The following is a 71,206-nucleotide window of genomic DNA, read 5'->3' as shown; positions in this document are numbered from 1 at the left end:
TGTTTTCATCCGCCTTCCATGCTTTGCTTGACCTCCACGTGTTCAGCTAGAATCACCCTTGACTCCACCCGGCCTCCTTAATCGTCTGTCATCCAGCACTCCGCTTGGCCCCGATCATTCAGCCGTCGACCGCTAAGTTGGATCCATCACCTGCACACTATGAGACAAGCAAACGTATATCTTCAACTCTAATTCCAGTTAGTCTATAATCAATATGCTCAAATGAAATCCCAAATCAATTCAAATCATATCAAAGCTCATACAAAACCGAAGATCATCAATCCAAATAAATACAAATATTAATCACTCATTACAAATAAATAAATACACATTTCAACTTTGTTTCTCACCTCCCATGTGTCTGGATTGAATAAGTGTCAATCTGAAGCGTGAATGAACTATGGTTTGATCATACATGTACATTTGCCTCCATGAATTCCTTGTCCGCGGTGCTGGCTACACCAATTTTGACTAAATTCAAAACTCGTGCAAATTGGCTGACCTTTCGTATTCAATTCTATGTTGAGAATGAGAATGGAGGGCACTAGGAAATGGCTTACCAATTGTCAATCCTACTCCTGTCTATTTGCCCTGTAGTTGCATCCTCTCTCTTTAGGTAGTTTTAAAAAGTGCATTTGATGAACATCTTAGATACATACAGAAGAATATATTAGTTCTTACTTCAGCCTTGGGCATATATAGCTAAAGGCAAAACAACATGGAGAATAAACTCAAATAGCTCATCTTCCTCTAGCAAGCTTATAGCCGGCGAACAACATCTGCATCAACTCACCCAGCTACACAGCGCTCATTTTCAGGTTTTCCGTTGTTTGGTCCAGGAGAATGCTGGTCTGTCCTTAATGTTTTTCGGTTAGCTTCGCGTTGGCAACAAGTCAACTCAACAGTAAGTACTATTGCTAGCTGCTGCTGTTGAAAAGGATGACTCTTATACTTATTCTACTAGGACTGAGAAGTGCTATGCTTACGACGATTACTATCCTAATCTTACTAGGACAATGGTTCCTACTTCACTTTAGGGGAGAACCACTATAAAAATCCTCCAATGAGGTGGTAAAAAAACTACGGGAGAGAAATCTTATTATGATGGTACAAATTACAAGTATAAGAGGTAGTCTATATTTATAGGTGCTTTTTTGAGCTGTATTCAAATAGTTTCAGTCATTATCCAACAAACCTCCCCTTGACTCAAAATTCGAATAAAGATATCCATAAAGAAATTGTCATCGGAACTCCGAAGGACGATCAAGCATTATGAATATCAACTAGGTCTAAACAATATTTGAACTTAATATTAGAGAGTGACTTGGTAAGTATATATGCAGGATTATCATCAATATGTATCTTCCCCATAATAGCTTGCCCTTGGGCACGTTTGACATCAATGTGCTTGGTCTTGGCATGAAACGTGTCATTCTTGGTCAAACAAATAGTGCTATGGCAATCACAATAAATAGTATTAATATCATGTGGAATACCAAGTTAAAAAACTAGACATCGCAACCAAATAGCTTCCATGATACCTTCAGTAGCTGAAATATATTCTACTTCAGTAGTAGAAAGAGTAGTAACAGACTGAAGAGAAGCTTTTCAACTAATAGTGGAGCCACATAGAGAGAAAATATATCCAGAGATAGGCATTCGTTTATCAAGATCAACAACATAATCAGAATCAACAAACCCAATAATATTATTTGTATTCACCTTATTCTTATCAAACATCAAGTCAGAATTAGAAGTCCATTTGAAATAATGAAGAATCCACTTAGTAACATTCCAATGTTCTTTGCCAGGATTATGCACAAATTTGCCACACTAATTGTATGAGCTAAATCTAGTCCGGTACAAATCATAGCATACATTAGATTTCCTACTACACTGGATATAAGGAGCATGTGGCATGTAGTCTTTCTCTTATTCATTAGTAGGACATTGACTCGAAGATGATTAAAGTGTGAAGAAAAAGGTGTAGTAACATGATTGCAATCACCGAGATTAAATGTATCAAGTATCTTCTCAATGTAACCACTACTACAGAACCAGCCATATATGCCAGCCCATCACTACTGGTTCCTAATGAGTCGGTAGTGATGGGGCATCACTGCCGGTTCATAAACCATACAGGAAGAATCAGCCAATATAGCTTACGAACCGACAGTGACAAGGGGAATCACTGTTGGCTCGAGCCATGAGCCGGCAGTGATGCCCTGTTGTAGCTTCACTGCCTGTTTTTAATACCAACCGATAGTGAAGGAGTGGCTGGACCCAAAATTCCATTACAATCGGCTTTTGGCTCGCAAAAGCCTCACGTCCGGCTCTTTCTCTGCCTTATCTACCCACATCTGGCTCTCTCTCTGCCTTATCTCCCCCACCGACTTCACTCCTCTCCCACTAGCTGAAGGTGATATGCCCTAGAGGCAATCATAGAGATGATTGTATCACACGTCTATGTTCATGTACTACCAAATAATGTGTTATTCCAAGAATGACTATCATTTACATTGATTGGCAAGTATGTGACTTCTTCATGAGACTCTTTGTTTATATCATAATATTATTCTTAATCAATCCCGGTCACATATCATTGTGATGATACATAAGACCAGCACATGTATTGATTAATGATCACGTTTCATGGATCATAGGTATAGAGATAACAGGTCAATAATGTCGACATTAGTTAGAAAATATGATGTTGGATAGATCCACCTTGAGATACTGCTGGGATTGTTATTTATGATGAGCCATCAGTTGTTATCTCAAATGGTGTACCTGCAGGATCCTTGTACCTGAGATCGTCATTGATTCCCAGAATGTGTAGTGGCATACTTTGAGGCTGCCAAATGCTATTCCGTAATTGGGTAGTCATAAAGGTAGTTTTCGAGTTTGTCATGAAACATGTCGTGGGGTATGAGCGATCAAGATAGAATTTGCCCCTCCTTGATAACGGTAGAGATATCTCTGGGCCCCTCAAGGTAGTTAGATTGAGAAAGTTTATGGCCATGCCAATATGATTAAAGAGTTAATCATGATGAATCCACTATTTTATCGAGTGAATGGTCAAGCTATCACAAGGCTGGCATGTATCTCACCTTGAGCTTGACTGGTATCTTGAAGAGAAAGGATCAATGCATGTGTATATCAAGGTTCAACTGATATAATCTTTTATGTATACTCGAGAGTCAACATGTCCTGCTAGGGACCACTATTGATTTCGGTTTGGAAAGGGTTTCCGAGTCATATCCGTTTGTACATGAGCCTAACAGGTCACACACTTAATGGGTTGGAACAAAACATACGAATTGGATTTGTATATGGGTTTTGATTGGATTGTGGTCCATGAGACGTTAGAGTCCTAAAGGGCTTCCAACGTGAGAGCCCATTGGCGAGCTCTGTATAAGAAGAGGCGTGGGTAGGGCATGCCAAGGTTGAGCCACTCTGAAACCCTAGCCGTGCGTGCGGTGCTAGCACATCACGCTCGGTGTTTCTGCCCAGTACGTGTGGCTACTAGAGGTGCTGCTGCTACTGCAGCGCTGATCTTCTCGGTGAGTCAAACGAGGGTTGGTCGAGGAGCACGACCACCTGCTCGGAGTTAGTCGAGGAGCATGACCGCCTGCTCGGAGTTGGTAGAGGAGCACGACCACCTGCTCGAGGTTGGTCGAGGAGTGTGACCACCTGCGCGGAGCTGGTTGCGGATCTGATCAAGAAGCTGCTCGAGGAGTTTGACACGCACGATGTTGGATCGGTCTACTCTAACTCTTCTTCCACTACACTACGCGTCAAGTGGTAATGATCTATGATCTCCTACTAACATGATTTCCTGGGTGAATGCGGTAGAAATTTTTTTGTTTGAGGCTAGCATAGTCTGCCTGTTCCCCTACAGGGGTATCAGAGCCATCTTGCGTAGTTTTTGATCTGGATCAGTCACATATATATGATATGTGGTAGTAATAGATTGGATCTATTATTTTAGTGATCGGTTCATGTGATGGATTGGTCGCTGCACGGTTTAGTGTAATTAGGATCGGATGAGGTGCGAGTAGATGGAACCATACGACCAAAAAGATTAGCTCAATCTCCCGCCTAGCCGCCCATGCGACTTGCCCCTACCAGCTAGAATCACCATCGGGGCTGATAGTGCACGCCGCTTAGTGGTTGAGAGAACAGCAGATCGAGGTATAAGACTGCTGAATAGCATGGAGAAGAGCATGGCTGAATTGCATGGGATGTTTAAGATTGCTAAGGAAAGCATTAAGAAAAGCTCTAGTCATGTGATGATGGTTCAGAAAGATAGCAAGAAGAGAAAGTGCAAGGCCAAGGCTAAAGCATCAGATGAGATCTCGAGCTCAAAGCCTAAACATATTGGAAAGTCCATGGCTGGCCCTGCTGCTTCTAATGCTTACTACCACTGCCATAAGACTGGCCATTGGCGGAGGAACTGCAAGCTATACTTAGAAGAACTCAAGAGGAAGAAGGGAAGTAAGACTTCCGCTTCAGGTATAAATGTTATTGAAATTAATCTTGCTACTCGTCCTAAAGATTCATGGGTATTTGATAATAGATCGATGATTCATACATGCAAGTCGTTGCAGGGACTGAAAAGAACTAGGAAGTGTGCAAGAGGCGAGATGGATGCTAGTGTTGGCAATGGTGCAGAAGTTGTTGCGTTGGCTGTCGGTGTTTATTCCTTATTGCTACCCTCAAGATTAGTTTTGGAATTAAATAATTATTATTACATTCTTGCCTTGGGCAAAAACATTATCTCTTCTTCATGTTTGGAAGAAGATGGATATGATTTCATAATAAAGAACAAGTGTTGTTCGATTTATTTGAATGGCAATTGTCCATTGGTGAATGGATTATATATTCTAGATCTTGAGGATATCCCTATCTATAACATTAATATAAAGAAGCATCGGCTTAATGATTTGAATCCCACTTTTATTTGGCATTGTCACTTAGGTCATATAAATGAGAAACGCATGCACAGGCTTCATAAAGGTGGTCTTCTTGATTCATTTTATTTTGAATCAATTAATACATGAGAATTTTGTTTACTTGGCAAGATGACTAAGGCGCCTTTCACCCGTCAAGGAGAGAGGTCGAGTGAGTTGTTGGCCCTTGTACATACTGATGTATGTAGACCAATAAGCTCTATCGCTAGAGGTGGTTTTTAGTACTTCATTACTTTTACCGATGACTTTAGTAGATATGGTTACATCTAACTAATGAGATCCAAGTCTGAGTCCTTTGAAAAGTTCAAGGAGTTTCATAATGAAGCATAAAATCAATTTGGCGAGACAATTAAATTTCTGCGTTCTGATTGTGGAGGTGAATATTTGAGCCATGAGTTTGGTGATCATCTAAAGCAATGTGGAATTGTTCCACAGTTGACTCCACCGAGGATGCCTCAATGGAATGGAGTGTCCGAACGGAGGAACCAGACTTTGTTAGACATGGTTCGGTCCATGATGAGCCAATCTAATCTTCCATTATCCTTCTGGGGATACGCTCTAGAAACTGATGCGTTCACTTTAAATAGGGTTCTATTTAAAGCTGTAGAGAAGACAACATATGAGATATGGATAGGGAAGCATCCCGGGTTGTCTTTCCTTAAGATCTGGGGTTGTGAGGCCTATGTAAAACGTGTGACATCAGATAAGCTCATTCCCAAATCAGATAAATGCTTCTTTGTGGGGTATCCTAGGGAAACCAAAGGATATTATTTTTATAACCGGGAAGAAGGCAAAGTGTTCGTCGCCCAAAACGGTGTTTTCTGGAGAAATAGTTTCTCTCAAGGAATATCAGTGGGAGAAGCTCTTATTTTTGTTCCTAGGTTGCTTCATCCTTGGTATGGTGATTCCACTGAACTTTGCACATACATCTAACCTTTCTACGAGTTACTCGCTCTGCCGTTTCCAGAATTTTGACCGAGTATTCTAAATAAGTCAAATCCTTTTATGGTTCCACTTCTTCCAAAGGTAATTGTTCCCCTGGTACTCGTGAACACTTCTTTAGCTGCGATATGTGGAACACATTGTGCACATCTTCCAGCTTAGGTGGCAACTCCAACTGGTAGGCCACTTCTTCACATCTAGCACTCACTCTAAATGGTCCAATGTACCTGGATGCCAACTTGCCTCTAACCTTAAAACGACGAAGTCCTCTTAAAGGCGAAACATTGAGATACCCATAATCTTCAACCTTGAAGGTTAACTCTCGGCGTCGATTATCCACATAACTCTTTTGTCTGGATTGGGCTGTCTTTTAGTTTTCTCATATTGCCTTGACTTGTTCCTCAGCTTCCTTGAGTATTTTTCGTCCAAACACTTGACCTTCTCCAGTTTCACTTCAATGTAGAGGCGTTCTACACTTCCTTTCATATAATGCCTCAAACAGGGTCATCTGTAAACTGGACTGATAACTATTGTTATACAAAAACTCTGCATATGACAAGTTCTTATCCCAACTATTGCGATTCTGAAGAGCACACGAATCCTTAAGTATCTGATTTATTCTTTCTATCTTTCCATCCGTTTGTAGGTGATATGCCGAGCTAAAACTCAACTTCGTGTCCAATGATTCATGAAGTTTTTGCCAAAACCTTGAGGTGAATTGGGTCCCTTGATCTGATACTATTCTCTTTGGAACTCCATGTAGGCACACAATCCTGGATATATATAACTCTGCTAACTTATCTCCTTTATAGGTTGTTTTAACCGGAATGAAATGAGCTACTTTCGTGAGATGATCCACAATGACCCATATTGAATCATAGCCTGATTGGGTATGAGGACGAATTCTTTTAAGGGGGGTAAAATGTAACACCCAAGAAGTTAAAACGTCATCTTTTGTTGTTGTTCTATCGTTTTTTGTTTTCAAGTTGTGGGAAGAGTACAAGGAGAAATGTCATTTTCAACTTAAGAATATATAAAAGAAGACAGGTTGACCAGGAAGATAAAGAGGGAGCAAAAAGTTAACTTTTTGATCCTTTGTTCATATGGATAATCAATGAGATACATGTAATCACATCGAAACTATTCCGTTTGACTACTCACTTGCGGGTTTTGGAACTCGGATCAATGAGATACATGTAATCGAATTTTGAATGTTTGAGATGATTCAAAAATAAAAGAGAAAAAACTGCATAACATAGCAGGGGGGGCGAACTCCTCCCCCTCCCTAGCGCCGCCCCCTTCTCCTTGTTCTACCCCCTCCCCCCAGCACGCCTCCCTCCCTTCCCACAGCACCCCTCCCCTCCATAGCCCTCCTCCATTGCAGCAAGGATCAAGCGGTAAAGGAAAAAACGGATCGAGGAGGAAGAGGGGATCAGGAAGAGATGCTACATTGGTGATTCCCCACCATAACCTCGTTGTTCTTCAAGGAAGCCTGTCGGAGGGTGAACTCCTCAAGCGGGGATCCGGAGGGACCCCCTTTGAGATTCGGCCGGGGGGATGATTCTAAATCCGCTTTGTAGATGAAATAAATAGGAGTATATGAGATGCAGGTGGAGGTGGAATGATCAGATGCAGGAAGGAGTAAATGCTCGGGGGATTTTTAGACAGGTTCGGGCCGCACTGAGCGTAACACCCTACTCTTGTGTGTATGCTATAAATGCTCTGAGAATGTCTCTCTGAGGATCTGCTGGGTTACAAGAATATTTGTCTAAGTCTAGAGCTTCGTGCTCCTTATTCTTCGGGACTCGTTGATGTGTTCCGTGCCTCGGTGTTCGTCAAGGCTCCTAGACTTGTCCTCTGTTGTCTCCATCTCTTCTCCGGGGAGCCCGCCCCGCTTATATACCCGTCGGGGCGGTAGCGTGCCCAGAAAGGATAGCGCGAGTTCCAAGGCACCATAAATGGAAAGCAACCATCATGGGCTGCTGCGCGAGGTGACAGGGAGGGTTGAAAACGCACCCCCGTCTGGTCTTGTTCGTCATCATGCCGCTTTTCAACGGGCGCCATGGGGAGGGCCCATTGGGCAGCCACCGAGCAGCCCGGCGTGCCCGCCCGGTCAGAGCAAGCCTGACACAGCAGGGCGGCAGACGAGGTGCCTCGAGCTCTGCGACGCTATCCCGAGGCGCACCGGATGACGCGCGATGGGACCCGTGCATTAAATATCCCCACGCCTCCCTGCCAGGTTGTGGCAGGGACTGACAGCAGGCGTGGGGGGGAGTGGTTGGAAGTGACAGGCCACGCGCCCGCTTTAAATGCAGCATCAGGCCTCTCACCAGTTGACACCTCTCCGCTGAACCTCTGCGGGGACCACCGGTGAAGGGCTTCTCAGGCCCTCGGGGTACTGTGAGTGCTCGGGGGCTACTGTTCGCAGCCCCGAGCACTCTCTCCCGGATATGCCCTCTCTTGGTTCTCAGGGAACCGAGTGCTCGGAGGCCATTGTTCATGGCCCCGAGCACTCTCTCCCGGAACTGACTGTTCGGGTCCTCGAGGAACTGAGTGCTCGAGGGCCACTGTTCGCGGCCCCGAGCACTCTCTCCCGAAACTTGGCTTTTCTTGTCATCGGGGAACTTGGGTGCTCGGAGACCACTGTGCATGGCCCCGAGCACCCTCTTCCCGGTACTTGGTCATCTCAGGTCATCGGGGAACTCGGGTAGTCGGGGACCACTGTTCATGGCCCCGAGCACCCTCTCTCAGAACTTGGTCTTCTCGGACCTCGGGGAGGTAACCCCCCAGGGAGGGCGCCACGTGGCACTCTGCTGTTCTGGCCTCGGGACTCGGGGACCCCCAGTTCCCATGTCACCGACAAAGCCCATGGTAAGCCCTCTGGGTCATCTTCCCCATGTTTTTTATGCGTTCCATGCCCTGCAATTAGCTAGATTCAATGGTTTAGTGGAGGGGTTAGTCGTTTGATCTCGTTTTAGGAGCTGCAGTTTTTGTCAAATTGTGCAATTCATCTAGGGCTTAGATTTTCGCCTTGTTAGAGGCCGAATTAATTTTTTCTTCAGTTGAGAAAACTGTAGAGGACTTAAAAAACTTTTCACTAAGTGCTAGTTCATAATTTTTGGTAAAGTGGTTTAGGAGATATGTTTTTTTGAAATTGGCTGTCAGATTCTGATGAAGTTCTGGACAATAATAGATCTATTCAGTTTTTTACCACCTTAGAAGCAGAATCTGCCAAACCCATAGGAACAAAAGTTGCAGAGTTTTTCTTAAGTGTTCTATATTTGTAAATAACGCAATTTTTGGTGAAGTAGAACTTCAATTATGGTTTGTCAATGTCGATTGTCTTGTTTTGGCCGTTAGAAAGTTTAGTTACGTTCGGGCATAGATTAGGCTATCTTAGATGCCTTTTCTGCAAAATGTTATGACTATAATGTTGTAGAGGGTATTAATGTTTATACTCCCATAAAGTTTCAGAATTTTTGGACCTATGTTTTAGCGGATATAAAAAAAAGTGAAGCCTGTTGCCTGAATTTTCAGACAGTTTTAAAAGCCTATTTTTTGGTTGCGATTTAGGCCACCTTAGTGGTGGAAGAAAATTATGTTTTCTCTAAAAATGTTATACCCTCGTCCTGTAGTTTCTAAATATGTATTTAGTTTTTATCATATCTATGGTAAAAAAATAAATACAAAAAAGTGAAGTACCACTGCTGCAATTAAATGAATGTGAATATGTTGGTTTGCATGTTTGACAGGTTGCGGGGCGTAGGACCGTGTTCCTTGTTGTCTGTGTGTCGTATGTTGTGTTTTGGTGTTGATATATGAGTGCTTGAGCAGGTGGTGTTGCACCGAGGCGTGTACGTCTTATCTTCATCATCGGTAAAGGCAAGTAAATGTAGCTGTTGTGTTGCTACAACTTTAGCTTGTTATTTTTACTACCTCCACTCTTAATAATGGAGCACACATAGTTATATTTAATAATTTGGAGGATTAAACCTCCTGCCCTAATTCTGCTAGAATGTTCCATTACGTTGATAGTAATGCGGATGTTGGTATTTGTTTTATGCTTAAATATGGATGAATAAGTAAATACAAATACTTTATGATAGTTCTAGAAATTTAGTTTGTCGATGGTGGTATATTGAACATATGAGGCATGCTTATGAGGGTTATCTATGCTTCAAACTAACTCAATTATAATCATGAAGTTCTTGCTATCATATACATGTTTCAAATGAAATAGGTTAACCATGGGTTAACATAGGTGGATTGGTTATTTTATTGGTGCTCTGCATAGGATACGATATTTATAGTGGTTACATATGAAAGAAGTCTATCGTTAAATTCATATTTAGTATGTCAGGGTTTGATTATAAAGCCTTTATTTATGTCTTGATGGATGCTTGTGAAGAATGTATTATTTATATCTCTGGTCCAAAGGTGCATGTTGAAGATAATTTTATATGTATTTGTCGGAGGGTTAACTCCTGTCGCAGGGATCCTGAGGGACCCCTTTTTAAAGATTCGGTCGGGGGGATGATCCTGAATATGTTCGCCGGAGGAATAATATAATGCGGAACGGAGTAAATACGCTGGTGTTTAGACAGGTTCGGGCCGCACGGAGGCGTAATACCCTACTCCTGTATGGATACTATAAATGCCTTGAGAGTGTCCCTCAAGGATGTTGCTGGTTACAAGAATATTTGTCTATCTTAGAGCCTGAGGCTCCTTGTTCTTCGGTCTGCATGTATCTGCTGGCTTTGGGTGCTCTCGATCTTCTCTTCTCTTCGCTGCTTCAAAAACTTCTCCAAAAAACCTCTTAAAACTTCTCAAAAGCCTCCCCAAAAAAAAACCTCTCTTCTGTTCGTGATGCCGGCGGCCTTAAATACCCGCCAGCAGTAGCGTGCCCCGAACGGGAGGAGGGCACGAGTTCCGAGACACCATAAATGGAAAGGGCGTTATCATAGCCTCTGTGCGAAGTGACCGGGGGTGAAAAATGTGTCCCACGCCTGATGATCCCCGAACACGGGTGCTTTCCTGATCGTCGGGTAACTCGGGTGCTTGGGGGTCACTGTATACCTCCCCGAACACTTTCTTCTCGGTACTTAGACTTCGCAGATCATCGGGGAACTTGGGTACTCGAGGACCACTGACTGTGGCCCCAAGCACCCTCTCCCGGGACTTAATCTTTTTTACCTTGTGGAGGAAACTCCGCGGGATGGCACCACGTGGCGAATTGCTGGCCTGGCCTCGGGATTCGGGGACCCCGGGTTCCTGATTCACCGACAGCAGCCCCCGGGCCCATTGGCAGGCGATGGCCCAGAGACTGCGTATGGGCCCTTCGTCATCAACGAGGCCGAAGCCAGTACTGACGCCATGCGGCGCACTCTTAGACAGTGACCCTTCTGGTCCGGGCCTCTGGTACGGCCCAATGGGGAGCCGAACGGACGCGCGTCCAAACGACTCCCGAGGCGTGTGATAACGGGACGGGAGACGCGTGATAATGAGGCAGGTGGTGCGCGTGGCAACCGCGCAAATCGAGGAAAATACGCCTGGCGACTGCTGACACCCGCACGGCCTGAGGGAGATTCGCCTGACGGTTGCGCTGGCCGAGGAAACCGTCCCGCCGAGCGCGCCGCGGCAGGCGATGTTTGAATTTCCCTGGGGTATAAAAGGAGGAGGGGAGCGAACCGCCCCCCTCTTTACGACATCTTGCGATCAAGCTTTTGCCTTCCTTGTGCTCCTGAGCCCTAGACTTTCCTTAGGCGATCAGAGCACCCCTCTTCCCCCACCGTCCAAATCATCCCCCACCCTGACGAGATGTCGAGAGTAGGAGGAAGCCACCGCGACAGGACTCCTGACAGCATGCTGCCGGAGTCCCGCCTTGTGAACGAGGAGGCGACGGACAAGGTGCGGAAGCTGATGGTGACCGAGGGCCAGCGGGGGGCTTCGGTGGTGACACCGGCGAACTTCCCGCCAGCGACGGACAGTCCGGGGCGCATCGTCCTCTTCACTTCCTTCGTGGCGGCCGAGCTGGTGCCGCCATTCTCAACGTTCTTCCTCCAGATCCTTGATACGTTCAGGATCCAGTTGGTGCACCTCAGCCCCAACTCCGTCGTCATCTTGGCGGTCTTCGCCCACCTCTGCGAGATGTTTGTGGGGGTGCCACCATCGGTGGCACTCTTCCGGCACTTCTTCGTGCTGCGATCGGCTGGGAAGAAGAGGGGCCTCTCCACCACGGACGTTGCCGGCTGCTGCAACTTCCGGCTGCGGGACGGCCTGGGGGAGCAGTACATTCTCCAGGTGCTGCGGAGCAAGTGGGAGGACTGGCGGCGTGACTGGTTCTACGTCGACGTCAGCCCCCATGACCGTCTGACCCTGCCGGAGATGACGGCGGGGTTCCCAGAAGGCGACCTGAGAGGTGCCGCCGCAGGCGGACGCGCGGATGGTGCCGGTCCTGGAGCGCATCGACTTCCTGCGCCAGGCCGGGCTTACTTCGGTGATGGTGGTGGCGGACTACCTGCACCGCCACCTGGCGCCACTGCGGGAGTGGGCCCGACCCTGCTGGGGGTACACCGGCTCCCAGGACATCACCCGAACCCAGATCGGCGTGGAGTGGGACCTGGACAGGGCAGCGCTGAGCGGCCTGCTCCGGGTGGTGATCGGGGTGGACGACCTGAGCCGGGCGGAGCTCCCTTGGAAGGAGCTAGCACTTAGTGCCGACCCTTATCGGGTGGCGCTGCAGGCGAAGCTGCCGGAGTTTGACGCTCAGGGACTGGTCGACCGGCCGGGGCGCCAGAACCCCGGGACTATCTAGATTCCCGGGGTGGACGAGGCGGCCGGCGAGGAGGCCGCAGGCAATCCGGCGCAGACCGGTGGCCCGGGCGCCGCAGGCAACAAGCCGCAGGCCAGTGGTGGCGCTGCTGCAAGCAGCAGCCGCCAGGCCGGAGGAGGAGGCGCCGCCGACAGCGGGGCGACGACAGCGCCGGGGGACAGAGGGAAGCGCCCTCGGACTTTCATCCCTGCGTCGACGTCACCGCCGTCGCCGTCGCCTGGCGAGGAGGAGGGGGGCCAGGACGGCTAATCATCCAGCGCGAGGCCGTCGGCGGGGGCGGCATCTGCAGTTCTGGAACCAGACTTTGATTTGCACGGGCCTGGTCTGGAGCCCAAAGACCGCACGGCGGCCCCGCAGAGCCCCCCGCGGAAGAGGAGGAGGGAGGACTCCGGGCCAACGCCATCGGACCCGGGGTACAGGATCCCGGAATCGAGGTGGCAGTACCGAAGACCCAAATCTGTGTAAGTTCCCCCCCCCCCTTTTCCTGAGCATGCCTTGCCCGGAGTGAGTTTGGAGACTAACCTCGTTCTTCTTTTGTAGGCCGCCAACGGGCGCCGCCGGAGACCAAGGACGGCTGGAGGTGTCGAGGCCGGCTCCAACCCCCGAGCCGAGCGCACCTGACCCAAGCGCGCCGGTGGAGTCGGAGCCGCTGAGTGCGCCGATCGAGACGGAACCACAGGCGCCGCCCAGCCCCGAGCGGGTGGCAGCGGCCGCGCCCGAGCAACCGGTGCCAGCTGAGCCCGCCCCGAGCGCGTCGAGCGTGGGGCGGACTACCTCGTCATGGGCGGTGCCTGCATGGCAGTTTTCGGAGACCCCAAGCCCCTCGAAGGAGGCTCACAGGGGGCCCAGCACCCAGCCATCGCCCAGCCAGCCAGCCGACCCTCTCCCAGTCGTGCTAGGAAGCGCTCGGGAGGTGATCGGGCGGCTGGAGGCGGCCGTGGCGGGAGAGATGACGCAGCTTGAGGTGAGCCGCAGCGCCCTTACCGCGGAGAGGGAGCAGCTTGCCGAGGGCAGGCACCTTTTTGAGGCCCGCGTCGCCGCGGCACGCGCCGTCAACGAGAACGAGCGGCGCGCGCTGGAGGAGGAGCGGGAGGCCCTGGAGGGCATTCGCACGGAGGCCGTGCGGGAGCGGGGAGAAGCCGCCCGCCTGGCCAAGGCATCACAGTAGCAGGTTGCTGAGGCGCTCGCCAGGGAGAGGCAGGCGCAGGCGCGGGAGGAGGCGATCCTGGCCCACGAGCGGATGGCGGAGGCCTCCCGGGCCGACTTGGCCCGCCAGAAAGGCGAGGCTGGCCAGATCCGCACCGAACTCCAGCGCCGGGAGGAGGAGCTCCACCGCTGGGAGGAGGAGCTCCAGCGTCGGGAGGAGGACGTCGCGATCAGAGAGACCGACGTCGACATCATGATGGCGGATCTGGAAGCCCGGGAGGAACTGCTGATCCTCCGGGAGACGGAGGCTGCCGAGGCGGTGCTGGCCTCAGCCGCTCGGGAGGAGCGGGCCGCCAAGTGGGAGTCGGAGCTGACCGCCTGCGAACAGGCCCTCTCCGCCCTTGCAGAGCAGGTGAAGCAGGCTGAAGCCTAGGCGTCAGGCGCCGGCGCGACCAGCGCCGGCGCGGCCGGCGCGGCCGGGGGATAGGGCCTCGAGGAGCGGCTGCGGAGCGTGACGGAGGAGCTCGAGACCGCCAAAACCGAACGGGCCAACGTGAAGCTGTTGATGAAAGACATCCTTCGGCAAGCGCAGAGGTCCATGAGGGTGGCCGGGCTCGGGCAAGTCCACGTGGAGGCGAAGGGGACGGGCATCGGCCACATCGCCCTTGGCTTCCAGAGAATCAGCCAGCGCCTCGAGGCGCTCCCTCAGGCCGTCCAGGAGCAAGAAGCCCAGGAAGGGCGAGGCTTGGCCCAAGCGGTGGCCGAGCATGTCCTGGCCTGCTACCGAAGCCGGGACCCGAACTTCCCGCTGGAACCAGCTCGGGAAGGGGTGGTCGAAGTCGAGGAGGAGGCCGCCCGGGAGGCAGTTCGGGGCGCCGCCGCCGAGGTGGCGGCCTGCTTCACGCGAGAGGCACCGCCGACTCCGGACCCAGGGAGCAACGGCGAGGGCTCTGACTTAGAGTAGGCTTTTGTAGTTTTTCTTTTTCTTTGACTTGATGTAAATATGGGAGTGATCCCTCAGAATAGCTGTCCTTTTTGTGAATATAATGGAAGCTTTTCTTTGGGATCGCAACTCCAGTGTTCTTCTGAGTGCTTGATGAAGTTTCTGTTCTTTTCACTTGATGCCCCGAGGAGTACTCAGTCGGACCGAGCCCGACCTTTCCCTTCCCCGAGAATGAAGTCGCCCCGACCACTCGTCGCCCGAGCAGTGAGGCCTTCTCTGCGCTTTCAGCCCCCAAGCCCTCGCGACCACTCAAACAGGTAGACTAGAGACACGTGCGGGTGGGAATGCGACCAAGAGTCCCCACGGTTTGGTGGTGCCCGGGCTAGGACGGACCAGACCGAGCACCGACAGCCCGCCCCCAGTGTCTAGGCTCCCGACCGCTCGAGCAGCCCGAGCTGTGAGATAACCCGAGAACCCAAGAGGCTCGGTAGTGCCCGGGCCCTTTTAAGCAGACCAAACACCACGACCACCATGAAAGACTTCGGTCAGACATTGCCGTACGTACGGTACACCTTTCTACTGTTTGTTCTGTCGTTCCGGGAAAAGCGAGCACATGGCAGGGTTTTGTGCGCGAGGAGACCATCTCGCCGAACAGATTAGAGTACGACGGCCCCCGAGGACAACTCGGGAATAATATATTACTGAATGTAAATTCATATGAATTAACCACACACCGGACAGCTGTCAGCTTTTCGGCCAACCGATCCATGAGAGGCATGTGCTCCGAGCTCGGGGTGCCCGAGAACTTGGTTCCCACGGCTGAGGCGCCCGAGCATTGGGGGGCGCATGGGGAGCCCGGGGTCAGGTGATCCCGACCACTCATGCCTGAGTAGTAGGACCACCCGAGGATCCTTAGGGCCGAGCAGCGACCTAGGCACTGAGGCCCTAGTGGTCGAGCTGCTTTCTGTTTTGACTGTCGATCTGTGATTTGAGAAAAATAGAGAAATTCTTTGCTTGGTGCGCTCTGTTAGTGCGGTACTCATTATAGACTGCTCTCGCTTTCGACTCGAGACCTCTCGAATACCCAGACCGGTGGACAGAAACAGGCAGAGGCATAACCCAGAGGTCCTATGGTTCGGTGGCGCCCGGGTATGACAGACCAGACCGAGCACCGACAGCCCACCCCAGAGGCCTAGGCTCCGGACTACTCGAGCAGCTCGAGCGATAGGATTACCCGAGAACCCCAGGGACTCGGTGATGCTCGGGAACCTGCCACGACACCGAACACCACAGCCTACCACGACAGACGTAAGTCAGCAGCAACTGCCCACGCGCATACCGATCGGGATTCTTTTATCAACGGGGAAAATGAGAGAGCGAACTTTTCTTGCACAATCGAGCATCTCACCAGACAGATTAAACATATAGAATCTAGAAAAATGAAATTTTGACATAAGAATGGCTCATTGATATATGTATTGTATTGACAATTTTTTTTACAAGGTTGGGTGACTTACCCAGTTAGTGGTAGCCCCCGGTCAACTTGGGCGGGGGGGGAAGCCCCCAGCCTGGTTAACCTGAGCCTGCAAACATGGCCATCTACAGGAAGAACTTGAGCAGGTGCTCGATATTCCACGCGTTGGGGAGCAGCTGCCCATCTTCTGCAGCCAACCGGAAGGAGCCTTCTCGTGGGACACCGATCACGGTAAAGGGGCCTTCCCACATAGGGGACAGTTTATTCCTTCCTTCGCGCGATTGGACGCGTCAAAGAACTAGATCCCCCATCTCGAGAGACCGAGCCCGGATGTGACGCTGATGGTAGCGCCGCAGGCTTTGCTGGTAGCGGGCTGCCCGAACGGCGGCACGCCGCCGGTGCTCTTCCAAATAGTCGACGTCGTCGCGCCTTTGCTGCTCCTGTTCGCCTTCAGAGTAGGCATGTACCCGAGGGGAGCCTAGAGTGAGCTCGGAGGGGAGGACCGCCTCAGCGCCGTACACAAGGAAGAAAGGAGTCTCCCCGGTAGCGTGACTTGGCGTGGTCCGATTGGCCCATAGCACGGCAGGCAGCTCGTCGATCCACCCTTTCCCGTGCTTTGCGAGCACGTTGTAAGTCCGGGTTTTGAGCCCCTTCAGTATCTCCGTGTTGGTGCGCTCGACCTGCCCATTGCTCCGAGGATAAGCGACGGAGGCGAAGCAAAGCTTGATGCTGAGGTCTTCGCAGTAGTCCCCGAATAGGGCACTTGTAAACTGAGTGCCATTGTCGGTGATGATCCGGTTTGGGACACCAAAGCGACTGGTGATACCACGGATAAACTGAAGCACCGTGTTCTTGGTCACCTTGACGAGTGGAATCGCCTCCGGCCACTTGGTGAATTTGTCGATGGCGACGTAGAGGTACTCATAGCCCCCGATTGCTCGGGGGAATGGACCCAGAATGTCCAGCCCCCAGACCGCGAAAGGCCATGACAGGGGGATGGTTTGAAGAGCCTGAGCTGGCTGGTGAATCTGCTTTGCGTGGAACTGGCACGCCCTGCAACGCCGAACCAGCTCGAAAGCATCCTGGAGGGCTGTAGGCCAGTAGAAACCTTACCAAAATACCATCCCGACCAACATGCGGAACGATGCATGGCCACCGCACTCGCCCTCGTAGACCTCAGCGAGAAGCTCACCGCCTTCTGCCCCGGGTGATGCATTTCAGGAGGATGCCGCCTGCGCTACGCTGGTAGAGATCCCCATCTACTATGGCACAGCGTTTGGACTGCCGAGCAACTCTTTCAGCAGAGGCCTCATCCCCGGGGAGGAACTTTTCCTTCAAGTACCCTTGGATCTCGTCCATCCACGAGGCATCTTGAGAACTGATAGCAAGCACAGTGCACTCGCCAGACGGCGGCACCCAGTCGGGGCTTCCCACTGAGGGCGCCGCCGGGGTCCCCTGAATTGAGCTCGAGGTTTCCCCTTCATCCTGTTCGGCAGGCAGGACGGAAGGCCGTGTGAGTCTTTCTTCAAAGACTACAGCAGGGACGCACGCACGGGAGGAGGCAAAGCGAGAGAGGTCATCGGCCAGAGTGTTGTCGCGGCGAGAGATGTACCGCAGCTCCAGGCCGTCGAAGCGCTTCTCTAGCTTCCTAACTGCCGCCACGTACGCCGCCATTTGAGGATCCATGCACTGGTATTTTTTCGATACCTGGTTGACCACCAGCTGGGAGTCTCCCTTAACCAGGAGGCGACAAATCCCGAGGCCCACCGCGGCTCAGAGGCCGGCGATGAGGCCCTCATATCCCGTCATGTTGTTGGATGCGCGGAACTGCAGCTGCACGACGTACCGGAGTTCTTCACCCGTTGGGGAGGTGAGAACCACTTCGGCCCCCACGCCTTTCAGCGTGAGGGAACCGTCGAAATGCATAATCCAGTACCCGGACGAATCGTGCCCGGGATATGTGGAGATTTCTTCTCGGACGACCTCAGGGACGGGTGTCCACTCTGCTAGGAAGTCAGAGAGCGCCTGGCTTTTGATCGCCTGGCGGCTGACAAAGTGCAGGTCAAACTCCGCCAGCTCCACTGCCCACTTGACGACGCGCCCGGTGCCTTCTCAGTTCCAGAGGATGGGCCCCATTGGATACGTAGTAACCACCGAGACCTTGTGCGCCTGGAAGTAGTGGCGCAGCTTCTGGGAAGCGATGAGCACGGCGTAGAGCAGCTTTTGAGCTTGGGGGTACCTTGTCTTGGCCTCCCGAAGGACTTCACTGACGAAGTACACCGGTCGCTGTACCCGGCGGGCCCGGGCTGCGGCTTCACTCGAGGGCCTGCTACAGCCCCCAAGCTCGGCGACGTGGTCGGGGCTGACCGGGTGCTCGGGCTCGACTCCCTGGCCGGGAGGAGCCAAGCGCTCGGGCTCGACCCCCTGCTCGGGGGGAGCCAAGTGCTCGGGCTCGACCCCCTGCTCGGGGGGAGCCACAAGGACGGGGGAGTGCTCGGGGGTGGCCGGGAGCTAGGACCCAGCACCTAACCCCGTGCACTCATCGCGCTCCAGGCTGAAAAGTTCCACAGTGGTCTCGACCTCGTGCGTGCCTAGCTTCTCGAGCATCCGCTCGTCGTGGACGCCCTGCCGGAATGCGACAATGACAGCATGGGGGGTTATCCACGGGATGGTGTTGCGGACCTGGCTGAAGCGCTGAATAAAGCGCCGCAGCGTCTCCCCCTCTTGCTGCTTGACGGCATGGAGGTCGCACTCCAGGCCGGGGCGCGTGAATGTGCCCTGAAAATTAGCCATGAACTGGTGGCAAAGATCATCCCAGGAGCTGATAAACCCTGGGGGTAAGTTCATAAGCCAAGAGCGGGCAGAGCCCCTCAAGGCAACATGAAAGTAATTAGCCATCACCTTTTCGCTGCCACCAGCCGCCTGGACAGCGGTGGTGTATATCTAGAGGAACTCGATGGGGTCGATGGACCCATCGTACTTCTCTGGCAGCTCGGGGTGGAACTTGGTGGGCCATTTGACCCGGCGGAGCTCACTGGTGAAAGCACGGCAACCGGTGCCGTACCCTGTGGTGCGGGCAGTGCCCTTGGGCGGTGAATGCTGGGGAGCCCCAGCGATCATGGGCCGGCAAAGAGGAGGCTTGGTCCTCAGCTTCAGCCTCCTGCCGGGTCACCCGCTGGCGCTCGAGAGTGACACGCGCGTCTTCGATGCCCCTCCGCTCGTTGAGGTGTAAGCGGAGATCCTGGGTCCCGGAAGTGGCCAGGGGGGCGGCGCTCCGCCTAGAGGCCCCCCGGCCAGCGCGACCGCCACCTGATGATGGGCCGGTCCAAGCGGCACCACGCTGGGTGGTGGCACGGGAACTTTCGGCCAGCACCTGGCGGCGGGCCATGCCGACTAGGGCGGCGACTTCCTGGAGCCAGCGGCCCTCCGGGGTTTCCCCCACCGCCTGGACTGGTGGATGCATGAGGAGAGCGTGCGCCGCAAGCAGCGCGCTCCCGAGAGTGGCCTCGCCGAAGGCGAGCCTACGCTGGAGCGGCGCCCGGCGCTGTCCAGATGCTGACCTGGCGGCAGGAGTTTTGGCCACCTGCTGGGGGTTGGGTGGTGCACCAGTGACGGTGGCGGCGGCCCTGCTAGGCCCAGCGCCCTGGTCCCCTTGAGAGGGGAACGCCATGCGTGCAGATCGCGGCTGCTGCTGGGACGCGGCAGCGACTGGGGCCTCCTGAGCGAGGGGCTCCATTTCCCCGCTGGAGGTGGAGCCGGAGCGCTGGAGGTGATGACCACCGGCCATTTTTTCTGCAGAAGAAAACAAACAAACAAATTCAGGGATGCTTCCCCCCTACCTGGCGCGCCAGCTGTCGGAGGGTTAACTCCTATCGCAGGGATCCTGAGAGACCCCTTTTTAGAGATTCGGTCGGGGAGATGATCCTGAATATGTTCGCCGGAGAAATAAATGGGTATGAATGTGATGGCCAGTGGGGTGGGATGATCTAATACGGAACAGAGTAAATGCGCTAGTGTTTAGACAGATTCGGGCCGCACGGAGGCGTAACACCCTACTCCTGTATAGATACTATAAATGCCTTGAGAGTGTCCCTCAAGGATGTTGCTGGTTACAAGAATGTTTGTCTATCTTAGAGCCTGAGGCTACTTGTTCTTCGGTCTGCGTGTATCTGCTGGCTTTGGGTGCTCTCGATCTTCTCTTCTCTTCGCTGCTTCAAAAACTTCTCCAAAAAACCTCTAAAAACTTCTCAAAAGCCTCCCCAAAAAAAACCTCTCTTCTGTCCGTGCTGCCGGCGGCCTTAAATACCCGCTGGCAGTAGCGTGCCCCGAACGGGAGGGGGCACGAGTTCCGAGACACCATAAATGGAAAGGGCATCATCATAGCCTTTGTGCGAAGTGACCGGGGGTGGAAAATTCGTCCCACGCCCGGTCATCCGTCACCATAAATGCACTGGCAACGGGCGCCATGGAGAGGGCCCACTGGGCAGCCGCAGAGCGGCCCGGTGTGCCCGCCCTGTCTTGTTCTCCTGCCACAGCAGCGCGGCAGACGAAACACATCGGCCCTTACGATGTTATCCCGAGACAGGCCGATTGGCACGGGATGGGACCCGTGCATTCAATGACCCCACGCCCTTCTGCCAGAATGTGGCAGGAACTGACACCGAGCGTGGCGGGAGCAGGTGGGGGTGACAGGCCACGCGCGCTCTTTAAATGCGGCTTTAGGCCTTTGACTGGCTGACACCTCATTAGTGGGCCCCTCGGGGGCCACTGTCGGGGGGGCTCTCTGAGTCGTTAGGGAACCGAGTGCTCAAGGGTCACTGTTCACCTCCCTGAGCACTCTCTCCCGAGAATGCCCTTTCTTAATCCTCGAGGAACCGAGTGCTCGGGGGTACCATTCACCTCCCCGAGCACTCTCTCCCGGGCACTCTTGTACGGATCCTCAGGGAACCGAGTGCTCGAGGGCTGCTGCACGCAGTCCCGAGCACTCTCTCCCGGAGCTTCCTTTAGTGGGTCCTTGGGATACTCGGGTGCCCAGAGGGGCACCGCTCGCGGCCCCGGGCACATTTCTCCCGGTACTTAGCTTTCCTGATCGTCGGGGAACTCAGGTGCTTGGGGGTCACCGTATACCTCCCCGAGCACTTTCTTCCCGGTACTTAGACTTCGCAGATCATCGGGGAACTTGGGTACTCGAGGACCACTGACTGTGGCCCCGAGCGCCCTCTCCCGGGACTTAATCTTTTTTACCTCGCGGAGGAAACTCCGTGGGATGGCGCCACGTGACGGATTACTGGCCTGGCCTCGGGATTCGAGGACCCCCGGTTCCTGATTCACCGACAGTATTGTACCTTTTGGTATTTAAAGTATTATTAGTGGTATACTTCAATATGAATGCAGCATGTCATATGCACTTGCACTTGCATATGTATTAGAAGTTATGTCACGATCTTAGGGTCACGAACATACCGATACGCATCGTACGTTGCTCAAGGAGGGTGCATTGTAAAAGAAAACATGCCATTGCATTCATATGTATTGCTGTATGAAATTGATTGTTGGATATGTTGAAGTTGCATTGGAGGTCATTATGAGAAGCGACGCTTCTCCGTAGATATGTTTATTGTGGTATGATTTGTAGATTTATGAAGGTATTGAAGTCCTACGTGGACTTGCATTGCATAGTATCTATATGCATCATATTGTGTTGCAGTAATCTTTTATATACAATTTGGTTGTGATGAATGATATGCAGATGTTTAAGTAATCTTACTAATTGTAAAAGGTATGTGGTTACAAGTAGGTTATTCTTAAAGCTTTTATTTATTATTAATATGGCTTGAACTCTATTCATGATGTCTTGAATAATGATATTTTTTTACAAGTCATATTTAACTCTTAGAAGTTGAAGTCAATTATTGATTATGATATCATGTCATATGGGATAAATAGTTTTTTTTATCCTACTTATGTTGTAGTTATGTTTGCTATGAACATATATTTATTGATCTTCTTTTACATGTAACTATTTAACTTGGTTAGGAATAAATATGATGAATAATATAATCTCTTTTATACCTGTTAAGGTTTTAAATTGATGCTTTAAATACTATGATTTAAATACCTTGTTAAAGTAGTTCACTTGCTGAGATTACTCAATCTCACCCTTACATTTTCCCTCCCTAGGTTGTCTTCTTGAAGCTAGCATGGAGGGAATGGATTAGAAACATATTTTGCACTTTATGTCTTCACTTAATATTAGTGAGCCGTAATAATAGATTATCTTTCGTTAGAGTCGGTTGTTCAAAGTTTATAATGTTGTTGTGATGTTGAACTTAATAGATTACTCTTAGTCCTTATTAGGATGATTTTAAATGCTAGTGTGTTATGCCTTACATCTTGTTTATCTATGTTGTTGCTTTCGTGTTACTTAAAATACAGAGGAGATGTTACTGAATTTTCTGTAAGTTCAGATGTAGGTCATGTAGTTAAGTGGCATTCCAGGTCTTGTGGCCCCTGGGGTGTTACAGTGCCCCTGATTTAACTCGCAAGTAATGAACTAGATGTACACACAATTTCAAAGGCCTCATTGCATTTTACAGGAAGAAAAATGGTTTGAACGTCAGTACTAGCCTGATTACTAACGCCAAGTTTAGGGCCTGTTTGGCACAGCTCCACTCTAGGTTTTCTAGCTCCGCTCTAGAAATCCACGGAGGAGCAGATCTTCCATGGAGTTGGAGTTGGAGCTGGAGCATCCACAACTGCAGAAACCCTTAACACTGCCAGCTCCAAAACCCCTTTCACTGCCAGTTTTGGAGCCGGTAGTGGGCAACGGACAATGATAGTCTCCAACTATTATTGCCGGTCTGGGGACCGACAATGAAGGAGTCCCCGATTCAACGTGTTTGTGGCCAAAAAAAAAACAAAAAATATATTATTTTTGCGACTGTCGGCTATTGCTCACCCAACCAACTACTGCTCACTCGCCCTCGACCAGAAGCTCGAGTACCGATCACTACTCACTCGCTATTTTGTCACACGAGTTCTATGACTCAAACTCATGACCTCGATCAGAAGCTCCACGCACGTGACCTCTCTAACCATCTCACTTCTCATTCGTTCTTGAGTATAATAGCAAAATCGATACTTTTGATTTGAATGGCTATTTGCACATCTAAATGATCCTAAATGAAAAGGTTATCAACTAAAAAGTTGTACATCTCATCAAGTTCTACAATGTTAATATAAAGTTTGTCTCCATCCGACTTTGTATGAAAAAGTTTGTGTTCAATCTGTACAGTGTTTAGTAAAACAGATATAACTTTTGCATACGGAGTCTGATTTCGACGTTCGACCTCTACTTTCGAAGCTAATGACGAGACACATCCAAAAAAAATACATGTCTTTAAACCTATACCTTCTTTGACCCTCAAAAAAGGCTCGGAAGACCCTCGACAGCATCTCTGAAGTTTTTTGGTGAAAACTTGCATTCTTCAATTTGCCTGATAATTTTTGGAGACATAGTGCTACATCTGAAAGTCAGTCTATGCAGACGTTTCATCAATCCGAGTTACCAAACTCGCGATAAAAATCTTTGAATTTACAGTTTTTAACTTTGTGGTATTGTATGTGGCTTTTTCAATTATTCCTACTAGTTTTATACTAGATCTAAGCCAAAAGTTTGTGGTTAAGTATGTGGCTCTCTCTGTACCAGTTTTAGATATTTATTTGTGCATCTATATAGCTTTAAATAGAAAAAATAATCAACTATAAAGTTGTAGATCTCGTCGAGAGTTATAGTTTTCATATAAAGTTTGTCTTCATCCGCCTTCGTATAAAAAAAGTTATGATTTGTTTTAAGATTAGCTTTCATCGACCACAGCTGAAACTTTGTTAAGATTATTTGAGCATTTAAATGACCTCAAATAAAAAAATTAACTATAAAGTTGTAGATCTCGTCAAGAACTATAATGTTCATGCAAAGTTTTTCCCCATCTAACTTTGTATGAAAAAGTTATGAATTTTTTAAGATATGCTATCATCTATTATCACTATTGGCTCGTCACATGAGCCACTGCCGGTTTATAACATGAACTGACAGTAATACTTGGTGAACTATCACTGCCGGTCAGTACCCTCACCCGGTAGTAAAGCGTCACTGCTGGCTTAAACCTTCAACTGGCAATGATGCCCTTCATCATTGTCAGTTCATAAGCTACATTGGTTGATTCTTCTCGTGCGACTTTTGAACCGGCAGTGTCCCTATCAATACTGGCCCATTAGGTACCGGTAGTGATGGGCTGATATATATAATTGGTTTTATAGTAGTGATTAGGAACAGGATTTGATCACCTGTCATCAGAAGTAATGCAATTAGCAAGCTCGGAGAAGCCATGTATGTGTCGTTTATATACCTAGAAAGAACAACCCACTTATGTGCTTCTAGGCCCACGAAAACCCATAAAAAGGCAAGAAAGGAAGTTAAGCGATTAGAATTGCTTGCTTGCAAGCAAAACAAAGGTTGATCATTTTATTTTGGGAAACAAACGTCAGATTTCTAGCCATAGAAAAGAAATATTCAGATATATGTCATTTTTCTACCTGCTCACTAAACTGAATGAGCTAAAGGACAAACAAGATTACTGACAGTAGTAGAAAAAAAAAGATATATCATTTTTCTACCTACCTAATTGCAGTATTCTACCATGAGAAGACATATCACTTCTGTTTTATATGATGAGAATTGTGAAAGTAGTAGCAAGAAAGAAAATAACAAATTGTCACGTAGCCCACAATTTGCATTTTCAAAACATCGAGATAATAAACAAAGTCTAAAGGGCCTTTGCTTAAGACCTGGGCTGTGATGCCGCTGCTGTTGTACGTGTCTTTTAAAAAAATTGAATTGGGTCCACAATGGTTGAAATAGATTTTAAAATTTTTTGAAACACGTATTTTTAATTTTTGAGTTCATATAAAAGAAATATATATAAACTTAAATCATGAGAATTGCATTGCAGAAAAAGGCAAAAAAGAAAAAATAAAGACAAACTGACCTGTGCTGCTCGAGTTGCGCTGGACTCCTGTCAGCTCGCTTTTCAGGGCCTCGCTCTTGCACCTCCCAATCCAGTCCACGAGCTACTGTTGTGGGTGGGCTCATGGGCTGACCGATTTGCTTGCAGCAATCGGTCGACCGCTCTATAGGGAGCCTCCTGAGGCAGCGCCATCGGCTGGAGTCCGAGAGATTGTTTAACTATTTGTTATTTTTATTGTATATCAATTCGATTTTTTATTGATAAATAGGGTTATTTGAGTCATCAAATGTAGGTTAGAGTAGCAAATTTATTATCACTTATTCTACTCCAATTGATATACAATAGCAAAAGGTTAAATGCTAGGGAGTAGTCTGGAGACGCGCACGCACGCCAATCAGCAAGCACTCGAGATTCCCACGAACAACCACCAGATCTCTGTCGCTCACCAGGACGCGCCAATGGCATCAGCTGGCGCCGACGAGGGGACGGCCGCGGCGCCCAGGGCCGCCATCTCGCACGTCATCTTCGACATGGACGGCCTCCTCCTCGGTATCTTTTCTCTTTTCCCCGTCCTCCTCCTGCCCCCCTGTTTCTTGGGTTCCGGATGGGTTTCTTGGCTCTCGATTCCATGGGGGTTGTGCTGATTCTGTCTCTTCTGATGCGGTTGCAGACACGGAGGGATTCTACACGGAGGTGCAGGAAAAGATCCTGGCGAGGTACGGCAAGGTGTTCGACTGGTCGCTCAAGGCCAAGATGATGGGCAAGAAGGCAGCCGAGTCGGCGCGCATCTTCGTCGACGAGTGCGGCCTCGCCGGCCTGCTCACCCCCGAGCAGTTCCTCGAGGAGCGCGAGAGCATGCTCCAGGAGCTCTTCCCATCCTGCACTAAACTGCCAGGTAAGGCCAAGATGAACATCTCTCAAACTTCTTTGTTTGTTGCTGGGACAAACAACATGTCTACAATTCCGCGTTAGCAATTCGGCATGACTGTAAGAGTGCTCCGTGTTGATGATTTATTTGGTCCGGCAAATTGCTAGGGAAAAGATGAATAAAAGGAATGACCTTGAGCTGCCAAAGTTGATGTATCCAGTTGTAATTTCATAGGTTGCTTTTGACATTTGATAACTTCTGGCTGAACGTTGTCTTTTTTTTAGCAAGATGCAGTCTTAGATTACTTGTTTAATGTACCGTTATTAAACCAAAGCTAGGAACTGAAACTTTAGCTGGAGGCATATTAATTATTAAGCATTATCAGTACCTAGAATATATGTTCAAGCCATTTTCTGTGGACGTCTTAACGTCACTTTTCGTTATGTGATTTAATGAGGTGGTGCCATGCACAATTGACCACTTTGCACTCAGATAACTTGATGTCATATGGCATCTGTAACCATGCGCTATTCATGTAGTATAATACCTTCTTTACTGAAAGCGCTGTGCTGCATTTGTAGTGTAATACCTTCATGAGTTGGAGTGGACCTAAAGGAAAATTGTATTCAGGGTGTGCCTTAGCAATTGCCACATTTGTAGTGTCCCAGACACAGTTTTGACTTTACATTTGTTCATGTTGACATAACCTCATGTAACAACTGGTGTTTTTTAGGTATGTCCAACTGACTACTGGGATATATTGAAGAAGAAAAATCAATATTTTTACATCACTGATCAAATTTTTTTAACTAGAATTGTCTTGTGGTTGCCTTCGGTTATTTCTTCAAGTTGTAACAGTGTCCTGAGTGTACATGCCGAATTCGATATGTGTATACATGGTCTTGTTATGATACTAGATAAATGAATTCTATTTCTTTCAGGGGTACTACGTTTGATCCATCATCTCCATGCCAATGGAGTTCCAATGGCTGTTGCAACAGGGTAAGTTTCTTTACATGTTATCATTTATTTGGGTTGTGGCCTTGGTTTTGTACACTACCCTTTCCCCAATGCTCATTGTCTTTTTCTGAATTAGAATCATATGAATGATCTGTTCTTTGCTGTGGCCTACAGATCCCACAAACGTCATTTTGCACTGAAGACGCAGAACCACCAGGAAATGTTTACCCTGATGCATCATGTTGTCATGGGGGATGATCCAGAGGTGAAGGCTGGCAAGCCATCTCCTGATATTTTCCTTGCTGCTATGAGGAGGTTTGAGGTATTTGATTTTACCATATGGCAACTCATGTGATTGCAATGGGATGTTGTGTGAAGCGAGTATCTTCTCACCTGATGCAATTACATTGCATTTTTTTTCAGGGCAATGTAGAACCCAGTAAATGCTTGGTTTTTGAAGATGCACCGTCGGGTGTAGCAGCAGCAAAAAATGCTGGAATGTAAGTTGCGTTTATAGGTACGTTTTTTTTTGGCAGACTTTTGCACCTTTTGATTACAAACTCTTTCTTATTTTGCAGGTCTGTGGTGATGGTCCCAGATCCGAGGCTAGATGTTTCATATCACAAAGGAGCAGATCAAGTTCTCCGTTCACTGTTGGACTTCAAACCTAGCGAATGGGGCTTGCCACCCTTTAAAGAGTAGACGATTTTAGTCCAAAGATTAGAAAACTCTGGTGAACAAGAATGTGAGAATTCAAGTACTGCTTGCGTGAATAAGACAAATTTCGTATGAACATTAGCTAGAAATTTGATTTGTGTTAGGTCTTGGTGGTAACACTTCGAGCATTCTTACTGCCTCGTATTGTGGCCGCAAACTACTTAATATGACTTGCTCCCCTTAAATATTATTCCATAAAGAATATCCTACAACTAAAATGTCTGTTCATACCTGTCATTTGATTATCTTTACAAACGCAAAAGATCTCATTATACAAATATTCTGACCGGACTTTTCCTTTTGTAGTAATAAAAAAATACTTTGGATATTCATGTATTTGCCAAGTGTCGAGAGGGAAGATCAGTGAGCAGAGCTGCTATCAACCCAAGTGTGCTGCCCTGCTTCCAAGCATGTTAGAGCAACTTCAGCCAACTCCCTATATCTCTATACATGGAACTTAAAAAGATTATCTCTTTATTTCTCTACGTGCTACAATCAACTCTCTAAATCTCGCTTCTAAATTCTACTCACTTATATTTTATTAATATTCTATAACTAAAACAATAGATAAGCAGAATATTGTTACAAGGACACGCAGAAATAGATGAATCAATGTCTGAACTAAAAATACAATTAGCTCCAAGAATGAACAAGCTAAGCATCTCAGATGTTCAAATGTGCATAATTGAACCAAAGAAGCACATAGCTGGACAATTGGAATTGTTTCTTTAGTGAAGACAATTGAAATTGTAATGCAGAGTTGTATCTTATCACAATGATAGGGAAATTGAACATTCCCTGAAGAAATCAATAACAAGGATGCCAGAGGAGAACATAACTTGATTAAGTAAAAATAGTAATGCAGAAAGTGGTTGAATAAGGATGCCAGATGATAAAAACAAATCTTCAAACAAATTAATAAGGATTTGTTAACAACTGTAACAACATGACCTCAAAGCAGAAAGAGGTTGCAAAATCCACAGACCACAGAGACAGTAGACCTAATACGAGAAACAGGATTTGGAGTTGAGAAAGCTCCAATGCAGCTGATATAGAAAGCCCTCCAAAAACTGCAGCAATTTGGAGATTTATGTCGATGGATCCCAAATTCAGGTCCACGGGAGATAGAAAAGCAGAAGTATCAACCCCATTTAGCTTAAGCTCATCCAGTTTATAAAGTCTTTGAGGTACCTAGTACAGATTTTAGTAAAAAAAGAGACATAAAAATGCCATTAGCTTAATCACATTCGAGCGATTTTAGTAGCAATCCCATTTAGCTTAAGCTCATCCACTTTTTCTCTTTTTGAGGAATCGCTCAATAAATCAGCTTAATGGCATGAAAATGCTCTGATTCACATAGGAACGCACCAGATGAAGCAAGTCATTGTTGCTAATCGCACGAACTGGCACTACAAAGTAAGATACAGGCACGCGTCGATAAGTTGAAGAACCCAGGCCAAGAGGATGCAACGCAAACCTGCCTGGCGGCGGCGAAGCCCCGGAGGCCGCCGTCCTCACACCTGCAAGCCCCGCACGAGGGAGAGTGCGGCCTCATCATTCCGTGAGCAGGACGGCGTCCACCACAGGACTGCGTGTCATTCCTAGTTTTCAAATTTCAACCTTACCATTTACCAAGCCTATGAGGTGGACTTCAACCTTACAAGTCTTCTCATAACCCACAACTACATAAGATCATTCAATATTCACAAACTTGCACTTCAAAGCAGAGGGATTTCAATGTCGTTTTACAATTTTTTTCGTTCATCGGCGAAGAGACCAAAATTCACGAAATTTTGCCGAAATGTCGGTCATTTTTCGCCCTCTGCTCCGTGGGTCTCACATGCCAGTGAAAGAAAATTCCGGAAAAAACATTTTGTTCACCACCAAAATTCGCGAAATTTTGCCAAAATTTCGGTGAAATTTTAGTCCCTGCTTCAAAGTTTATATATACATGATACATTTGAGGAATGCCCACGGGTACAGTAATGGGCAAAGAACTACCCATCACGGGTGACGAGCATGAAACTCCCGGTGAACACATGCACAGGGAATGATTACCGCTCCTGTTCTCTAACCCTTCTGCACTGACAGCAACGCGTGCCACGGCTTGAACCCCAAATGACAGGCTCTCATCAGTGTTCGCTCTCACCAATTACCATGGTTTAAGATTTACAATCTACAATCATTGTTATTAGCTAATAATAGTCAGCTGCAATGAACACCAAAACCAACCAAAAAATATATATTAGCACCCTTTGCAAGAGCGTGCTGTACTCTCTGGTGAAAAAGTTCAATGACTATCAGGGAAATATTTCCTAACTCACCATGTACAGATTTTCCCTCCTGTTCTGCACCATCAGCTTATCGCCAATATTGAGCCCATCTATGGATGGTCTCAACCATTTGAGGAAACAGAGCGCTGACACTCTCGTTGATAAGATCCTGGAAGAAATGTATAGCATCCTCATCATCCAGATCCAGACGGAATTTCTCCTGAAGCTGATCGATGCACCCCAGGAAAAAGAGAGAAAACATGTCACTTAGCCTGCTCTTTATAGAATGGAAAATTGACAAGATGCACGGCTCATAACAACCAATTTACCTTGAGACCTCCACTTTCGTCAGAGGAGATATCTGGAATGCCTGATCTTTCCATCAACTTGAAGAGATTCAATATGAGGCTACTGGACTTTCTTAAAATGTTGTATGCTTCGCAACAATAAGACTTGAATCTCGTGTAGTATTGGCTGAAACAGAAACACAAATTATGATGTGCATGAGTTCACCAAGCGAATAAGTGGAAGTGCAAATGCTGACGAAATAGTTCAACTAATTACCTTTCTGCGCCACCCATGGCCTCAACCATTTCTTTACAAAGTTTCATTGGTGGTGGAAATGGCTTCGGATCTCGACCAAGAATAAAAGCAAAGTCAACATGGAAAAGGCGCCCATCATCTGTTAGAAGAAGATTATCAAGATGCCTAGAGAACAGAAAAATAAAATTTGTTATTCCTGGTAAATTCATACTCCCTCCAATCACAAATACTTGATGTTTTTTGACTATGACATGGTCAACAGACTGTAACTTTAACGACTATTTTTTATTAGAATATATATACTTACAATCCAATAAATTTATGATATTATGAAAGTATTTGTGATGACAAATCTATATATGATTTTTATGTTTATAAGCTAAATATTTTGAAAGCTATTTATAGTCAAAGTTTCAAAAGTTTGAACAGAACATTTTCCAAAACATCAAGTATTTGTGACTGAAAGGAGTAGTCCACGGTCAACATGGGTAACTTCATACATCAAGAGGAAGAGGATATAAAAAAACTGTACAAGCAGCCAGATCCTCACTCTTAATGGACATTGCTATAGGATATGTCCTGACCATGAACAAAGTTCCATTAAAGCATGATGAGGATGAGCACTAACATACTTCAATTATTATTTTGAACAGTGACCAAGAGTAATGAAACCCCCATTGAGCTACATAATCCTTGCTAAAATAATTCAAAACACAGTTATTTTTGTGCCAGGCCAATCATCGTAAAAGAGACAAAATGAAGTGAACAAGTTCAGAGTTCTCAGAAGTATAATGAAAAATCTTTGACACAGCAATATATGAATGACGGTTGAAGCTTGAAGAATGTAACAAATAACTGGTTTATGTAGAGTACAGAGAGCTCAAAACACGGCCTCTGGACATACTGTTCTAAACATACAAGGCTACCATCACAGAGGAACTTAGAACCAGAAGGCACTAAGAAGAATACGAACCTGTCTCCAACCCCTAATATATATGTAATGACAGAGTAACCAGCGCAACTTTTTATGAAAGTTTCCAAGCATTGGGCTGTTATACCAAAAGGACCATCCTCATCAGGATGGAACTTCTGTAGGTAACTTGTAATACTGCGATGTTCTGATAGAATCTGGGAACACACAATACTTCAATCAACATAGATATCTTCAAGGAGTTTGTAGAAGTAAAGCTACTCATGAAATGAAGCTAGAATTTGTAGGAAGCTTCATTGCAATGGAAAGGATAAATTGACATTTGGCAACTCAATAGTAGCTTCTTTCATTATCTTCTGTATCGTGTTACCTGTGCGAGAGAACTGGAAGGAATAAATTCAAACATCCCTTCATCTTGTCCAGTTGCAAGAACTCGGTATGGAGTAAGCTGCAAGTCCAGATTTTCTAATTTGAGCAACCGGTCCATCAAAGAAACTGTTTGAATGACCTATAAATCACACAGAAACAATTAGCCATGATTCACTCCCACCCATGCAAGTTGTAAGTGAATGCCTCTAACATGTTCGATGGTATACAGTTCACAATGTTTTGCTCTGTTAAAGTAAAGTGGGTAAGGAACTGATAAATACCACTGGCTGCTGCAAGTCAAGTTTCGGTCATTTCAGATACTAATAACTAGCTCAGAATGTCGAGCAGCACTACCTTACATAAAGAAGGTGCTATTGTATACAGACTAGAACAAAAGTAAAACATTTCCCAATAAATGTAAAGCAGAATTGATTCGTTTACCAACTGATCTTGCCGGAGGTCATCTCCCTTTTTGTACATTATATTGTATGTTCCCCCATTTGCTGTCTTAAATGTAAGGCGCAAAGGATTTAAGGCACTTTTAAATATAGATGATTCTTGAGGCACAACCCCTGTAAGAAGAACAGTTGGTGCTAACGGTGAACGAATTGGCTGGAATGAGTTCAAAAGAACATGTCAGTTAAATTACAAAGCCAAGTTAATCTGTGATCATATTTTTTTAGCATTAATAGACAGTAAAGTTTTACCTCATCAAAGTTTGTAAGCTCACTGAAAACTCCTGATAACAACTGCCTTAATTTATCAATTTTCTTTTGTGCACTACCACGTACATTTCTCACATCCTTCATAATAGAACATAATTGAGCAGTGAGGTCTGTCTGCCGAGTTAAACTCTGCCACAGCCGAAACCCATCTTCCTCCCCATCCTCTCTACCAACCAACTATTAAGAACAAAACAACAATACACATAAATAATGCATGTTTACAGACTGGGAATGATAGAACCAAGAGAAGTGTTCGAAAGGAAGAAAAGCATACTTTCATCATACTATTTTCAAGCATGTCATATATACTGTAATATCGCCTTGCATATGCAGGACCATGAAGCTCAACTAGTATATACCAGCGAAGGAAGCTAGCAATTTCAATGTTTGACAAAGCTGAAATGGAAAAAAGATCACAACACTGCTGTTAGTTTTATACAGAAACAGTTTCGTGAGGAGATAAAGAACGTAAGTTGACAGAAGGTCTGCTAGGGGCAAAACTTCTGCATGTCATGTAAGCTTTGTGATGACTGGGCACACCTAAAAAAATTATGGTAGGACTTAATCTTGCATCATCAATAATCAATAGTAATATTAAGGGTCTGTTTGGTTCATTGCCACACTTAGATAAGGCGAGTTTGACTTTTGCGGCAGACAGTGGGTTGCTTACCACAGATGCGGCGCGCCACACTTCCTTAGTCATGTGTCCCACCTGTCATACACTCATTTTTTTTTGTCAGAATCTGCCTAAGGTATGGCGAATGATTTCTTCGCCACAAAAAGTGTGGCATGCCACACGTTGCCAATGTTAGCCGTGGCACAGTAGGGTAACTAAACAAAAAGGCCCTAAGTGTTTCAGGTTGCACTGGATGCCAAGATCATTCAAAAGTACAGTCAAGGCAGTTGGGTCGATATATACACACATGAACAAATTGCCAAAAAAAATTCCTTTCAAGACATAAGTAATCTTCTATGTCATCACATTTCATGGAAAACAATGCAGCAGATGGGTTTGTGATCAAATATTTAAATAGGAATTTAACGTACCGCGATTTACAAGAAAGAGTGCCAGACGGGACTTGTCTGATCTTTCAAATCGAAGAGCTTGCACTAACTGGAGTAAATAGCACTGTAGTTCTTCATCATCAGCCCTTTCAAGCACGTTGACAGCATAACCACGGACCTTTGCACAAAAACAATAATTACCTTATAGAAGAAAAGGTTTAAAAGGGCATGAGATGATAAAGCATGCAACCAGAGTCATAATCTAATTACTGAATTATTTTTTAGGAAATGATAGAATAAGATAATCATTTATAACCTTAACTAAACATTTCACTCAGGAAGAAAATGCTGCCATTACTAGTGCATGATTTTTTGAAAAAAAGAAGAAAGAAAAACAGGGAAGCACACCAGAAGAAATAAAGAAAGGGAAAAAAGATCATCTTTTGCAGACGATGCAGGTCTTGGATAAGAATCTACAACGTACTAGAGTGCCCTAGTTGACAACTCTTTACTGAAACAACATTTAGGGTATTAAGTAAACATAACAATAAGTCAATAAGGTGAATGTAAATGGTGATAGTGAAAGTACATCTAGCTCTTATATGTGGTTTTGGTAATTAATGACAATACCTATTGACTAACAACATTATTGAGAATTGTTAGTAAATTGTTCCATAAGTGATACATAGAGATATGCATGAGCTCTAGGCAAATGAAAAAATTGAAAGTGCATCAAGATGAATGAGCTTTTAGTGATGCTAGATGATGCTCATGAGATGGAGAAGCTCAATAAGATTGACAATATGAATGAAGGATAATAAGTTACTTGTTATCCACAAGTAACTTAAGGTATAAAAGTTGTCAATTAGGTTTTATAGACTAACTCATGTTCTTTGTGTTTGAGAGTGAGTTGAGGTTAAGATCCATAAGAAGGTATGAGTTGAGTTGAGATATTCTATATACCAAGAGTGAAGAACAAGATTAGACTCCATATATGATAAAGTGAATTTATTGAAGATGTCGAATACAAAGTGATTTTCTATGGCAATACGATGAAGGGCAAGACTCGGTTGTGATGGACCATCCGGTGGTGAAGGGCAAGCAAATGGCCTAGCGCCGAAGGACCAAGGCGGTGGTGAAGAGCGAGTGAAAGCTTTGCGCCTATACCATGCGAGGTTATGTGAAGCTACCGGTGATTCACATCAATCACATGAAGAATCAAGAAGAGATTGAGTGACGATGATATAAAAGTTGGCAACCCTAAGTTTTTTTTTTCGAATACGCAGGAGAAATGTGCATCTTTGTATTAAGAAGGAAGCAAAGAGTTCAAAGGATACAGAAACATACACAACAACCGATCGGTTCGAGAACATCAGCAAGCTGTAATCACCAAAAATAGAATAGCTAGGAAAGAAGGCGCTACTCGACGAGCTATCGCCGGCTAGGTTACAGACCACCCACTACGAAGGCGGTCCCTAATTAGGAGAGCTGCACAGCTCCCGCATCGCACCATCTATTGATCTCCTCCCAGATGAGGCGCACCAACGAGTCGAAGGAAGTGCGTCGATTGTTGAAAACAACATTCCACGATAACCAAATTCTCCATACAATCAGAAGAATGAGCAAATCCAACCCCTTGCGGAGTTCTTTGGCGACGCTAGCTCAGAGATCAATCCACCAATCAAGTAAGGTGATCTCCGCATGGGGGGAAGGAACTCCCAGAACTTGGCACCAAGCCTCCCTTGCCAACAAGCAGTGTAAGAGCATGTGGTCGGTGGTCTCTGGAAGTTGTGAACGAAGGGAGCAAGAATCATCGGACTGCAGGCCATGCCGACGTCTTCGAGACGCAGTCCAGAGTCTACCAAGGATTCCCAACCATGCATAGAACTTAATTTTCCTTGGTGCCCAAGCCTTCCAAATCAATTTAGCTCCACCAAAACGGGTGCAACCCTGGAACATCAAATTATAAGCGGAGCTAGCCGAGTACAGACCTGAGGAATTCCATTTCCATGTGATTCGGTCTGCCCCTGTGCTCAGATGGAGGGAAGCAAGGCGGTCCCAGAGCTGCAGATACTGTATGATCGCCGGCAAGGAAAGGGGTCTGATAAGATCTCTGATCCACCTACGATCATACATGGCCTCCGAGATAGTTCTGCTCTTAGTAGCAACCCGGGTGACGCAAGCGAACAAGTCAGGGGCAATAGAGCGGATGGATCGGCCGTCGAGCCATGCATCGTTCCAGAAATATGTGGACTTTCCGTCCCCTACCTCATAGGCAGTAGAAGCAGAGAAGATGGCCAGCACCCCACGTTCATGCTGTAAAGGAAGAGCCACCCAAGGTCTGTCCGGATTGCACCTTTGCCACCATAGCCACCGGACGCCCAGCGCCAAATCGGCCAGCCTTAGGTCCTGGATACCGAGCCCCCCAAACTCTAACGGCCAGCATACTTTGGATGAGGCAAATGCACATCGGCCACCAGACACATTTCTCTCACCCGCCCAAAGGAACCCTTTCCTTTGAGCAACCAAGGCGGGGCAGAGACAGCAATGAAGGTGTGCAGCGGCGTGGCAGATAGGACCGATCGCACCAAGGTGGCGTAGCCCGGTCTAGAGATTAGCTTTGCTTACCAGGCCGGGAACTTCACCGCCACCGAGTCAATTAGAGGCTGAATGTGGCTCTTGCGCAGTCTTCCGACGGAGAGTGGCACCCCCAAGTACCGAATGGGAAAGGGAGACAATTGACATGGAAGGCTTTCACGGTTGAGGTCGATCATCTCCTCTATGCAGTTGATGTGCACGGACGTGCACTTATCAATGTTGGTTTTGAGCCCAGTAGCCTCCCCAAAGAAGCGAAGGATTGCGAGATGTGCATGAATGTCCTCCGGAGTAGGTGACAGGAAGAGCACTGTGTCATCCGTGTAGAGCGAGCAACGGTGCTGGATGGAGTTGTGTCCCATCGCGTCGACAACGCCCTCGGCGCCCGCCTTGAGAAGGAGGCGAGCGAGGACGTCCATCATGAGCACAAACAGAAAGGGCGAGAGGGAGTCGCCTTGGCGCAAACCTCTGGCATGGCAAAGTCTGGGGCCAGGTATGGAGTTGAGAAGGATTCTTCTAGTAGAAGAGGATCCCAGGATGCCTTCAATCCAACTACACCACTGTGGACCGAAACCCCATGTCCGAAGAACCTCAAGGAGGAAAGCCCAACCGACCGAGTCAAAGGCCTTAGCAATATCTAATTTTAGCAAAATCTTTGATTGCTTGGACCTCTTCAGTAGGCACGCAGTGGTTTGAACAAGTTTGTAATTGTCATGGATTGATCTGCCAGCTATAAAGGCACTTTGATTGCTAGATATCATGGCGTCCAAACGGGTAGCCAGCCGCAGCGCGAGGGTTTTGGAGATGAGCTTGCCTACACTACGTATTAGACTAATTGGGCGGTAATCCGACGCCGAACAGACCAGCTCCTTCTTAGGAATCAATGTGATCAGCGCGTTGTTCAATTGAGCGAGACCCCTCCTGTCGCCTAAGCCGAAGGCACAAATGGCCAGGGAGACATCTGAATTGATGATTGGCCATGTCGCACAATAGAACTCCGCTGTATAGCCGTCCGGACTAGGCGCCTTATTGTTGGACAGGCGCTTGATGGCCTCCCAAATCTCATCCTCACAAAATGGAGTATCCAGCAACCTCAAATCCTGAGGCAAGATGCCAATCGCGGTGAGATCACTTGAGTGTTGTCTGGGAGGAGCAACCCCAAAAACGGAGCGAAAGTGGTGAAACAACTCTGTCTCCATCTCGGGGTGGGAGGTGGGAGGTCCAGCCTCAGTAGAAATGGACGTGATTAACTTTTTCTTGGCACGAGCAATGCATAGGAGTGCAACAGCCGCGTGTCCACGTCACCATCTCGCAACCACGCCGCTCTGGAGCGGCATCGGGTAATCGAGCGCTCAAGAGACGCGAGACCAAGGCAGATGAACTTGAGATGCTTGCGTAAATCCGCCTCAGCCGGTGTGAGCAACCTGTCGTCCTGAGCGGCGTCAAGACGAGCCACCACCTCCCAAGCGACAAGTAGTTGATCCTTGATATTACCGACGCTTTTGCTACTACAGCGCTGCAGCTCTTTAGCTACGCGCCTGAGAAGGATCTCAAGGCGTAGAAGGGGTGGTTTATGGCACTCGGCGGGCTCAGAACTCAACCGCGATTAACCGCGTCAAGGAACCCAGGCAATTTGATCCAGAACGCCTCAAACTAAAACCGACGATGACCGGGTGTGCGCAGGGAGGTAGAGAGCAAGAGAGGACAATGGTCGGAGCAATCGGTCGACAACGCTTGCAAGAAGCAATCCGAGAACGCTGCCTCCCAATCCGAAGAGACCAACGCCCTGTCCAGGCGCACAAGGGTTGGGGTTGATCGTTTGTTCGACCACATGCAGCGGCGACCAAAGAGATGTAGGTCTTTTAACTCTTGCTCGTTGATGAATCTTCGGAACCTCGCAATAGATCGTCTGTTGATATTACCATTGTTTTTGTCGGAGGCACCAGCAATCATGTTGAAGTCTTCGATGAGCAGCCAGGGTCCCGACAGAGAACCCTGGATGTCAGCGAGCTTGGCAAGGAAGCAAGCCTTTAGAGCCTCGTCGGTAGGACCATACACGGCCATCAACAGGAATGGAGGGTCGTCTGGCAGCGAAATCTTGACGCTGGCCGAGAAGCTTTGCACTTGAACTACGGTCATGGACAACAGCTGACGACAAGTCACAAAGATGCCCCCTCTAGTGTCTGAAGCTGGCAAGAAGGAGTAGGCAGTGAAGGCGGATCCGCACATCTTGTTAGCTAGGAACGGCGAGATTACATCAAGCTTAGTTTCTAACAAACAAAGGCTCAATGTGATTCAAACGTGAGAGTTAGCTTAAGGAGCCCGGGCTCAATGTGATTGAAGGAAAGAAACAGTGATTCAAAAAGTACTTGTTTGTTAGAAACCCTCTAAGTTTGAAGGGAACCCTCTAAATTTGAAGGAAAGAAACGGTACTTGAAGGTATTCAAAGGCTCAATTTGATTCAAATGTGTTTTATCTTTGAAATTGAGTATAGATATGTCACACTATTAAGAGGGATGCAACGTGGGCTATTTGTCATGTCTCAGTGCTCAAAAGTTTTCTAATCAACCCAAAGTGAGAGTTAGCTTAAGGAGCCCAGTGCGGAAAGTATGAAAGTGTCCGAATTTAGTTTCGGAGTGTTCCTAGTATGATCCATTGTGTTTAAGGTCATGAATTCAGTTGGGTTGTGTAGCCATCTGAATAAGCTTTCCATAGAGTCTAAGATCGTTGAAATTGGACTTTGGGATCAAAAGTAACGTCGTTTTTCAAAGGGCCAGCTGTACTGAACTCGGATACTCCAGGTTGTCTGGAGTCTCCGGATGAGCTTCCGAGCCGAATGGTCTGTTAGGACCTAAGTGTTTCACTTGGATACTTCGAGTTGACCCAGAGACTCCATGTTCTGAACCCTCCAAGTTGTACTCCGGTCAGGGCTCTTGGTTACACGTTCTAGTACCAACCCAGAGACTCCGAGACAGTACAAAAAGCTGTGTAACAGCTAGTTTTGGGGGTTGGATACATACCCTCTCACCCCCATTCTTTGTTGTTGTTGCTTGGGCATGAAAGAAAAACATTCTAGAGCCAAAAGAACTCCTCACTCCAATCTAGTATGTGATCTGAGAGATTGAAAGATTGAGTGCAAGTGAGTTAAAATCCATTCTTGAGCACTCAAGTTCATCGACAAGAAGTTCATCGTCGTGTTTGTTACTCTTAGAGCTTTGAGCTCCTAGGAGGCTAGGCGTCACCAGCGAGCACCCAAGGTTGTGGTGTGCCGCGAGAAGTTTGTAAAGGTTTTGATTTCGCCTTCATAAGGGAAGAAATCAATAGTGGAAGTCAAGCTCAAGTGTGATCGGGCATAGAGAGGAAAAAGATTGAGAGAAACCCAGCTCAAGTGTGACCGAGCCTCTCAACGGAGAAGTAGGAACCTCTAGAGGTGGTGTCCGAACTTCAGGAAACAAATAACGTGTCTGCTCTCTTGTTTTAATGTTCTTGTGTTCTTACTTAATATTTATGCATTTTGCTCGATCTACTTATTCGTGTGCATTTGATTGTAGGTTCTTCATGGATCTACTTTGAATCATCACTTGAAACACACGACTTCACTTGGTTTGAGCTAGAACTCTTTAGACGTTGTTTAATTTTAATTTCAAGTTCATTCTCTGTTGAACTCGGAGGTTCCAGATTTAACCTGGAAACTCCGGATACTGTACAACCAACTCTGAACCCGGAGTATCCGGGTCAACCCGGAGTCTCCGATGAACAGTGTTTTCAGGGTTTAGAGTTTTCTTGCATATCTTTTATTAGAATTGAATAATTTTTATCACCCTAAGATTGTAACTTCTACACTTATTTAGGATGATTGTGCACTAGTTGAGCTTAGCATATTTAGGATTTTCACTTATAAAAAACTGTTAGTTTATTTTCTGCTACAAGTTTAGACCAACAGTAAAAGGGGGCGAATTTTTATAAAAACGCTTATTCACCCCCTCTCTAAGCGACATCATTATCCTTTCAGATAGTGCGTCAGATAAACAACCAGCAGATGCATGCAGCCCCAATGCCACCTCTAACCAAGATGACAACCCACCTCTTTTCACTGCATCCAGCTGCAGCTTTGCCACCTACCACTGCCTCTTGCTGGGACACCTGGTGAACCCTGTAGAGGGACTACTGCCATCCACCTGGCATTCCTAACTGATGGACTAGAAAAAATCCACAAATCGGAAATCGCACATTTTTCCCTCACAATGCCAGTTTTTAGAATACACTAGCACGATAAATATGATTTAAAGAGGAGCAGGAGCAGACATTATTTCCATTAGGAGCAAGAACATTATAGATGAGACAATAGGCAACCGACGAGCAAAAACTGAATAAACAAATTTGCCAAAAGAATGTAAATCTTTCTACTTGTTGACAGCAAATTGCCATGAAAATTGCAGAACAAGAGTTGCATGGGATTCAGGATTAATTCACTTAACTGAAGAAAGGGTGAAGAACGTACAGTTCTCCATAATCTAACACTAATCTACAAAGAAGTAAACATAAGAAAGCCAGAAGCATGAACAAAATAAAGGTGGCAGATAGCGTACTTCGTCACTTTCAAAATCCAGTGAGAGAAGCTCTAGGGCATCAGCCACATCGATTGTTTCCCACTTTCCAATCAACTCAACAGCTTGCTTAGATTCCTGCATGGCATTATCGCATTTAGGAATCAGATCGTGCAGTGCTCATGGCTCCAAAAATGAACACACTCGATTCCTTCCAGTGTTTGAAGGAATTTGACATGATGAAAATCGTGACATCAGATAAGCAAATTGCAGTACACTACTTAGTCTGGCCGTACCAAATATGACAGTACAAAACAAAACCAGCACTTGCAAATATAGAATTTTTTTTACTAACTTGGTTATCACTCCAATCCACTGAGCGGACGAATTTTGTAAGAGCTTTCTTCTCAGACATCAAAGAGAAACGAAATTTCCACACCAATTGCTTCTCATCCACCTCTAAAGTGCGTGTAGGAGGAAACTTGATAATTGTTTGTAGTAACCTACACAGTAAGGACAAAATTAATCAGCTAGAAAACCAACAACTGTACATTACTGTTAGAATAAACGGCATAATTTTGCTTCCTGCATCTTCTAATTACATTCAGCTGGCATGCGAATGTGGTTGCCTCATAAGTTCATGACAGCATGAAACCAAAAGTTAAAGATTCCTCGGAAAAGATCATAAGTTGATAGGGGAAAAGAGGTAATAAAAAAGGTAAAGACTAAATTTCGAGCGTGCATTCTTGTCGTTCCGCTCACACACCGTGTCTGATCGCAATCGTCCGTCCACGCTTCTCTTCTTCTTCGCGAGAGAACAGTGCCCTGACCGCAACCTTCCCATTCTCCAAATCCACCGCCGCCTTTGAGCCCTAACTCCATCCCCCGCTCCTCCCATGGACGCTGCCGGGGGCCTAATGCCTCCGCCTACTCCGCTTCTCCAAGCCCACGCTGTCCTCCAACGCCACCACCCCCTCCTCTCTCCCGCTTCTGCCTCCCCTTCATCTGCCGCTCCCCGCCCAGCCCTCCGCCCCCGATGCTGCCCTGCCAAGGGCATCACATACTCCGACCTGCTCCAGGGTGGAAGCTGCCCCTCCGCCTCCGTCGTATGTCGTGGGGGCAGCGGGGCAGTGTCCTCTGGCGTGGCTGAGGAGGACGGCGGGGCAGCGTCCGTCAGTGAGGCCGAGAAGGAGGACCTAGTCTTCCAGGATACATTCGCGCAGGAGACCGCCGTCACCGTCGAGGACCCCAACATGTATTGTGTTGTGCTTGTATTCGTGATTCCTCTTGTTACCAATGTGATGCTTCATCTAGATGCACACCAAGGAACGGCCACAGATCTGGCTGATAGAAACGACGGTTCGTCACCGATTTGCTTTTTGCATTTTGTATCGATTTGCTTATATATTGCTTCAGATTTGCCAAGAAAATAAATCAATTTTTTTTTTTAAGTTTGTTATAGTTCTACCAAATTGCCCATACACAGCTACAAATTTGCCAAATGAAATACATCAAATTGCTTTTTCACTTTGTTTGCAGCCATCCTAATTGTGCTTCTCATAATCAACTATCTAAGTGCAAATCTTGCGTTGATTTTGGCTTTTTTCAATCTTAAACATAAGCTCTGTTGTTTTAACCGAAACAAATCATTTTTTATTTGCTTTTTATGATCTCTGAGTTCATGCCAATTTGCTTGCACATTTCTTCCAACTTGCTTCTGAATTCATTCTGGTTTGCTTACAACTTTTAACAAAAATGCTTATCTAGCTAGTTGAATAGGGAAAGAACATATGGATTTTCCCTTTTTTTGTTTGGTTTTGCCGCATATTAAAGTCGGATCTATAGACAATGTGTTTGGAGCTCAGACCAAAAATAGATGTTAAATATCCCAAAAATGGACAGATTAGCAGCGTTCAGACCAAATTATGCTAAATATGGGTGTGCATGCTAAACTACTATAGCATGCATGGTCAGAATTTAGTCGCGTCCTATAAAAAAAATACAACTTGCACTTACTTTCGCTCATTTGAGCTTGGTTTTAGATCTTTATCAACTATTCCACGAGTCAAGCTCCTGGAAAGCTTTAACTGCTTGTGCTCAGATGGATTGGTTCGTCCAAGTTCAGGGTCCCATACAGTAACTAGCTCGTTTGATAACGATACAGGGGCCGGTGCATAAAAATTTGTTCCAGATTCCTGCATGCATAAAAAAGACTGACACTTTTGTCCCAAAGATGAACAGATTAAACTTGCTATAACATGCAAGCACAAGAAGTCATGCTCAAATTAATATTACATGATTCAATAATTTCAAAAGGTGAATTCAGCCTTCAACTAAGAAAAGTAGCATGAGACTATTCTAATTGCGGATCTCCCTGTGCACAAAAACATAAGCAGATCAATTTTAAAAGATAAAATAGTCAATTAGGTGCATGGTCAGTTAAAGAAAAAAACAGCTCTGTACCATCACATTGATGTATAAATTGGAAATTCCATAAAAAAAGGAAATGAAAAAAGCACATGCACAGTCAATAGTGAGTAATGTTAACCTGGAAGACAACTCTGTGTTCGAAACTGCACAATTCAATAACCAGGCTAGGATACAAATTTGCCTTCCTCTCACACTCTTTCTCCTTAGCTTTCTCCATAGCACTGAAGGCAAGACGATCCAGCCAATCTACATGCTGCATCTGCCCTCTCTCGTACTTGTTAACAAGCCTCTCCAAACGCTCTATCTCGCCCCTATCATTCTTAGGAACCTAAAAGTTAAATAGAAAAAAAAAAGGTAAGTTCACCTTGGGGTAATAGAAGTAAACAACACGTGCAGAGATTGGTTGAGAAGAGAGCTACAAAAGCAAAGTTCTATGTTACCTTGCCAGGGGTTGTGGTGAGGACTCTTCCATCTGCCTCCTTTTTGGGCCATAGCCGCAGCTTCTGCCTTCCTGTTTTAAGCTGCCTTTTGCTGTTGAAAAGAAATATAGTGGCTACACCAACAATCTCAGCGTCCTCACCAGATGAGACATCCCACACCTACATCAGAGATAGAAAACATAGGCAGTTAAAACGCAAGGGAAGGCATACAGGTGAGAACTACACAACCATGATGTACAACAAGGATCTTATTAACACATGATATACCATACATTCATTGTGCATAACAAAGTTACTTCCTTAAATGGAGTGTGCCCTCACAACTGTCAAGGTATCACCAGATCTTTAAATGCTTTATTCATAATTCATGGTGATGTCCAATGAAATAGACAACAACTCACATCTTCCTATTTGCTTTATTCAAAATGGACTTGGAAAGAAAACAATGCCTCCACTGAAATCAGAAGCCGACATTTTCTACCAATCAAACAAGAAACTGCAAAGCATGTTGAGTATGACCCATAGATCAATACACTTTTATTAAATTAAACAACTATGTTCAGTTTGTTGCATATTCATACTCACACAAACCCCCTCCACATGTGTGCTAAAAAATATTTTTGTTTCAAACTAGTATGATGCACGTGCTTTGCACGTCAGATGCGGGACCGCGCGGGACCCACGCGGGAGGGCGCGTGAAGCTGCGGAAGAGCACGGGACTCAAAGCAGAGCACGCGGGAGGCCGTGGGACCCACACGGGAGGGCACGGGAGGGGAGGGCAAACCGCGTGAAGGCTTTAGGAATCAATATAGCTTTTTTTAAGTAGTAGAGATAAGAACTAGAGTGCAGTCTGTTCGTCTGCATTTTGTCTTAGGTATGTACATTGTACATTCGTATGTACTTGCATATATTTAGCATATATATATACACACACACATAAGTACAAAAGAAAAAAAAAAGCTTCTTCTGTTCTAATGGGCCAAGCCCAAGCGCCCCTCTTTCTTTTTTTCTCTCAACTGGGCTGGGCAAAGGCCCAGGCCGCCTTCCTCTCTTCCTCTTCATTTTCTTCCTAGGTCGGCCCACTCGGTCTCCTCTTTCTTTTTCCCTAAGCCCAAACCGCCGTTTCTTTCTTTCTTCTTCCCAGAGCTGAGCGCATGGGGAGAGGGGATTCGGCGTTGACCGGACTTTGACCACTCACCGGCAGCAAACAGCGACGAGGTCCAGCCAACAGGTGGTACAAGGAGGTCCAGTGTGAGACAGAGAACCCGTTTTGGGGGTCGGCGGCAGCATGCACTGGTCGAAGTTAATTCGGCGGTGAGCCCATGGTAGCGGCAAGTCGGGCACGATGGCAGCGGCGCAATACAGAGGGAGAGAGGGAGGGGGAAGGGGCCGGGGAGCTTCACCTCGGTGAGGGGGATGTTGTGGTGGGGTCGGCTCGGTCGGAGGGTGTCGCATCCGGTTCAAGAAACAAACCAATCGCATCTATGTGCTGAGTTCAGGAATCAATATCAACACACAATGACTTCATTGATGATAATCATTACAATACTCATTCCGTAATCGACAAATCATCTTATAAAAGACCTCCAAAGGTCGAAGAACCAAATAAAACTCTACTGCGAATCCTAAGCGTAGTCTTTGTCTTCACCGATAACTCCACAGGATAAATCGATGTAGAACACCTCCCTAGCTTTCACCTTCTTGAAGTCTTTCAACTATTTCCCAACTGAGTGTTTGATTATAGCAAGTGTGAGTACATATCGTACTCAGCAAGTTGTGGATGAATAGTATGCATAGGAAGGCTTTAACAAGGATAAGGTTAAATAGCTCTTTTGCATAAAACAACATTTAAGTAAAATAATTTGAAAAACGATAATAATTAAGTGAATAGCAAACCACCTCAAGATTCCATCCATCCTAACGTAACTAACTGACCACCTCAACCAAGGTTGAACAACAAACACCTCAACCATGGCTCTCACCGCCAAACTTGAACTACTAACCAACCACCTCAATCACGATTCCCACCATCATGACTGACGCATACCTCAACTATGGTTCCCACCACCACAATTGACCACACTAACTAAATCATCAGGTTATAATCATGATAGATTTTCTATGTCGCTCATGACCGTGAGCACAGTTGAATATTCAGTTTTAATTTTGCAGAGGTTGTACATTACCCACAAGTCGTGATTTCATTACGCGCAAGCAGGTGACTAAGTCTCCATGTTGCTCGTGCTGATCAGACACACTGCACACTACCTAAGGTGTGTGGCCAGGAGATCACTACAAAGTCTTTACAATGTCCCTCTCAGCACATGTCTACCCGCTAAGGTTTCACTGCCGCGTAATTCCACCTCAACAACTGAAGCCCCCTCTTAAGCCTTTCGGATAACAAGACATCGTCCATTCTTCTGCCTGATCTACACTATGCTGAGAGTAAACAAATTACTTGGCTAGATCCGTCCTATACTAGTCTTGTGGTTGTACTATAAACACAGAAAAGTCACTCCATGAACCGGTCCTTAGATTTGAGCAAGACTACCACTTTCCTAACCATACATCTCATCATACCACCTACTCAAATCTCTATACCATGTTACTACAAAAATTATTTCATTATATTTTATTATTGTTGCATAGGACCATTATCAAGTTCGTGGAACAATTACTATGATTACCATCCCAAAGCAAGGTTAAGCATCATCTACCCTTCCATAACCCAAAACCATACTATGGCGACAAAGATGATAAGGAAAAACTAGGGTAAAACCTAACACTTAGGATTCCCAACATATTATTGGCATGCATATTTGTAAAACAAAATATTTGTAAAACTAGGATAAATATGATCAAGAATACAACTTGCCTTCACTCGACTCAGTTGGGTCTTCCAAGTCTCGATCTTGAAGTCCTCGTAGCTCCTTCAGAACGTTGGTGTCTACTCACGAAAATAAGTGAAAAGACAACACATAAACACCAAGATCCAAAAGTAATCAAATATCATATAACAAACATCATCACATACAAGAATCACGCTTTTTCGAACAATCCGATGAAAGAACGAGTCAAAACGGAGCTATGATTGACATGTTACGATTTTCTAAAGATCAAAACAGGACTAACATTAACAAAAGATGAAATTATGTTGTTAGGAATTTTCTAGTATTTTAAAAAGTCATCTATGATTTTTTGGTATTTTCTAGGATTTTTCTAGAATTTATTAGCATTTACTTTAATTATTAAGCTATATAAAAGCATTAATCATAATTAAACAACACCACAAAAACATTATTAAACATTAATAATCTATTTCAGATTTTATCCTATTTCTGGAATTGTTTTTATTGGAGAATATATTTGTTGGAATTATTCAACTAAGTAAACATTATATATAGAATTATACAACTATTAAACACAATTAATTAAACCTATAAAACATTATTAAACAATATTAGAAATTAATTTCCTATTTATTACTATTTTTTAGAATTATTTTTCCACTAGAAACCTAATTATTGCGTATATACATTAACTACGACATCATCATACAATTAAAACAATTAAAAAGAAAAACACGTGGCATTCTAAACTGCCATGGCATAACACATCAGCAAAACGGTTGACGTGGCAAACTGAGGTAGCATGATGACATGGCTGAGGAGCTGACCGGGATTATGCGAGCCACGTGACACTTTGCTATTGGTTGGCGAAGGGGTATGGAATCTTTTAATCTAGACCGTTTAGATTGGATCCAACAGTTGAGAATAGATGACGCCAGCGATAGGGAAGAGACAACGGCGGAGGGGCTCGGTACGACGGCGCATGGCCGGAATCTCATCGGACTTGAGCTCCAACTCGCCAGCGGCGGACAAACATCACAGGAGAGAGGCGAACTCACCTAGGGTGTCGGTTGGCTTTGGGAGGCGGCAGGACAGGCTGGCGGCAAGAGGGGTGATAAAGGCTCTTAGAACCTCATCGAAACAGGTGCTTCGGCGAACCACGGTCAACGATGAGCGGCGGAACAGCACTAGGAGCTCATCGCGGACTTGGCTATGGTGCACGTCGTCGTTGGTGATGGCTATGGAGGGCTGGCGGCAGCTAAGGGCGGCGACGACTTGTGGATCTCATCGGAGAGGTCTTCCCGAGAGCGAAAACTTGCCGATTTGTTGGGCAACAGGTGCGGTATGCTCTAGGGAGGGTGTAAGGGTGGATATATATATAGGCGGGGCTCCCCTATCTCTATCTCTACTTGGATTTGGAAAGGGCGGCCACAGCTCAAATCCGAACTTGATCTCTCGCTTAAACGTACATGCTTAGAGATAGGACTGGCAAAAGGTTGCAGGGTTTACAAGGATTCGAATCGAAGAGCTTCTAGATGGTCTCTCATACGGGTTTGGCATAGATTCGCACGGTCGGCTTAGCCTCGTGTTGGTGGCGAACTCCGACGTGAGGTGGGAGAAGGGCATGACAAGCAGGACCCAGACGTCAACGACGTGATGGCAAAGCAGAGAGGCGGGAGGCACCTTTGGACCGAGGCATGCGCGAGCGTGGCCGAGAGAGAGGCGGGTGCAACGGCTGGCTTGAGCTGGCCCATGCGGAAGAGAGATGAACGGCAGCGGCTCGGGCTGGGCCAAGCGGAGGGGAGGAGAGAGAAGAGAGGGGAAGGCTGGGCAGGCTAGAAGAGAGATGGGCTTTGGCCTTTAACTCAGACAAGCTTTGCCTTTTCCCTTTTCTATTTCCTCTTGTAGATACACATGTATATACCACACATTTATAGTGTATATACCACACATTTATATAATATATTAGCTAACAAAATCAATCAAACAAATAATCAACCAATACACATATTTATATATGGATATTCTATTACAGGAAAAAAAATAGCCCTTAATGTATACATGTATTTATACATAGAGCACACATACTCACATATATGTGTATATGTATAAAGCACACATACACACTTAGGATTTTATTTAATTTTTGCAAAACTCTTTTATTTTCTTTGAAAAAAGTTTTTTTAATCCTCTTGGTTTTAAGAATTTGGGTTGTTACAAAGGGTGGCCAGATTGGCAGGTCGACAGAGGGGGTTGAGCTCCGACAGAGGCGACCAGCCATGGGGAAGAGGAAGGCGCATTGGTGAGCTCCGGTCAGGCTTTAGTTAAGGAGGGGTTAGATGAGCTCTTGCACGACCCTACGGGGCTACCTGGTGATGGAAAGAAGGGGAGGCTGGATCTAAGAGCAGAACGAACGAAGGAAGGGGAGCGGGGAGCAAAGACGAACAAAGGATGCGGTTGAGCGAGTGATTGGAGCGGAGGAGGAGGGTGAGAGGGGGGTGGGGGAGTGATGATGCGGCGTCGTGACTGGGAATAGAAATTACGCGGCGGGGACGGGTGGGAGCGGAACGGGAATCGGGGAGCTAAACAGGAATGGGAGCGGAATCAAGATGCTCTACACATTTTTTAAGTAGTACAGAAATTAACAGCAGTGGTGTAGAGTCCAAGAAATATACCGTAAATGCAAGCTGTGTGAGGGAAGTTAGGTCCCTGTATTTGGTACTTAGTGTTATCAGCTCATTCCAACAGTACGTTGGTCCTGAAGGTTCCAACCTAGTATGAGGGAAAATGTGCATTAAATCCCAAGAAACAGAATAAAAAACATTTTGAAGTGGCACTGAGTGCAGTTTTTTTGTTGATAATACATAATTAAGCGTGCCTTGTCTTTACGGGCAACCCAAATGGTATTCCATCAATGTATAGCTTGCACTCAACAAAGAGCTCCGGGGCTTTTTTCTCGGTCAGCAAGATATGTTCTGAAAACAAGCAACATAACGGAATTATAAAACATACATGAAAGAAAAACAAGGGACAAGAAAGAATTACTACATTTAATCACGATGCATACTAGCGACGCAGAAAGATTTCTTTTTTTGATCAGCAGTAGAACACAGAAGTAAAAGCGGCGCTTGTTTCTCCTGTGTGACGGAATGCAGAGAGGCAGAAGTATGGATGGGTTTTTTTTTCGATCAAGACTATGGATGTTCTTTTTTAAGATCAAGAAGTATGGATGATTGAATGTAAATTGAATAAAAACTAAAAATTGATGGGTGCAGTGTAATCACAAGGCAAAGCAGTTAAATGCAACCATGATAGCGTTTACAAATCTATAGAGTAAAAGTACGGGATCGATTTGATTAGTCCCAGTTGGGGCGAATTCGAGAGTGAAAAAGGTGGGGGGAAAGATGGTTTTTTTTTTTTGACGTGGGTGGTAGGATAGAGCGCGCATCAGGGTCGAATCGCAAATGAATGGGGGAAGGTACCTGCGTGGAGGACGCGGAAGGCGAGCGGGAGGCTGATGTCGCAGGAAAGGAAGAACCGGAACTCGTTGCCGCCGCCTACCATCTTTTGTTGGTGACGAACTGAGATACCGCGGGAGAGAAATTGAGGAAGGGCTGAGATCAAGAACGCGCGGAGCGATTCCGGTTGCTTGGCAGGGACGCCATGGATCCGAAGAGGAGGCGGAGGCCGAGGATTTGGCGAAGTGGGGGAGAAGCGGCGCGCGGGCGAGCGGGGGGACGGGCGGGGGGCTGCGAGTGAAGGGCTTTGCGGTATGCCGATCCTTTTCTTCTCCGTTTTTGTTCTTTCTGTGCGTGCAGGCGGTGGTCGAGCCGGCGAGGGTAGGGGCGGCGGAGCGTGCCGGCGAGGAGACGGCGGTTGCGTGACGCCAACCGCGAGGGTTCCAGTTGGGTGTGGATGAGGCTGCTGTGCCCGCGAGTCCAACCCGAACCCGTTCCGCTCGAACCTGAGTCAGCAGCTCGCCCCCGTTTCAACCCAAATCAAATCAACCCATTCTAGAACCCAGCACGTTTTTAACTTTTTACTACATGATTTTCATCGTGATTTCACACTTTTATTTCGGAATATATTAATAGACTAATACCATTCTAGAACCCAGCACGTTTTTACCTTTTTACTACATGATTTTCATCGTGATTTCACACTTTTATTTCGGAATATATTAATAGACTAACATACGATTTTCTTTCGACTTTCACTTTTAAAAGTGACCCACTTTTAACTGATTTTTTCCACTTTCAATTAAACATTTTCTCTCACTTTAAACTACAATCCCTTTCCCAGCTCTCAACCGAAAAATATTCCCAACTTTTCACATTGGAAAAATCTCAATTCATCTAAAGTGTTCCTACAGTATATAGATTTAACCTATCATGTTGAGGGAAGATATTATTTTTTAATCATACCTTATTAGTAAATATGGGGAGATTAAACAGAGTTGTATCCTTCACCTATTAACTCACATGGGTGAAAGGATAGGATGAACACAAGCGCACTCGCTCATCTCGCCTCACCAGGCCAAGACGACGAAGGGTGTAGACACCGATGTAAATTAGTCCAATAGTTTATACAAACTTAAGCTTCTTTTGTAAATTTTAAGAGACGTATCGGCCATAAATTTCTCTATATATATACCTACCTAGGGGCTCGTCCTCATCCAAGGTTTAACTTACCGTTCGCCGGTCGGTATGCCGATCCTTTTCTTCTCCGTTTTTGTTCTTTCTTTGCGTGCAGGTGGTGGTCGAGCCGGCGAGGGTAGAGGCGGCGGAGCGTGCCGGCGAGGAGACGGCGGTTGCGTGACGCCAGCCGCGAGGGTTCCAGTTGGGTGTGGATGAGGCTGTTGTGCCCGCGAGTCCAACCCGAACCCGTTTCAGCAGCTCGCCTCCGTTTGAACCCAAATCAAATCAACCCATTCTAGAACCCAGCACGTTTTTACCTTTTTACTACATGATTTTCATCATGATTTCACACTTTCATTTCGGAATATATTAATAGACTAACATACGATTTTCTTTCAACTTTCACTTTTAAAAGTGACTCACTTTTAACTGATTTTCCCCACTTTCAATTAAACATTTTCTCTCACTTTAAACTACAATCGAATATTCCCAACTTTTCACATTGGAAAAATCTCAATTCATCTAAAGTGTGCCTACATTCAATTTCAAGAATCACGAAGATGCGTTGGTGGGTCTGTACAGCATGATAGCAATGTGAAGTAACAAGTAGTGGTATACATATTATAGTATATAGATTTAGTCTATCATATCGAGGGAAGATATTGTCTTTTAATCATACCTTATTAGTAAATGTGAAGAGGTTTAAACAGAGTTGTATCCTCCACCCTATTAACGCACGTGGATGAAATGATAGGAAGAACACAAGCGCTTCGCTCATCTCGCCTCACCAGGCCGAGACGACGAAGGGCATAGCCACAACACACCGGTGTAAATGAGTCCAATAGTTTATACAGACTTAAACTTCTTTTGTAGTTTTTAAGAGATGTCTCGACCATAAATTTCTCTCTATATATATATACCTACCTAGGGGCTCGCCGTCACCCCGCACTGGTAGCCACTCCGAGTTCGGTGGCCACCTCTACGGCCACGCCCATAATAGGAAGGTTGGCCACCACCCCTGGCGACTTCGTCACGAGGAACCCCTCTCTTGCCATTCACTTGGCCATTCGTGCCGAGGAACCCTAGGAGGATGCCCAAAGATGTTGCACTGGATGGACAGCAGCCCATCCACAATAGGGTCTACCAGTCCACCGCTAGAGCAGCATGTCCCTACTCCGCTCGTCTACTGGGATGCCCCCAAGGGCTACGATGCACCTGGGGGTTCACAGTGGTACCAGCATGATGAAACTTTAACATTTCGAACTCCGTCGGAGCACGTACTACCGGTATCCACACTCCCGCATGAGGATCCTATATTGTGGTACATGCAGGGCCGAGTTAGCGGTTCTGAATACACGTTCGGTGAAGTTGCAACACCACACGGCGATAAAGATGACGAGCAAGGGCACACATGGCAGGGGCCAGCGTAGGCCACTGGAATGAGGGTCACACACCCGCTAGATGCTTACACTCCTGGGGATTACGTGCGGCGTCGTCGTCGTTAATGAGCCAGTGCAGTATATTGTGTACTCATGTGTACTATGTGTTATTCACTATATTATGTACTCATCTGTACTATGCCTTATGCACTGCAGTGTTAAAGTAATTACATTTAATTTACATAATCTTTGTCAAATAATTAGGACCATAACTTATTTATGAGTTACTTATTAAGCATTTTTATATATCAATTACGATATTTCATACCTTTAAATAACCAGCGATTCGTGCTTTGGTGCAGAGCAAAAACGTTGCAGTCAAAGATCAATACATATATAGCGGGATATTCTAGTACTAGCTATCCATGGACACCTATAATGATCGATATAGCATTAAATGCCTCCTTGCAGGTTATGTATGTAGGGAATGATGATCTCTTCAATGAGAGCAACCTAATCCAAGCTGTGTCTAAATTGCATGCAAGACCATCCTGTTCTGCGTTCACCGTTCCACTCCTACATGAAACAACCGACGACCTTAGGACCCTCTTGCACGAGCGCCGCCAAATATACCTCAGGGTATGCGAACTAGCCGACCATCCTTCTGTGCTGGGTTTCTGTATGAGGCAAAGAAGGATGGCGATATTGCCCGATCAGTATGCATCCCACATAAAGGTTCATCATTTTCTATTTGGTCAACCTACTTATCTTATTATTATTGATTCAAATACTCCTCTTCTACGTTAAGCATTCCAAAAAGACGTAGAGCTGATCAACAAAGAAATCTCACACTTCTTGGCGATGCATATGCTCTTCGGCGGGGGTGTGATACCTGATTTGCGTAGAAGACGATGAAGATCAGCGAACCTAAGGGGTACAAGAGCACTCTCTACTATTCTACCTAAAAATGACAACGCCGATGTGGACGATGATTTCATGCCACCAATGCCTCGACGTTCCACCAGCCATACAGGAGAAGGTTCAACGAACACTACAAGAGGATGTTCATAACCATATGACATGGTGTCCAACCAACAACGAAATAGGACGTGCTCCTGTCATGATACCTTAAGATGACGACAACGATGATCTCATGCCACATCGACCCCTCCCTCTAAGTCCTCCATCTCCGGAGGACCGTGAAGATGATGTTGGATTTCCTTGTACCCGTCCTCACAACTTCCAACCACCACCTCGGAGACGACAACCATCTTACCCTGATAGCCTTAACTGGCACAACTGGCATTCTTTCGCTAATTTACGCCGTCACTTTTCACCGTCATCTTGAGATGATCAATGATACAAGAGTTAATGTTGTGTATGTTCAAACATACCTAAGTGTTAAGGCTACCCACCGCCTTAGAGACTACATGCTTTCTTTCTCGTGCATTTTTGAAATGTACAGTTAAATTAGCAAATAATTTCAAATTTTGTTGAAAGTTGGTAATTACATGAAATGACAACACACCGGTACATAATTTTAAATTTTATTGAATTTTTTCAATAACATGAAGTGCCAATTCACCGAGATAAAATGACAGTTAAATTAGCAACTCGTTTCAAATTTAGCTGAAAGTTGCCAATTAGATGAAATAACAAAATACCGGTATCAGATGACAGAAGCGAACCGCAGCCGGCCACGACCATATTTGCCAATTACATAAAATAACAACACATGCAAAAAAAATGTCAGAAAACAAGTATTTCGGCACACTGTGTGACGAATACACACTATTCCCTATATTCGGCACACGGTGTACCGAATACAGGTGATTTTTAGCACACCATGTGTCGAATACAGATGCTAGATTCGTGAATACAATAATATGTTGTCTATTTCAATAAATACGCTCAAGTATATTGTATAAATTCATATTTTTGCCCCACTTGTCTCATGGCATAGTAATATGCTTATGGTCTTAGAAAGAATGACAATTCTGTCGTTGCATATGGCTAGGATTTTTTGAAGATAGCTTATGGAAATGTATTTTAATTGGTGTCTAGCTCAGTAGCATGGAATTCATTTGAATTGTGTCTTATTCTTGTTATTTTGAGGTATACTGTAGTACCCTTGTTCCGTAGAGGCTGATTGGTTATCAGCAAGGCCTACTTTCTAGGTTCACCAATTTTAACGTTATACTTGTGAAAGCTACTTGTATTATTGATAGTACTTGATTAAGTCTTAATTAAGGAGATTATTAACCCTAATATCAAACATTATCTTAAGCGGAAGCGTATGGACATGTACCTACGTTCGGTGACGTCATTAGTGCTTGACAGTGAGGTCAAAGAGCGTCGGTGTAGATATGGATGTTGTCGATGGTGATGACGGTGGCGGTCTTCAAGTCGATTCAGCGTCTCGTTAGGATCGGGAAAGGTTTGTTAGAGCGCTTTGGAACCTTATGGGATTAGTTGTTTTCCACTAGGCGCCGGACCCCCTCATTTATATGGCGCTGCTCGACTCGAGACCGCAACTATGTGTTGGTTGCGCCTCCGATCATGGCGCGTACGGAGATAGGACTCCCCCCATCTCTCGGTCTCGTTAGTTAGGATACATTAGCTCAATGTAGCCGAGATCAATTTTAACATTCTCCCCCCTTGATCGTAAGGCTGACATCATAAGTCCACTCTCAATGAAACAACACTTCAAGGCAAAGCGTTACAGTGGCTAATGATATACCACTGAAACCAAATACCTATAGTGTATCACTTCATCTCAAAATGGAAATTCATTATTACTAATGGGAGTTGGTTTGCATTATGGTACTCTTATCCAGAATCATAGGCTTTCCAATAACTCCATGCCGGCAACATGATCACGAAAAATATGAGATGGTAAGCCTTTAGTGAGCGGATCCGCAAGTATTGATTTAGTACTTATATACTTGACACTTATTGTTTAATCCTGGATTCTATCTTTCACAACATGATACTTAATGTCGATGTGTTTGGCAGCACCACTCGACTTGTTGTTACTCATATAGAAAACTGCAGGTCGATTATCACAGTATAATGTAAGTGGTTTTGTAATGCTGTCGACCACTCTTAATCCTGGGATAAAGTTCTTTAGCCATACAGCCTGCTCGTTAGCCTCACAACATATCACAAACTCAGCTTGCATCGTTGACGATATTGTAAGTGTCTGTTTTGAGGTTTTCCACTAAGCTACTCTAACGAAGGTGAAGATATAACCTAACATGGATTTCTTAGTATCCACACACCCCGTAAAGTCTGCATCCGAATAACCAACAAATTCGAGGTTATCAAATTTTCTAAATATGAGCATGTAGATTTTAGTGCCTTGCAAATAGCAAATGACTTTCTTAATGGCTTTTCAGTGGTCCGATCCTGGATTTGACTGATATCTGCCAAGCATCCCGGTCATAAAAACTAAGTCAATGCGTGTACATACTTGAGCATACATAATGCTTCCAACAGCTGAAGCATAAGGAACCGACTTCATTTGATCAATTTCATATTGGTTCCTTGGACATTGAAATGTCCCAAACTTATCGCCCTTAACAATAGAAGCAGGCGTAGCAGAGTATTTATGCATATTATATTTTTTCAGTACTCTGTCAATGTATGCCTTTTGAGACAAACCTAATACTCCTTTGGACCGGTCTCGATGAATTTCAATGCCAAGAACATTAGAGGCTTCACTGAGATCCTTCATATCAAAATTAGAAAAAAGAAATCTCTTGGTCTCAAACAGCATATCCTTATTATTGTTGGCCAATAAGATATCATCCATATAAAGAACTAAGATGGTGAATTTCCCCCCTTTAAACTTTACATAAATACAGTTATCAACTTCATTTTCTTTAAAACCAAAATTTCTAATGACTTTATCAAACCTGAGATACCACTGCATGGACGCTTTCTTTAGACCATAAATTTATTTCTTAAAGCGACATCCCAAATGTTACTTGCCTTCGATGATAAAACCTTCCAGTTGAGCCATGTAGACTTTTTCTTCCAAATCACCATTAAGGAATGCCGTCTTTACGTCCTTCTGATGTAGCTCTAAATCATAATGCGCTATAAGCTCCATAATAATTCTAAAGGAATCTTTACTTGATATAGGAGAGGAGAGAAAGTTTCATTATAATAGATCACTTCTCTTTGCGAAAAGCCTTTATCTACGAGCCTCACTTTGAACCTTTCAATGTTCCCCTTAGAGTCATGCTTTGTTTTGTAGATCCATTTACAACCTACTGTTTTGGCTCCATCAGGGATTTCTATTAGGTTCCATACATCATTATCGCTCATAGACTTTAATTTATCCTTCATGGCATTAAGCCACTCATGCGAATGATCACTCATCATAGCCTCTATATATGAGTTTGGATCTTCTGCCCTCCCTATGTCATTAACATCCTCATTCATGTAGATAACGTAATCGTTCGAGATGGCAGGTCTCCTGTCACATTGTGATCTTCTGATCAGTTCATTATACACTACAGTACCAGGACTGTGTACTGTAGGGGACTGCTGAGGCTATCATCAGGTGCATCGTTAGGAATCTCAGAGACTTCAACAGGGGTTGCACTGACATTAGTTTCTACTGAAGGTGTAACCACCTGGGGTACAGGGATGTAGGGCTCGTGGATAAGTGGTGCAGGAACATAAACACACTTTTTCTCGAGATCAACTTCTCTGGGCTCCAGATTTTCGTTCTCAAGAAATACAGCGTGTCTTGTTTCAACCAACCTAGTGATCCTATCATGACAGTAAAATCGATACCCTTTTGATTTCTCAGGATACACAATAAAGTGACAACTAACTGTCTTAGAATCTAATTTCCCAATATGTGGATTAAAACTTTAGCTTCAGCTACACATCCTCACACACGCAGATACTTCAAATAGGGCTTTCTCCCAGTCCATAATTCGTAAGGTGCTTTTGGAACTGATTTACTGGGAACCCGATTAAGAATGTGTGCGGCTGTCTTAAGTGCCTCCATCCACAATCCAACTGGTAAACTAAAATAGCTGAACATACTTCGCACCATGTCCATAAGCGTGCGATTGCGCCACTCGGCTACCTCGTTTTGCTGAGGTTCACCAGGTGTAGAATATTGGGCTACTATGCCATTTTCCTGAAGGAATCTGGCAAAAGAACTAGGGATTTGCCCATATGGGGCATGTCTCCCATAATACTCTCCCCCGCGGTCCGATCTCACTACTTTAATCTTCAGGTTGTGCTGATTTTCTACTTCAGCCTTAAATATCTTAAATTTGTTGAGAGACTCAGATCGATCTTTAATGGGATAGATATAACCGTAAAGGGAGAAATCATCAGTGAAGGTAATGAATGAATCAAAACCATCAACTGATATCACAGGAAAAGGACCGCATATGTCCGTATGAATTAATTCTAATAATCATGTGCTCCGAGTGACCCACTTCTTTATTTGCTTAACATATTTTTCTTTAATGCAATCTATGCAGTGGTCGGAGTCAGAGAAGTCTAAGGGTTGGAAAATCTCTTCCTTAATGAGACGCTCCATTCTCCCCCTCGAAATGTGGCATAAACGACAATGCCACAGTTTCAAAGAAGTCTCATTAATTACACTTCTCTTTCTCTTATAGCCTACATCACAAACATTCATAGACACAGATGATTCATTAAGAGGAAGCATATAAAGTTTATCTTGTCGGATGGCAAGACCAATAACATCTGAATTAAACTTAACAATGCACTTATTGTCTCAAAAATTACAATGAAAACCATCATCGTCTAATATCCAAATTGAAATGAGATTCCTCCTCATGGTAGGAATATAAACTACATTATTCAGTCTAAGAGTGAAGCCACTATCAAGAACTAATGGAAGAGATCTGACAGCTTCAACTTCAGCTTCCTTCCTATTGACCACTCTAAGACTTCGCTCCCTTTTCCTAATATTCTCGCGGTAAGGAATCCCTGTAAGGAGTTGGTAACGTGCACAGTGGCACCTAAGTCAATCTACCATGAATTAAGGGGAAAATCAGCATAAAGAGATTCATCAATAAATATTATTAAATCATTACCCTTCTTTGCGAGCCACTTCAGGAAACCAACACAGTCCTTTTGGTAGTGGTCCTTCTTGTGGCAGAAGTGGCATCTATCATCCTTAGATTCTTAAGGGGCAGGAGCAGAAGGAGCAGGTGTCTTGGGCGCCCTCTGTGCTACCTTGTCATGCTTAGCGACAAAATGTAACTTCTTCTTAGATTTGAAATCCCCTTAAAATTTTCTTTTATTGTTGGGACTGCTAACTTGATTCACAAAGTCTTTCTTCTCAGCCCTCACCCTCTTTTCCTCTTGGATGCACATCACGATCAAGTCGCTCATGCTCCGCTTCTCCTTCTGAGTGTTGTAATTTATCTTAAAAGGAGTAAACTCATGAGGTAGAGAGGTTATAATGAAATGGACAAGGAAACCCTCAGAGATTTCCATGTCTATGCCCTTGAGTTTGGCAGCCATGTCTGTCATCATCATGATGTGTTCTCTTATACCGTCTGACCTATAATTATACTTAGTGTTAAGGAGCTTCTGAATCAGTGTACTGGCATAAACCTTGGAGGTGCCTTTGAATTGCTCCTCCACAGATGCTAAGTACGTCTTAGCCTTTTTTTAGTTTGGAATTGTTCCCCTTATAGCATCTGATATCGAGTTCCTCATTATCATAAGTGACATGCGGTTGGACCGCTCCTACTTCTCAGAAAGTGTATCATAAGTTTTCTTTAATTCATCATGATTTTCCACGCAAATGGCGGGAGCAGTGGGAGCGTCAACCCTGGGTGCATAGTCAAGGTTCAAAACACCAAAGACAACAGTCACCTTAGCTTTGCAAGCGGAAAAATTATTGCCCATAAGTTGCTCTATGCCGTCAATTATGACGGCAATAGAGGAAGCGTTAAGAGCTGGAGAGTAAAACATTAGGCCAGATTAGAAATTTATCATAAAGAAATAATTTGCACGAAAATAACCCTACATTGATCTGATTAAAACCATGCAAAAATAAAACCCTAATCCGCATCACCGTTGGGCAGAAAACGGAAAAGAATTTGAATAATCACATAAAATGGCGCACAATCACAATCAACTTTGGTAAGAAACTAATTATGAACCCATTAAAATTCTCCGAAAAAAAATCTTCCTGTTGGTTCCAATTTTATCCAGATAATTAATCGTAATTTTGTGCACTAATCATTATTAATTTTGGGCCATAATCCAGTGCATAAATGAATAAAAGCATTAGATAACCACTGGAAATTCTAGAAAATAAAAAAGCCCAAAGAATTAAAAGAAATTGGCCCAATCGACCTATTCAGCCGTTCGGCCCACGCGCGCGCATCTGGCCCATTGCGCGGTGCAGGCCCAGCCTAGAGGAAGCGCTGGCCCACGTCCCTTGCGCGTGTGTCGGCCCGGCCGAAGGCGCAGCCCAGCTTCGCCCCAGAGCATCAGCGCCATCCATGGTGATCGAACGGCCTGCTGATAATTTCGCCCGAAACAAAACCGCCAGTCTCCCCGAAAACCCTAACCCTAAAATATTTCTCTCCGTTTTTCTCCTTCACTCCCGAGAGAGAGAGAGAGCGGCAGCAGCGGCGAAAACCGGCCACCAGGAAAGAGAGAGAGAGTTTGAACTGAGCGAGGAGAGAGAGAGAGAGAGAGAGAGAGAGAGAGAGAGAGAGAGAGAGAAACGGTGCAACCGTGGGCTTGCTCGCCGGCTCATGCGCGCGACCGAGTCGCATGCGGATCCGTTGAGCATGTTCGCGGTGGTGCTCGGAGGATGGTGCGCGCGGCGAGAAGGAGTCCCCGGCGGTAGAGCTTTGGTGTGCGTACACAAGACAAAGATGCCGAAGGCTCAGGAAGATCTGCACGCACCCGACGCCGGGGAGAGGAATCCGCCGGAGGCAAGGGTGAACCAACTCCGGTGACAACACTGGCGATAGAAAACACCGCAAAAACGTAAGTAAAACCCACCTCCATTAGCTTGAGGGTTCAGATTTGGGGATTTAGGGTTTTGGAGTTGGGGGAAATTTGGGAGTTCTTAGGGTTTTGAGTTAGGGTTCTTTGGATTCCCCAATGTCCCCTCCTTCTAAGTGCTACCCGAGGACAAAACATGTCGATTTGCCCCCCATACGTACCCAAACCACACAAGCATACTCATACATGCACATAAACATGATCAAACCGAAAGAATTCGACTTTAAAAACATGAATAAGTGTCTAATCCTAGCCTAATTTGAACTTAAACACATAATAGATCATCAATATGCTTAATCCGATCAAAATTAAGTCTAATTGACCACTAATGGGTGTCAACCGTACATAATAAAACCTTAATAAAGTATAATTGGGTCTGATTAGGGTTAATGGCTGCTCTGGTACCATTGATAGTACTTGATTAAGCCTTAATTAAGGAGATCATTAACCCTAATATCAAACATCATCTTAAGCGGAAGCGTATGGACATGTATCTGCATTCGGTGACGCCATTAGTGCTTGACGGTGAGGTCGAAGAGCGTCGGTGTAGATATGGATGTTGTCGATGGTGGCGACGGCGGCGGTCTTCAAGTCGATTCAGCGTCTCGTTAGGATCGGGAAAGGTTTGTTAGGGCGCTTTGGAACCTCACGGGATTAGTTGTTTTTCGCTAGGCGCCGGACCCCTTCATTTATATGGTGCTTCTCGACTTGAGACCATAACCATGTGTTGATTGTGCCTCCGATCGTGGCGCGTACGGAGACGGGACTCCCCCATCTCTCGGTCTCGTTAGTTAGGATACATTAGCTCAATGTAGCCGAGATCAATTCCAACAATTATTACAAATTTCTAATTTGAAGTTTACTCATTTGTAATATGTCACATGTATCAAGAGTTGTTTGCTGGTTTACGATGCAGACAAGGCTTATTGGTTCAAGTTCTTATTTTTCGTATGGTATGGCCTATGAGATGGTACATGTCGAGGCTTAACATGTCTGTACTTGTAAATATGAACTGGGCTTGTTGAGTGCACTGAAGTATGATCAGATGCAGTTTAGATGTATTAGTAAATTTAGCCTCTAAGCTCTTCCTATTTCTTTATGCAGCAAAGTGTGATCAGAAGCTGTTAACTTGTATTAAATTTTACAGGCACGTCATTTAGATGACCAAATTGAAGGGTTTTTCTTTTGGATCATTGAGCCTAAATTCATTGTTTTTGTCTGTCTCTCATCTCCATAATGCTGTCTCAGCTAGCGTCCAGTGTATATATATATTTTTGAACGGAGTCCAGTGTATATTAGAATCCAAGTCAATCCAAGACAATGCCAACGATCAAAATGTAGCCAGGAATTGATTCTTCTGGGTAGGAGGGGATTGGGTGGTGGGAAGGGACCAACCCAATCCCGCCTTGGTTCATTTCTCCAAGGGTTTGTGTTCCCTATGTGCCAAACTTATGTTTCGAAACAAGCCCTTAGTTATAAAGATCTCTTACTTATGTTTTGAAACAAGCCCTTAGTTATAAAGATCTCTTATGTTTCACTGGATCAGTGGATTGCAGGTTTCACATTCCTCGTGGCCGCAAATAATTCCGTCCCTTCCACCTACAAACATCACGGATTCTCAAAGGTTTGTAATTCCTTCATCTCTCGCTGCTCAATCTCTGCCTCTTAGATCTCGCTCCCAGTCCCACTCATCTCTACTCGATCAATTTTGTTTCTCTTTCTGATTTGTTGCTGGTTTGTGATGTGTAGCTTTGTTAATTATAGTAATTTAGTTTTAAGTCGCCTCCATTCTTTCTATGTTCATGGATCGGTTTTATGTTACAGGATTGTTGATGCATGTAGACTGCATCTGCATGTGATGACTGAGATCCTCTGCATTGGAGAAGCCAATGCAGAGAGGCTACAGCCCTCTGCATTAAGGTGAATGTGCACCGTCCGATCAAAAACGGAGAGCCTAGATCTGCCGCTATAGTAACCTGTGAACAATAAGTTGTGCTGCTACAGTAGCATCGATTAACTAATGTATTCTATTGTAGCTGTTGACTCATTGCACTGTCTACACAATGATTCTCTACATTAATCGTAATTAAGGCAGAGGATACGGGTCCGCATGTGATGGCTACCATTATGATTGCACCTGCGTGCGAAGGCTACCACTATGTAAGTATGTATTCAGTACTATTTATCCAATTTGTTGATCTGAATATTACTTCCATTGTGTAACAGTTTCCTTCAGGTTCTCATTAGCCCTCTGCCGTGTCGTGGTTTTGACAAACTAACTACATTCGGTCTCTCTGATATATCCAAACAAAGATACTTGATGCGATGGCTATATTGAAGCAGGATTCAACTAAACCAAAGCTTTGTCGAACATGCACAAGCAGTGTGTTGTCACCTGCAGCTCATAGCAAATCACCTGTCTCATCTGTTGGATGCTCTTCGGCAAACCAACTATCATGCATAGTTTAGTTTTCTCAGGTGCTCAAACTAATGTCATAGCAAAATTGATCCAAACAATTCCTGCAGCAACGCGCGGGGAATCCTTCTAGTATCTATGATACATAATCCCCCAAAACCGTATTTGAGATAACAACTATAAAAACTATAATAGGCTTATTGTCCTCATCTTATACATACAAAGAATATATAATACACTGGTGCAAAACCCCCTTAAGAATCTCAAAAGCAAAAGAAAAGAAAAAGAAACGTAGAGCCACTAAAAACAACTGATCTTAGTCCGTCGTCAGTACTCTTACAGCAACAGTTGTACAATTGTACAACTGTAATATGAATTAATAGTGTCCCCTGAATATCAGGTATTTTTCATCTCCTCAAGATAGCCTTTTACCACACATCCCTCAGGTATCTGCCCTCCGTTTGGAGACTCTTCACAAAGCTCTCAGCCTTAGAACTGTCTAGCGAGCCCTGTATGTCAAAAACGGAGAAATTTGCATGAGAAATAACATAGCCCAGAGAATGAAGAATTTATAATGTTATATAAGTGCTTTTAACCGCAAGACAATGAGGCTTAGGGGCAGTACCTGCTCCTGAACAATGGTGTGGAGAACTCTGTGTACATCTCTGGCCATGCCTTTGGCATCACCGCAGACGTAGATGTAACCACCTTGGGAGATCATGTCCCAGATTTCAGATGCCTGGACATTGACAAATGTAGGAATTATAAGCCACTGGATTTTGGACTGGAGGGTAACAGAAGATTATCAAAAACGGAGCAGTTGAATTACTTTCTGTGCCATCTTGTGTTGCACATATTCCTTAGTAGGGCCCTGACGTGAGAAGGCGAGAACCAGCTCAGACAATGCTCCTTGCTCAAGGAAATTGTTCAGCTCATCCTCGTAGATGAAGTCCTGCAAAATTACAATTATCTCAGATACAGCCTACAGTCAAAATCTTTGTTGCTAAGTGGAATGTCTGTTTGGTGTGTACCATCTTGCTATTTCTGCACCCAAAGAAGAACACGGATCGACCAAGCTCAGCTCCAGATTCTCTTTGGGCTAACCTTTCCTGTTATCATGAATGAAATTTGCACATTAGCAATTTGCCTGATGAACAGTAGCAGTGCAGAAGTATCATGGGACTGCAATAAACCTGCAAGAAGCCGCGGAAGGGTGCAAGACCGGTCCCTGGGCCAATCATGATAATCGGCACTGAAGGATCAGCTGGTAGTTTGAAGTTTGATTGCCTCACAAATATCGGAGCCCAGCTGCAGTCCTTGCTGTCTTCCGATGGAACAGCATTCTGTAAATCAAATTGAGATGGGAGAGTAGTTTCAGATAAATCTGTTGTTGATCTGTGATTAATGACAACCCAATTTTTTTTTCCTTTTAATGTAGATCAAACATGAAAATTATGCTTTTGAGTTGGCTTGACAAGCACAGATGTGGAAGCGCCGATGGTAAAAAGAATCACTTTCCTTTCAAAATACTAGTGCGAGTGTTACATACTCATAGGCATGATTTGCAGGGAAAAACATTTAACTGATCAGCAGTTTGACAAACATTATCAGCTTTAGTACAATCACAGTCAGGTGAGAACAGAGAGAGATCAAAAGATTGCGACATCATCCATCACCCAAAAACACAAAAAAGAGGTGTAATAACTTTGATAAGTTACCTTGATCCAAGTTGAGCAGACTCCCTTGTGTACCCTTCCAGCTGGTGTTGTTTCATTCACAAGCGCACATGTGACATGAATCCTGGTTGGTGCCATACTGATGGACAAAAGGAAATATAAGTCAACAGAAAAGAACTATTTAGAATGACAAGGAAAATTATGAGTGGAGTTATTTACCTAGGTGAAGATGAAATTGAGTAATATCGCGGTTGAAGACGAGGAGCGACAGCTGCAAAGAAGACTCCAAGTGGAGGATTTGCCGAAGGGAACTCTGCCATGACTTCCAACAGGCTCCTCTGACTTGCGACAACCCATTGAGCATATTCATCCTGCATGATGAATAAACTTGTTAAGTCTTATGTCTAGGCCTCTAGAGGTTCCATAGAATGAAGAAAACCTGCACAGATCACTTAGAGAAACTAACCTTCCCAGCAGGAGATGCCAAGAACCTCAGACGGTCAGCCTCAGCAGGATCTGAAGCATAAGTAGCTAATGCAACCAAAGAACTCTGCAAATCATACACAACATTTGGTTAGAGAGACTTTAATTAACTTGTCATAAACTCTGTAGGATTTGTGCACTACTAAAACACTCACCTTCTTTGGTGAATTTAGAAGATCGGCATATCGGGCAAGTGCATTCCTCACAGTGATAGGGGAGGGGAAAGGAGGAGCAAGAGAACCTCCATCCTCTTTGTCGGCATGGATGGTGAAAAATGTCTCTGGTGAGTAGCCTAACAACCTCTCTGCCTCCTCTACAACCTCAAGGCAGTTTTCGGTGTATACACCAACATGGTCACCGGTTTCATACCTGATAAGAAGCATGGTGAAATTATGTTAGGAACAATGAACAAGGATGAGAAACCAGAAATTTACTTTCAACTAACTCTTGCGCGCAAGCCAAGCATTTGAATTAAGCAACCATATAGCTCCATTAGCACATTACTATGTTCGAATAGTTTACAGGTAATAAAAATCATATATCCAACAAGTGTTAGAATAATCTGCCCCCTTCCACTTTTTTGATACCACAGCCTACATAGGCAACATTCTACTTAATTTTTCTATCACAGCCTATTTCTGACTAAAAAGACAATACTCGTAACTTTAGATGATAACTTACGTAAGACCGGTGCCAGCAATGTCGAACTCCAAGTGAGTGCACGAACGATCAGAAGCAGGAGTGTGGAGCTCCCGCCGTACTGCCACACTAGCCCTAAAGATGCACAGAATTTTCAACTTATTAATTTGAACACCGATATTATAGAAAATATTGGGACCTTCAGCCATTATTGCAAATGTGGGGAATAGTGAAATTCTTACCGGCAAGGATGCTGTGCATCATGGACCACATGACCGTTTGCTAGGCTGAAGTTTCTGTCCAGATGAGCTGACTCCTCAGGCTTGACGAATTCAACCCTATATTCAGGAATAGCAGCTGTGTACGTAGTGCCTGTGGAAATATCATTTTCATCCCGAAGTAACCGATCCAACTCTGGCCAGAGAGCTTCTTTCCTGAGGACACAACAGAGTTCAGGAAGAGCACCGCAAATAACACCGAAGCAACCGAATTCCAAAATTTTCAGCTTTAAAAAAACAAAGAATACATACCATGCATTGAAGTCATCCTCAATGCATTGATCATCGTCTCCAAGACCAATCGGGACAAGGCGCTTTCCACCTAAGCAAACATAATAAAACACCTAAGATCAGCTAATAAAAAAGTCGGAAATGATAGGATAGTCATGACTCATGAGGCGTACCTTGTTCAGTTAGGCACTCATCAACCACCTTGGCAACCTGTAGCCAGAAGAGAAGGATGAAGATCATGAATGCCAGCATAACAAGATTTTCCAAATGGGGCAGAATTATAAAGTAAAATGATCTGATAAGTAGTATCTGTGAGTACTTTGTTGAAATGCTCATACTGTCGATTGCCCAGACCAAACACAGCATACTGAAGGTCACTCAACCAGACTCCCTTCTCATTTCCCTCAGTGAACCATTTGTAGAACCTAGCAGCGTTGTCAGTCGGCTCACCATCTCCATACCTGAAATTTTACCAAACTAATATTAGAAAGGCTTCCTTGAATTTAGTATTCAAAAATAAAAGAAAAGGCAGTCAAATGTTGAGATCCCCAAATTGTTAACTGAGCTATTATTATTATTATTATTTACTAAGGCAAATCTGACAAAATAAATAATAAAGTAAAAGCCAGCAAAATTCAGAGATCATTGTAATTTTTAGGATGACACTTTGAAACTTTTGGTATTTCGAGTCCACTGATGGAAACATACTGTTCATGTTCAAATTTCAGCCAGAGAAATGATGCATATACTAAGGACTTAATAAATGTTTCCACATTGTTCTCCACATTGAGGTGCAATATTCAAAGTATTAGAAGATATCAGGTCACAATGGAGAGAATAAATGTCTTACGTTGCAACGAAGAACAACACGAGCTTCTCCTTCTTCAACTTCTCCTCGTATTCCTCATCCTCTGCCGCATAATCATCCTATAAACAACCGTAGTTTGTGCGTAAGATCATCTGAAGTAATCCATCTCTTGAAAATTGATCGTACCAGACAATAGTTCCGTTCATGGTTCTGTGTTGTTATCTGTGTTCTTACCAAGTCCACAACTTTGAAGACTGCCTTGTCGTATCTTGCCTTTGCCTCCTCAGCAATTGACTGTTATGTAGCAGGTCAAATAATTAGAAGACTGTTATTCTGGAAAAAAAATGCATATACTGAAGATTACAACAAGAGGTCAAAACTACAAGACATGTGATTTTCCCCTTCCAATCTACCAAACAACTTCACGTTTCTCAATTATTCCACCCTGTTTCACACGAAATCGAAGAAAACGATGTGATGATTGGGGCCCAGAAAGATGGTAGGAAGAAGGATGTATGGATGTTTAGCCCACCAACTCCTTGACAGTTGACAGGCTTATTCTTTGCAGCCGGTTGATTTGTATTGTTTATTTTTCTGGTCAACATTCTGCTACCGCACATGCTCTTGTTTTCTTGCTAGGAGCGCTGGAAAAAATCTGATAAATTATGGAGAAGCTTGCAGTTTGACTTTCTCAAGCAAATAATTGGGGTAGTCGGAGTAGAATGCAGCGGAAAAGTCTGGTAAAATTCAAAACTCTGTTCACCAAATTGTTCGAATCTCGCAGTAACTTTGATAGACTAATGTGCCGTGAAATTTCTGTTGCCGCGAAAGCGACCTCCAAAGCCGGCGTGAAAATGATGGCGAAAGTTTTTAAAATTTGTCTCCATCACTAATCAAGAACTAGTTTTTTTCCCATCGCAAAAAAAAAAAAAAAAAAAAAAAAAAAAACAACTAGCCTTTTCATTTAATTAAAACGCCCCATACCCTTGGAATTATATATTTTTCCCTCTCATAAACAAGAGAAGCAATTCACCTACACGAACAGCAAAGCAATTCGTGAAAAGAAACAATTATAAGGCGAGAATTGGTTGTGGCACCTTAGCGAACCCCTCGGCGGTGCCGGTCTGCGTGCCGAAGAAGACGGAGACCTTCTTCCTCCCGTCGTCGGCCGCCTCCTCAGCGCTCTTAACGGCCATCGCCTTAGCTTGAGTCGCCAGCTCCGCCACGGCCACCTCTTTCTTCCCCTTCCTCCCTGCGGCGGCCAGCCTCCACAGCACGAGTAGCGCGGCGCCGAGAACCGCCGCCGCCAGCGTGGCGACGAGCGCCCGCCCGTCGACGCCCTCCCCCGCCAGCTCCGGCGGCACCCTACCCCGCAGCAGCGCCGCGACCAGGTCCATCGCCCCCGACGCCGAGTCCATCGCGTGCCGCTTCCTCCTTCTCCTCGCTAATCAACGCGGCACGGAGCCCAGGCAACCACGGACGGATCGATCGGTGGAAGCGGGCGGCACGGGAACGAAGGGGTTGGTGGTGAATGGGTGGTAGGTGAGGTGAGGTGATGGCAGCAGTGATTGAATGCTTGACGCGGCAACGGAAGCGACGGGGTTCTGTTACAATTACAACAGCTGCTGCTGCTGCCGGCGACGGGGAGGAGGGCAGGGGGTTTATATAGGTGGGGCGGTGGGGTAGGCGAGGTCAACCCACCTACCACCGCGCGGAGGAAGGGGAGGCTTCGCTGCTTTGGTGGACCCGGTCCACTGGGTGGGGGTAGGTTTGGCGTTTGGGAATGGATGGGCCCCGGCGCATGGGCGCGGCGTGGCTGCTTGGTGGCGTGGCGTTGGGGGTGGGGCCCGCATGTCGGGGAGGCTCAGAGAGTGTGTGTGTGTTTCGTCTGTCGTGGCATGGCGTAGCCTACGTAGGTGACGGATAATAGCGTGGGAGAAATATTGCTTTCTTCCTGGGAGTGATTGGACAAATTGAGATTTTCTCCTTTGCGATATACTAAAGGGTTATGACAATTATGCCTCCAAGTTCCATCTTTTTTTTTTCAATTACAAGGTGACTCGTATCCGCTCCATCCAACTCAGAGCAGTATCTGATTTCCGGGGAGGGGAGGGGAGGGGATGGGACATGCACCCATTATCCACCACGAAAGAACATGGATTTTTTTGTGAGGCACGTTTGTCTTTCTCATGAGACACAGGTTTTCGTATACGTAGTTGCGCACAGATTATCTAATTCATTTAGCAGGATATGCTATTAATGTTTGATTTTTTTTTAAGGACGTTTATGTTTTAATATCGAATGTCAAATAACCATACATGCCAGTCTTGTCGGGGATGATCCCTAACAATGAATTCAAGATATATTGGACGATTGGTATGTTGATCTACGTTTCTTGTGGGTGTGTATCGAACGAATTCAAGAATATAAGAATTTATCTAGGTTTAGACTTTTTATGGAATAATAGCTCTACGTCATGTGTATGTCCTTATGGATTGATCTTTTTTTTTTACAGAGTGTTCCTCTCCCTGTATACACCAGGAGAAAGGGTGTGTAAACAAATAGATCATGCTAAACTCCGTGATAGATCTATCCATAACGAAACCAACTAACCATAGCCTATCATGACATCAGATAGGTATGTCTACCCTACTTTGGTCATCATACACGTCCAGTCCCATCACTGAGCGTTATCACGCTTACTGACCAGGTTATCCTGTAGCATTAAATACTACTGGACGGGTCATTGCTCTACCACACCTGCTCATAACCGTGCTCATAGAAAGAGAGTGTCTAAGGAAAGAAAATACTTAAGAGGATGATATTAAATACGTTCTGACATGTTAGGTGAATCCCTGCCCTGCGATCAGCTCTTGCTGATCATAGGGTTTTCTTCTGCGACTAGAGGAGCTGGTTGCACGAGTCCCACTCTGATCACACGGTGAGTCATATGATTTTAAAAATATCTACTGTCAATTAACACTTAGCGATACAGGACGGGTTCTGTGAGACACTAATTATCTATTACATCGACGAGTCTACTCTAAAACTCCCATTGGGCATTACTGTACCATTAATGGCCAAAAGTTTACAACTCACATAACTTAAAAAACAAAAAAAAAATTGATTCATTTGACACGAGTGAGCAGCTTATGTTGCTTGTGCAGATAGTTGCTACACTTCACTCCTGTAGACCTAAAATTACATCTTATTGGTTTAGGACGCCTATTTAAATTCTGAAAGTCCCGATGAAAGTTCACATAGATAAACCTCTCTCATCCATTGGAACGAAAACTAGGACATCGGTAGACTTGGAGAAGGTCGTCCAACTCCAATTGGTTGAGTGCTGACCTGGTCGATCTGATTGATGCCAGGCTCAGATCCAGGTATGCCCTGTCCAGCTATAGGTATGGGCTACGGTGTGGCTGCTAGTACCTAGTGATCTGATCTGTATGCAGCTCTCCTCCCATACTTGGTCTTAAAACAGAGTAAGCAGCTCCCATACTACACCTTTTTTTTTTAGGAATGCTCCTATACGATTCTGATTAGACCATAAACAAAACATTACGTGTTTCAACATGCATGCTAGTAGGACTTGAAAAAAGCTCGCGGCTCGAGCTCGTGGAGGCTTGTTACTCAAATGAGTCGAGTTCGAGTTATATCGCTGGTTTGTTTGTGAATCGAGTCGAGTCGAGTTAGCTTGCGAGTCGCTCGTGAGTCAAACTAAGTCATGTATCTTTAGCATAGTAGTTCAACACTATAGCATCAGTCTGTTTATATGTAGACAATATGTGTATGCATAGGTACTATACAATACTGTGCAGCATCTGGTATATGTGTGTGGCTACCTTTATGCATATTTTTACTCTATTGATTTGCTATCCTGCTTGTTCAGAGCTGACTAGTCCTTTTGACGGATGCAGTGTAGAGCAATATAAGCATATAGCTAGTTGTGGTGATGAAGATTGTAAAGCCATAGCAAGTCTGAGACTCCTTGGTATGAGCATGAGCTGTATTTATGACTCATGTATGAATGT

General features: G+C 45.4%; 3 protein-coding genes across 5 annotated transcripts; 1 reads left to right on the top strand and 2 right to left on the bottom strand.

Annotated features, from left to right (window-relative positions):
* Positions 1-25,649: 25,649 nt before the first annotated feature.
* On the top strand, positions 25,650-28,099 carry LOC133896455 ((DL)-glycerol-3-phosphatase 2-like). The gene is made up of 6 exons (XM_062337064.1): positions 25,650-25,885; positions 26,007-26,231; positions 27,146-27,206; positions 27,339-27,486; positions 27,588-27,664; positions 27,743-28,099. The coding sequence occupies exons 1-6, from the start codon at positions 25,693-25,695 to the stop codon at positions 27,864-27,866; spliced, it is 828 nt and encodes a 275-aa protein (XP_062193048.1). The 5' UTR covers positions 25,650-25,692; the 3' UTR covers positions 27,867-28,099.
* A 743-nt stretch (positions 28,100-28,842) lies between these two features.
* Positions 28,843-50,532, bottom strand: LOC133895481 (phosphatidylinositol 3-kinase, root isoform-like). 3 transcript variants are annotated; one of them, XM_062335819.1, is made up of 18 exons: positions 50,071-50,532; positions 49,467-49,563; positions 49,264-49,360; positions 43,740-43,898; positions 43,418-43,627; positions 42,886-43,064; positions 41,225-41,372; positions 40,912-41,007; positions 33,770-33,905; positions 32,997-33,118; positions 32,705-32,899; positions 32,439-32,609; positions 31,999-32,136; positions 31,671-31,825; positions 30,719-30,862; positions 30,484-30,628; positions 30,206-30,380; positions 28,843-30,090 (listed from the first exon to the last, which is right to left on the bottom strand). In XM_062335819.1, the coding sequence occupies exons 1-17, from the start codon at positions 50,150-50,152 to the stop codon at positions 30,243-30,245; spliced, it is 2,412 nt and encodes an 803-aa protein (XP_062191803.1). In that variant the 5' UTR covers positions 50,153-50,532; the 3' UTR covers positions 28,843-30,090; positions 30,206-30,242. The 3 variants fall into 3 exon arrangements, with proteins under 3 accessions (XP_062191803.1, XP_062191804.1, XP_062191805.1); XM_062335820.1 differs by having other exon boundaries at positions 28,843-30,057; XM_062335821.1 differs by lacking the exons at positions 28,843-30,090; positions 30,206-30,380; positions 30,484-30,628 and having other exon boundaries at positions 30,719-30,836.
* A 12,700-nt stretch (positions 50,533-63,232) lies between these two features.
* LOC133895284 (NADPH--cytochrome P450 reductase-like) lies at positions 63,233-68,824 on the bottom strand. The gene is made up of 17 exons (XM_062335490.1): positions 68,267-68,824; positions 67,404-67,463; positions 67,212-67,288; positions 66,681-66,822; positions 66,535-66,571; positions 66,383-66,452; positions 66,095-66,286; positions 65,895-65,987; positions 65,369-65,582; positions 65,197-65,280; positions 64,950-65,101; positions 64,773-64,869; positions 64,248-64,397; positions 64,086-64,163; positions 63,884-64,006; positions 63,680-63,793; positions 63,233-63,563 (listed from the first exon to the last, which is right to left on the bottom strand). Exons 1-17 carry the CDS (start codon positions 68,585-68,587, stop codon positions 63,483-63,485), a joined length of 2,085 nt encoding a protein of 694 aa, XP_062191474.1. The 5' UTR covers positions 68,588-68,824; the 3' UTR covers positions 63,233-63,482.
* Positions 68,825-71,206: the final 2,382 nt, after the last annotated feature.

This window comes from Phragmites australis, chromosome 16, assembly GCF_958298935.1.
Source record: "Phragmites australis chromosome 16, lpPhrAust1.1, whole genome shotgun sequence".
Taxonomy (NCBI): Eukaryota; Viridiplantae; Streptophyta; class Magnoliopsida; order Poales; family Poaceae; genus Phragmites; species Phragmites australis.
Note: the sequence above shows the minus strand (reverse complement) of the source record. Positions and strands in the feature narration are given on the sequence as shown.

What these genes read in the sequence shown, in the direction of transcription:
- LOC133895284 (XM_062335490.1), bottom strand. Translation starts at nt 68,587, where the DNA reads ATGGACTCGGCGTCGGGGGCGATGGACCTGGTCGCGGCGCTGCTGCGG. An exon ending in AGTATGAGCATTTCAACAAA is followed by an intron (nt 66,572 to 66,680) that starts GTACTCACAGAT and finishes TTCTGGCTACAG; the next exon opens with GTTGCCAAGGTGGTTGATGA. An exon ending in GGTGCAGAAATAGCAAGATG is followed by an intron (nt 64,007 to 64,085) that starts GTACACACCAAA and finishes GTAATTTTGCAG; the next exon opens with GACTTCATCTACGAGGATGA.
- LOC133895481 (XM_062335819.1), bottom strand. Translation starts at nt 50,152, where the DNA reads ATGGTAGGCGGCGGCAACGAGTTCCGGTTCTTCCTTTCCTGCGACATC. An exon ending in ACCTCCGGCAAGATCAGTTG is followed by an intron (nt 32,137 to 32,438) that starts GTAAACGAATCA and finishes TGTGATTTATAG; the next exon opens with GTCATTCAAACAGTTTCTTT. An exon ending in ACGAAAGTGGAGGTCTCAAG is followed by an intron (nt 30,381 to 30,483) that starts GTAAATTGGTTG and finishes TGCATCGATCAG; the next exon opens with CTTCAGGAGAAATTCCGTCT.
- LOC133896455 (XM_062337064.1), top strand. Translation starts at nt 25,693, where the DNA reads ATGCTAGGGAGTAGTCTGGAGACGCGCACGCACGCCAATCAGCAAGCA. An exon ending in CATGGACGGCCTCCTCCTCG is followed by an intron (nt 25,886 to 26,006) that starts GTATCTTTTCTC and finishes ATGCGGTTGCAG; the next exon opens with ACACGGAGGGATTCTACACG. An exon ending in CCAATGGCTGTTGCAACAGG is followed by an intron (nt 27,207 to 27,338) that starts GTAAGTTTCTTT and finishes TGTGGCCTACAG; the next exon opens with ATCCCACAAACGTCATTTTG.